This window comes from Gymnogyps californianus, chromosome Z, assembly GCF_018139145.2.
Source record: "Gymnogyps californianus isolate 813 chromosome Z, ASM1813914v2, whole genome shotgun sequence".
NCBI classification, from domain to species: domain Eukaryota; kingdom Metazoa; phylum Chordata; class Aves; order Accipitriformes; family Cathartidae; genus Gymnogyps; species Gymnogyps californianus.
The window spans coordinates 80,575,067-80,635,132 of NC_059500.1; the positions used below are offsets into that span (position 1 = coordinate 80,575,067).

At 50.5% G+C, this 60,066-nt stretch overlaps 1 protein-coding gene across 1 annotated transcript; it reads left to right on the forward strand.

The window, feature by feature from the left end:
* Nucleotides 1-11,929: 11,929 nt before the first annotated feature.
* Nucleotides 11,930-59,370, forward strand: ARK2C (arkadia (RNF111) C-terminal like ring finger ubiquitin ligase 2C). Its single transcript, XM_050913456.1, has 8 exons — nt 11,930-11,990; nt 49,004-49,313; nt 51,433-51,558; nt 55,054-55,183; nt 56,192-56,296; nt 56,825-56,920; nt 58,110-58,216; nt 59,253-59,370. The coding sequence occupies exons 1-8, from the start codon at nt 11,930-11,932 to the stop codon at nt 59,368-59,370; spliced, it is 1,053 nt and encodes a 350-aa protein (XP_050769413.1).
* The last annotated feature ends 696 nt before the right edge of the window (nt 59,371-60,066 follow it).

Sequence of the window (60,066 nt, forward strand, 5' to 3'; positions counted from 1 at the left end):
AAACTTCCTCCAATTGTGCACTGTGTTTGTTTAAACAATTCATGTATTGTAGTCTGATGCAGGTTTTCTTTTATTTAAAACACTACATATTTTCTCTTACTCTTAACAAATTTGAAAGGGTAGTGATCTGAAAACCGCAATCACTGGATAGCTAGGAAGTGGTTTTGTTTTGGTTTTTTGTTGGGTTTTTTTTTTATTTTATTTTTTTTTTTTTTTAAAAGAGAGCAAAAGGTGCCTGGACGGTTTTGCTCTTCTCAGCAGGAAAGAGAAATGTTAGCCATTGTATGGCCAAGAACCAATGCACTTGGGGCCTGATCCAGAACCCATTGGAGTTGATGCGGGGCTTTCCATCAACTTCAGTGTGCATTGGTTCAAGCCCTTCATGGTTTAGCAGTTCCTGAATTGCTGGAGTGTGAACTTGGAATCTTCTGTAGTGAAGACAAATCATTGCTTAGAATATAAATGTTTAAAACGTGCGACTAGTTAAAAAATTTGATTCTTCTCGACACTCATTATTTAGTTCTCATTTTCCATCTAGTATTTAATGGTCTTTGGAGAAAAAATAATAATAAAACAGAGTGTTATATATATATATAAATATATATATTTTTGGTGCAAGATGAGACCTTCTGTTTTTTGAAACAAGTCTGTAGCATAAAGGTTAAACTATTTTAAGACAAAATAAAATAGAGTGTATTATTTAAACAATATCAATTTGTTTGGGGTTTTTTTTTTTTTCCCACTTTCATTCAACAAGCTGCTGTTTGTCACATCTCCAAAATAAAGCCTTCAGCTCTGGGAATGGGTTACGACTGCCCAATTTCAGCACTGTTCCCTCCTGTAACGCCTTTCATTTTGAACGTCAAGCATGTAAATGTGATTTCCTGACCGCAAAAGCTTGCTTTTCTCTCCCAGACCAGGGCAGGACCACCGCTTCTCCCTGTAGCACTGGGGGGGGGGGGGGGGTGATGCCAGGGGATGCGCAGGCAGCAGGAACGAGCGGCCGCTGCCCATCGCGCTCTGCAGCATCCCTTCTAGGGATGCGGTTTCTCCGCAGCCTCCGTCTCCCCACACATCGCACTCCTTCAGGTGCCTGAGCAACCTTCATACCGGTATTTCTCCGCCTGCATCCCCGTGTCCCATCCTCCCAGCTGTCTTCTGCTGGTCAGTGAGGCGTTTGACTAAGAGACCGCTGTGACACGCGGATTTTCTGACGCAGCCAGATAGTGCTGACGAGCTCAGGTCTACTGCCATTTGAAATGGGATGTGCAGACCAGCTATGAAGCTCTGGGCAGGTCCTCGCAGACCACGAGAGGTGGTGCCAGGCTGAACAGCGTTTGGAGAACCACTAAATTATACTGGGGAGTTTACAGCCGCCAGTAAAGAGAAGGATGGTAAGTATAACTACACTGTGCTAAACTTAAGGTCCTGCTGCCTGCCGGTCTTCTCACAGCCAATAGAGAAATAGGATTATAATATATAATATTATAATATAATATATAATATTATAATATAATAATAAATCCATTACGTTTCCAGCTAAATAGGGGACTTTGCTTTAGTTCTGATGTTTTTATCACATGAGAAGGCTCTCAGTGGTGTGACTAAGGAGAGCCATTGATCCATGTATTTTGAATGTCAAGATGGGTAACGAGAGTGAAGTGAGTCGGCTTTTCGGCCCCACTGAGTTCTTGGCTTTTGTGAAGCTTGAAAATACAAATTCTGGGTCTGGTGGTGGTTGTGGACGCCAGACCCAGGTTTTATTTCATGTATATCACCAGCTGAGGGAGAACAGCGCTATGGAGTTTGGCGCAGATGTGGAAAGATGAGAGCTGACGTATCTCCTGAATCATTTTTTCTCCATCACCAAGAGATACCCAGAGTCTTTGGACTTCAGGATACACCGAATAGAAAGCTTAAAATCTCTCCCGCGGCACTCAGCACATCCGTCGTGGCTCGGGCCGCTTTGCTTTGTAGGATCTGTCATTTCTGGGGCAATACGAGCACTGACAAAAGCTACCCAAACAGGTTAGATTTTGTATTGCTTTCCCTAGTTGCAATGCAGATTGATTTTTTTTTTTTTTTTTTTTTTTTTTCCTGAAAATTTAGTTTGTCTGCCTTCAAATGGGGACTGAAAGTGTTTTACTAAGTGGATTAATTCCCCAGTTCCTTGGAGAATCTGTAAATGGTGTCCTTTGCTGTGTCCATCCCCTCCATTTGCTGAAATACTACTTGTTTTCCCTCTCCTTTTTAGAGTCGTCGTTTGTGAATGTCAGCTGCTGTGGCTTTCTCCCCAGAGCATCACAGGGATGCAGTTTCCCTTCTGTCTGCAAAGGAAAGGAGCAGCACGCCTACAAAATGCAAACTTGCGATGGACAAACCCTGCATTTACTTTCATCTTTGGTGCAAATAAGGTGAACGCCCTCCTTTTATTGAAACTAAATAGCAATTGAGGATCCAACACCCCCAGGTCTACATCTTGATACCGGGGAGTTTATCAAAGTGTAAATGCATTCCTGAGAGTCCTTACGACTACTGATTCATAAATGCCCCTTGGAAGTTTTCTCTTGGAGCTGGTTAGTCATCTGGGTTTGCAATTCAGTTTAAAATTAGAATTGAGTGCCAGCTACTGGGAAGGAAGGATCTTTCAGACAGTAAATCTCGGGGCAAAGCTGGAGTGGGCAGGGGAAAACTGTCTGAAAGTTTAATTTCAGATAATTTTCTGCATTTACTAGCTGCATCGGCAGCTTTGGGTGAATCCAGGGCAACCACATCAGAGCTGGAAAAAGAAACAAGTAAGAGTCCCCTGTCAAATCCATTTTTCATTGCTGTAGGTGATGCAAATTGAATGCAGAACGCCTGGAGCCCTGACTGGTGCCTTTTCCAGGAGGGTTCTTACGCGTGCCTCTGACAAGATGCCATCTCGTACAGCTGAGGATCGCATTTGCTTTGTCCATGGCTTCATAGCATTGACAGCTTTTGGCTGGCCCGCGATCAAGGACACGCAAATCTTTCCCGTTTCCTTTCTGTCACGTCCTTGTGTGTCTACCTTAAACCTGACGTTACTGAACTCCAATGTCACGTCCATCACTCCGGCTCATCCGACCTCATCCACGTCTTCCAGTATTGACAGTGCTGCTGCACAACTCTGTGTGATCAGCAGTTTTTAGTAGAAATCTCCAACTCTATATGCCAAAGTCACTCATAAAAATCGTGCCTTTCCATTGCTTCCTTGGAAATGCATCTTTTCTAACGTTACCACCGGCAGATTTAATTATCTGCCTCCTAAAATATTCTTGATTTTCCCCCCATCATTACAACTACAGCCCTCTGGATGCCCCAGTGTTTGGCAGCATGGGCCTCCAGGGGAGGCTGCCATTTCGAAGCAGGGCACATTCAAATCTCCTCTCCGGGGTTGTAGATACACAGGAGATGTTTATCGGTGCTGTTACGAGCTGGCAGTGGTCCTGTAAACCCAAAGAGGAGCTTTTGAGTCAGAGGTGGTTGGGCTGGAGTGATGCTTTTAAGATCCTAATGGGAAATGTGTCACTTGCGTTATGTGTTCTCACTCAAAGCTCATCTTACCTGGCACGGGATATGACAGAGATTCATGAAGGGGTAATTTTCTTGCTTTTCCACATGATTACACTTCCCATTCAGGTCCATTTATTCACACTCTCCCTGGACCGCATGTGACAAAACCACCGAATAAAAATACCCCTGACAGGAGCTCTGCCAGTTACAAATCACCGGCCGAGCACTTCGGATCTATTTTCTGACATCTCACTAACACCTCCCTTCTGCTAACGTTTTACAGCTCTAATGGGACCCACCGTCTGCAGGAAGACCCAAGGCGAAGCTCTCTGTGATGCGGCGACGCGCTGGAAACCACCTCGACTGGGCTTTCCTTCTTCTCTTGGTCAGCAGCACGTCCCCGAGAGGAGGATAACCCCTCCTCGTCTCTGTATTGCTCAGAGCAGCAAGAGGGAAGGACACCCTAAGAAAGTCATTTTGCGCTTAAATAAAGCAGTGATGTGGGTTAATGAATAGATTTGGGCAAAGCGGTGGTTCTTCTGAGCATGCGGGCTTGGCTCTGGAAGGTGAGGGACTGCACTTGCTCAGCTTCCCATCTCCGTTGCATGGGAGCGGGGAACGATGGAGGCATCCTCACAACGCGGGGTACCAAGGAGGATGGGACCCATGGGAGTGGGACGTCATCGAGGGCAGCTGGTGGGTGACTCCTTAACTGCTCCTCCAGCTTTGCCTCTTGCTTCTGGAGGAGATCCCCAACCCCTGGGCAGAAGGGTCATCTCCAGCACGGTGGAGTGATGCGGCCAAAACCTCGGCTTGTAAACACATCCCTGGTGGGGATGGTCTCTGATTTTCTCAGCGAAGGTGGGAGACGGGCCCTACCTGTCTATGAGATGCATCCCAAGGAGGAAAAACCGCAGGTCTGGGTATTTTGTCAAATCATTTTTGTTTCTGACAGTTCTTTATGTGCGCTGGGTCTTTTCTTGGATTGTTAGTGTCACATTTCCAATCCCATGCTGAACATTAGGCTGGACAGGCAGTGATGGGAGCTCACCTCAGTCTGTGGAAGGACCAGAGCTCTTCAGAGAACTGTTTTCAGCTCCAGACAGGTAAGAGATGGAGATTATCTGGACAAAATCCTGGCGGACAATCAGACATGGGAGCACCAGCTTGTAGAAACACCCCCGTTTCTGTGCTTTGCCTGACCAGCCTCCCAAATACCTCTCATTAAAAGAAGTCCCTGAAATGATGAAGAATCCAATCACTGGGAGTCGCTATGTGTCCACAAACCATGTCTGGCCCGGGAAAAGCCAGACACGGGAGCCAGGAGCGCGTAGGGGAAGCAGTGTATATACGGTACGACCTTCCCCAGGTACTCGGGGCCAGGCGGAGGTCTGCTCCGACAACTCTAGGACGTACTAAATAACCAGACGCTCAACCCATCCCTTAACACCTAACACAATCTCGTGGCTTTTTGGTGTCTGTTGGCTCCAGGGAGGTGTGAAGCTGCTCAAATGATCATGCATTACTTAGGCTGGAGCGAGTAAGCAGATGCCTTCCCTTGAATAATTGAAGACTGGGTGTTTACCTGTGCCGATGCGCTCGTTTGCCATGGGTGTGTTGTAGATGTATTCTTGATGACGAGCATCAGACAGCCCTAATACAGCCCTCGGGCTCCTCTTGTGCAACCAAGCCTATGCCACCACCTCAGATCCTGACATGTGATGCCTGGGACGTGATTAAGGGACCGGAGAGCGGCGTGCTGTCCCTCCGCTGCTGCAGGGAGATACAAAACTGCTCTCAATATTGTTCTTCGTTCAGCTGGATTTTATTTTTTCCATCTTATTTTCGTCAGTCGGGGTGGGTTCCCCCATGGGTTCCCCCTAGGTTTGAAGACCACCGTCCCCTGCAGAGGTGGGGAGATGGGTGCAGGTGGCTTTTGGGGTAACCCAGGGCAGACTCAAACCATTAGAAGTCAACAGTGGGAAGGGGAAGAGCAGGCTGGATGTTTAAGACACCCAGAGCAGAAGACAAAACACAGTGAGTAAATTCTAATGAAAAGAGGGATAACTTCAAAAGGCAGCTCACAGCATGTCTCGGACAAGACTTGGCGAGTTGAAAACGCTGTTGAGTTCATCTCCTCCATTGCCAAAGGAGAAGGAGCCCCTGGTGCACACCTGACCGTCTTCCACACCTCCTGAGAGCGTTTGAGGAGCTTTTCTGTGGCTGGGATGCTGCTAAAACATAGTCTCAGGCCATTAAAAACCCCATCCCACTTGGAGCTGCGGAACCACTGGCTCCTTGCACAATCTCTCCTTCCTCTAGCTGCTTGTTAAGAGGAAGAATTAGGGCAATTTTTAAAGCAGTCTGTCGTGGTTTAACCCCAGTCAGCAACTCTGTCCCAGCCGAAACCAGGACACAGTCCCACCTGGGCATGGCACAAGGCAGGGAGCACGCTTTCCAGGAGGGTCTGAGCTCCCTGCCAGCCAAAAAAAATGTTGTTATAACGCTTTATACCCCGGTAAGCAGCAGCACCGCATGCTACAGCCAAGTTTTCGGAGGGGTAATGCTGAGCTCCCTCATCCTTCGATGGCCAATGTGAGGTCTTGCCCTGGACCAGCACTCCCAGCTTGTGCAGGGGTATAGCAAAACTCTAAAATGCTCCGAAAAGTTCTCAAAAATGCCTCAAAATTAGCTTTACACCCGCATCCTCCCCTTCCCCGTGCCCCAGGGAGGAATCCCCTCAATTCCTGGTGCTCCAGGCTCAGCCTGACCCACTCCCAGCCCCACAGAAAAGCTGGGAGAGGGAGGGCGTGGATGGAGGTGAGGGCTCTCAGCAGCACCTAGTCTGCAAAGGAGGTAATATTCATGATTTTTAATGCAATTTGGCCACCGACATTTTAGCTTAGAAAGCTCGGGCTGGGAACAGCCCGTGGGAAGGCACTAGATGGCACCAAAGCCGGAGGATACGGGCTCCGGGCTGCCATCGCACCCTCCGCTGAGTCCCCCAGAATGGGAGAAAGTGTCCCCAAAAACAGGCGAAAAGGCTTGCGGCTGTGAAAAGACCACATTTTTTTTGTTTTCCTGACCACGCTGGACTCAGTCGCCTTGGCCAGACCCTGCCCATGCAGCCAGCATCCATCCCATGGCAGGGAAACGGCCCCAGGAAGAGCAAAAGAAATCGAATCACCCGGACGTTAACGCCGAAATTAAATTACCCAGCTGTGATTTCAAGGTAATTAATCACCGACGGGTCCGACGGAGGGTCGTTTCTCCGGGTTTCCAGCCCGGGATCTGGGAATGCAGGCAGGGGTCGTCGACTTTGCCTTATTTTTGGTTAGTGCAAAGCCACCCTGAGAGCAAGGAGCGGATTTCACAGACAAAATATTGCAACGCCCTTGATTAGTGATAGAAACTGCGGAGTTTAGCAGCAGGGCTGCTGCCGAGCGTGTTGCCGGGAGAGGGCTTTCCTTTCGCCCCGACTCTCGCACCGGCCGCGGTTGCATCCCAAAGCCACTGGCGGGATGCTGGGATGGGGAGAGCATCAGCGGGACCAGCAAGGAAAACACACCAAAACCTCTGCTCCCCAAAAATGCAGGATGGAGGAGGAAGGATGGGTTTTGGGTCATTCTTCTTGAAAAAGGGTGATGCGAAATATGCTAAAGCCCAATCCCTGCCTGCTCCGTAGGGCGCACAGGGTCGATGTCGAGGACGTGCAGTTAAAAGTATAATTCAAAGGAAGCATTTAATCAGCCCAATATCCCGCTCCGAACTCACTGCAGCAAAACATCACCAGCTCCCGTTTTGCAACGACTACCACGTGTCAGAAAAATGACTTTATTTTGTAAGCTGCCGTACCCGTGCAAACGGAGAATGAAACTCCTCGAAGCAAAATAATTCCGTTCTAGCAAAATGATGAGACGTAAATGGGGGCATCGCAACCCCTTGTCCCCCTTTGCCGCAATAAATTGTGATCCCTCTTAAACAAGCTCAGGAGGGCACTGGGTGGGCACTGGGTCCATCCGAGCAGCTGTGAGGTCCTGAAAATCCCCGCTTTCAGGGGAAGAGGAAAAACCGCCTCCTGCTTTCCTCCGGAGAAAGTCCCGGGCCGCATATCTGAAATCTGCTCTGGCGAAACAGGGGCACGGTGTTTTCTTTGTCGCCTCCCAAATCGCTGCTCTTTGGATGTGACGTTTTCACCCATTTCCTTCTTTTATCCCTACGAAACTGGAAATGGTTCATTTTAAGCAAATGCATAATGATTTTCTTCTACCTTGCCTCTCTTTTTTTTTTGGAGAAAATAAAAAAAGAAAGGGGGTAGAAGGCAGAAGAGAGAAAATTATAGGGCGGCGGAAAATAAAGGAGCCAAATAACCACAGATTAAACGTCAGTGTAAATAAATCTCAGAGAGCCCTTTCATGAACCAGGAGCCCCCCACTTTCTGGCTCCCCACCTGGGTTTAGGGTTGCTGTCGCTCCCAGGCACAGCGCGACGCTATGGTGTTTGCTGGAGAGCCTTCTCCTCCCTTTTCATTCTTTCTCCATCCAGTCTTCATTTTGCCTTTAATTTTTCCACCGTCACTTTTCCCTGTAGGTTCTTCTCTTCAGTGCTGGTCTCCCAAGCCCAAGAGGCTTTTTGTGTCCCCCCCCACCTAAGACTTGAGACCCTGAAAACCCCAGACTTGTTCTTCTCCATGGGATTTGTAAGACCCACCACCCTTCCCACCACCCTTGCCCTCGAAGCACCACCAAAGATCCAGCCATGGCTGTGTTATATCACCATTGACATCAAGACGTGCTGCCAAGGAAATAATTCTCCAAAGAGCAGCTGAAGATCAGAAAATAATCAAAGCCTCAGACCGTCGTCTAGCAAAGAGATCACACCGTCCACATGCTGCATCCCTACCAGGAGCGAGGCATCCGATCTTTTCATGCCATCAATCCCATTGCTCCCCATCCTGCCATAAAATGGCCTCTGGGGGTGCGAGATGTCCTTCCTGAGCAAACCATGGCTTCAAAACTGCTGGAAAAAAGCCCTTCACTGGGGCTTTTCCACTGTCCTGCTAGAGGTCGGCCAAAAAACCCCAAGTTTGAAGGAAATTGGCTCATCAGTTTTTGAGCCGGTTGATCCCATCAGGACTTCCCAAAGGATTTCCCCCAGCTCGGTTTTGCAGAGAAGGTGAAAAATCCTGTATCCCATTGAAATTACCGAGGGCTTTAGGGTGGGCAGAGGGTGAATGCCAGGTCTGGCAACGAGCCGAGAGTCATGGTCACCCCCAGACCTGCCCAAGGATGGTGGCTGATGTGCCATACGTGCCCCAGAACTTCTCAACTGCTCTGTAGCACATTTACATTTATTGAATATCCTCCGTGCGCGCCTGGCTAAGGGGAGAAACCTTCCCCATGGGACCGAGGGGTGAGACATCCCCGGTGCCCTGATGCCTGTGCTGCAGCATCTCCAAAACATCTACTCCACAGGTACACCGGCGGCACGTGTGACATCCATGAGGCTGGGGGACATCACGTTCGAGAAGAATTTCACGGTGTTGATTTTTAAAGAGAGCTTGGGGCAAAAGTAGGAGGATGCCCCAAACTGGGGGTGCTGGGACCCCAAAAGCTGCACTGGGGGGACACCAACAGGCACCGGCCATGCGGGCAGGAGGAAGCCAAGGGCTAATTTTAACGTCAACCTGTGCCTGCGGCATCTGCGTGACATGCAAAGCCCCTGCGACGGATCGGGTGTCCCGGGGGTGGGGGGGGAGAGTGTGCACGGATGAAAAGCAACAGCAGCGAGGGCTGAGCCCCGCGAAATACCCGTGACAACTGCCGTGGTGGGGCCGGGGCCACGGGAGCAGCTGCCCGAGGCAACCGGAGCTGGCGGTGCGGCTGCAGCCCCCGGCCCGGGGCCAGCGGCGGTCTCAGGGGACCACGGAAGGGACATCGGGGTGCTTTGCAGGGTCCGTGCACGTCCTGGGAGTACCCCGGGGCCCGTCCTGCAGCCGTCACGGTGGGGACGGACGAGTGGAGACAAGGTGGAAATCTCTCCTTGGTTGATTCACGCGTGGGTTTGGTTACATTACACCTTCCAGGCTTTTTAGCGCTTAAAGAAGTGTCCCTTTGTAGGATGTGTTTAATACAGCGAGCTCAAGCAGATCACACTTTGCTGCTGGGAACGATTTCTCGCCACTGGTAGAAATGGGTGGAAAGCGGTAATTTTTCCATGCTGCACCACAAACGGGGCACGGGAAGCGTGTCGTTACAGCATAAGCATGGGAAAAAAAAAATAAAACAAGTTTGCTCCTCCCTTGGAAATATTTGTGCTGGTGGGACGACGTGTGCTACCTGCAAATACGGAGCGTTGCAGATCCGGGGCTGGCTGAGCTGCGGTGCGGGCATCGCTCAGAGAAGCACGGTGACAGCGGGGGGGACAAGGTCCACCAGCCTTTCCCTGCCAAAAACCCTCCTGGAGTCGGCGCAGCCTCTTGGGAGCCATTGAGGAGGGCAAGGCAGGAGGGAAAATCCAAACTGGGATGCAATCGGGTGGGCACTGGGAGGCAGCGGGCACCCGGGACTTTTCCTGCTCCCGTCTGAGGGGAGCTCGGCGCAGCAGCGGTGTGTAAACTCACCCAAAAAAGCCCTTTTGGGTGGACGTCACAGCTCTGAAGCAGGCAGCGAGGGCACGCAGGCAGCTGTCCCCGCTGCCTGCGGATCAAGTTAATCCTTCCCACGCTGGGCCGGCATCTGCCCTCAGGCTGTGGGGCTGAGAGGGAAAGGGTTAAACAGATCCAGGTTGTCGAGTCCCGGTTTTAATTCAGATCAGGAACAAAACAACCCCGCAAAATAAACCCAACGCCAAACCCAACGCAATAATCCAGGCGAACAAATCCGTCGCACGTATACGTTAGGAAGCTGCCGAGCGCTTAAACCCGCCAGATGCACGGGATGGATAAAGCTAAGCGGGGATTAAGGGGGCTCCCCACGGCGGGACAGCGGCCGGCAGCGTTGGGGGGGGAAGCGCGGCAAAAACAACGCCTGGCCTGGCCAGGGTGGGAAGGCCACCGAAAAATCGGTTTGCAGCAAGGTAAAATGCTTCCTGGGACCCTGCGCCCTGAGAGAACCCCTCCTGCACAACGGGGTCTTTCCCACTTCATTAAAACAGTTTTAAATGAACAGGGATGAGCTTCTGGTTGTTGTGGGTTTTTTTTTGGGGGGGGGGAATTGTCCTTCTTTAAGCCATAGGAGTTCTTTGCCCCATGAGGAGGGTGCTCCGAGCCCTGTGGGGTTTCCGTGAGCTCTCTGCATCCCTGCAGGCTCAGCCGGAGCCATTTTAGGTCAGCGATGCCCCAACGAATAAGTTCTGTCAGTAACTGGGGCGTCAACACAATAGGCCACTGTGTCACCCGCGGGGACGGGGACAGGGACAGGGACAGAGACGAGCCCCTCTGCACTCCTGTGGCCGGTGCCATCCTCTGCTTCGGGCCCGACTCAACGTGTGTTTCCCATACGTGCCACGGCCAGGCGTGTCAGCACGGGCTGTGGTGCGGAGGGAAGTATGGAGGGGTGTGCCTCTGGAGGGGAGAGCAGGGCTGTGGCCCCCGGGCTGCCATGCGTGCTGGCTGCTGGCCTCAGGGGGTGCGTGCCCATGTTTTGTGGGTGAGTATGTGTGGCTGCACACCTGTTTGCATGTACACGTGTGTGCACGTGTGCGTGCCTCTGTAGCTGCACATGTGCATGGGACTGTGTGTATACGGTGTGTGCCATGTATCTGTGCCTGTGCGTGCATGTGTGCATGCATGCTGACGTGCATGCACGTGCCCGAGTACGTGTGTGCCTGTTTGTGCATGCGTGCCTGTGTGTGCATATGCACCTGTATGCACACGCATGTGTGCCTGTGCCTACGTGTGCGGGGCACGTGTGCACGTGCCTGCTTGGGCACGTGCGTGCAAATGCATGCACACATGCACACGTGCACGCGCACATCTGTGTACGCCCGCGTGCAGACGTGCATGCTGTGCGTGCGCGTGAGCACACGCGTGTACATGCACGCACCCGCGTGCCCGGCCACCGCCGCGCAGCTGCGCGCGCGCGCGTGCGCGTGCCCGCCTACGCGCGGCCGCCCCTGCGGCTGCGCGCCCGCCGCCCCTCCCCGCGCCCGCCGCCCGGCTTGCGCCCGCCCCGCCCTCTCGCCCTCCCGTCGTCGCCTATTGGCCGGTGAGTCGGTCGGAGGGGGTGGGGGCGAGGCGTGGCGCGGCGGCAGGGCGGGGCGGCCGGCGGTCGGCGCGCTGCCATTGGCGGCGGGCGCCTTTGTGTGCCGGCGGAGCGGGCGGCCGCCACTCGCCGCCGCGTCGGAGGGGCCGGCGGGACCGGGCCGCGCCGCGCCGCGCCACAAAGGCCGCAGCATGGTCCTGGTGCACGTCGGCTACCTGGTGCTGCCCGTCTTCGGCTCCGTGCGCAACAGAGGTACCGCGCCGTGCGCGGGGGCCGCGGGTTCGCGTCCCGGGGCCGCTCTGCGCGGGGAGGGGGGCGGCGGGAGTGTGTGTGTGTGTGGTGTGTGTGTGTGTGTGCGGGCGGGGGCCGCGGCTGGGCGCGTATGGCTGCGCACCACCCCGCCCGCCCGGCGAGCTCGGCCCGGGCTCCGGGTCCCCCCGGCAGGAGGAGGGGTGCCGCTCCCCACCCCCCACCCCCCCCCCCCAGCACCGCGATCTCAGCGTGCGATCAGGTCGGCGCTTGGGGCGAGCCCGCCTCGCTCCGCGGGCGCGCAGAGCTCCGCGCCCCCCCCCCTCCCAGCCCCCAGCAGTGCCCGTTGTGGGGGTTCCCCCCCCACCCCCCCCTTTCCGCCCCCCTCCCCGGGGCCGCCCCGGCGCCCGCCGCTTGCCCAGCTCCCGCCTGCACCTCCAGCCTGTGCTTCGGTAGATCCATTTGCCTTTTTTAGTTTTTAAATTTTATTTTATTTTTTAATTTAAACCTCCCCCCCCTACACCCACTCCCCCCCCCGTCTCGCCGTGTAGCGTAGCCACCAGGCCATTTCAGCGTAGCTGTAGACGATAACAGCCATTTTTGTACCTTCATCCTGTTTAGCTGAGTACATTGCACTGTAAATTCCTGTTAAGTGGATTCATTTTGCTGTGGTCGTTGGGCGCAGAGTCTCCTGAGGAGCTTGGGGGGGGGGGGGGGGGCAAACGCCCCCCAATTGCGGCCGAAAACCCCTCGAAAAAATTAAATTGGGGAGGGGAAATCCGGCAAGGAAACGCAATTGGCCTCAATTCCAAAAATAAAACTGGAAAAGACTTGGAGAGTAAGATCTGTGATTAAACAGGGGCTAAAATACCCCCCCAAAAGCTGCTGGCCGGCGCTGGCGAGAGTCGCCCGCAATGGGGTGCAGCATCCCTGTCCCCGGCGGCGGTGACACCGCTGCCGGCAGCTGTCCCCCGTGGGCGCCCGCCCAGCCGCTCGCCCGGCCAGCCCCACGCTCCATCCCACCCGGCCCCCATCAGCCACAAGTGTCCCGTCCCACTAGCGCACCTCCGACGTGGCGAACGCCCCCCCTTAAAATTTGATTGCGGAAAGAGACGACTGGCAAAATGGTTTTCCATTAAACAGGGATAACATTTTTTTCTGCTGTGCTAAATTACTTCCTGTTCTTATTTTGTGGGTAATTTTCTGTATCGAATATCCTTTGGTTGTGTATCTTCACCTTTTTCTTGTACTAAAACTAAAGCATGGTCTGTATTTTTTTACATTACCTAGTTTCTGATGTAAATCTCTCTGTAGAGACATACCCTGCTGAAATGTAATGTGCTGTAGCCTATACATCTGCTCAGTGTACGCTGCTTTTGTTCTGTTGCCCTTCCATAGCATGGTGGGCCTTGCCTTTTTGTATTGTGTGCATGATGACATTGTTACACACGATTCCACTAATACTAATATACGATCTCTCAATAAAGAAACTAGTTTTCCTATATTAACCTAGTGTGCTTTTTCTATTGCTGTTTTCCCATTTATTGTCGTATCCTGCTGTTTAGATTTTTTCCTTGCTTTCCCTCATCGTGAGGTTTGAGTGAGTGGATTTTTTTTCCCCGTAGTGCAGATATGGGGGCTTTTTTAATACATATGGTTTTTTTTTTTCCCTCCTATCCCATATCTACCCTCAGCATTAGTCTGTGTGTACATACTCCCTAGATGCACAGTCCGTATTACCGTTGTGCTGATGCAGAATTCTGTTTTACCGCAGAATAGCCAAAAAAAAAAAAAGGTGTATAAATCCAAGCCCTCATTATTAATCAAAAGGATAGATATTTGATGAAGGGTTTGCCGCTTATTTCATTCTAGTTACAACATTACACATTCCGTACCAGACTGATACCAAAACGAGAGGGACAACCTCCGGATGGACTGGGGGGAATTATTATTTTTTTTTTTTTTAAACTCTGATTAACAAGAGGTAAATGAACCTTGGAGGGAAAAAAAAAGAAATATCCCTCTGATCTATTAGCTGTATATTTAAACATATACATATATGCGAGTGCCCTGCCCACCATCTGCTAGGCGAGAAGTTGCTGTGCCTCGGTCCCGCGGCGACTGGCACGCTATAAATATCTTCACTAGACCCCTGCAAGGCAGGGCTCATAAAACCATCCCAGCTGCTAATGTTGTAACTACATTTTTCCCGCTTGAAGCCTCCAGGCCCACCATCTTCTGAATAACCCGATTTGGTCAAAAGAGCAAACTGTGGGGTTGGGAGAAAGTCACCGGCAACCTTAAAATACTGGAAGCAGGGAGGGATGGACAACCAAATTGCGGTCAGCGAGCAATTTTGCTGCAGCTGCAAAGCGATAATACCGGTCACCTCTCCTTGTTCCTGCCGCCAGACCTCCTTTCCCAGGTCTGCAAAATGGTCCTGTAAAACCTCCCAATTTTGGCTTGGATGCCACCAGAAACTGAGGGAAGTCAGGGCTCCCGAAAGCAGGAGATGGGGCTGGGGCTGGGGGAGGCGGGGGAGCATCTTGTCTTGATCGCATTGCCACAGAAGGCGGGGGGAAGACACAGCATTGGTTATTTGTCTTTAACGAGAGGAAGACAAATTCAGCAGGTCGGTGGACCGCTAAAATTTCAAGAGGAGCCGCTAGCAAACAAAACAAAAGCAAGTGGCTCCGGCAACCCGCCCTGCCTTACCCCAGCATCCCTCGAAGAGACGCATCATTTTGCAAGGCCCTGCCTTTCCACCTGCCTCCTAGCTTTATCCTGAGTTTGGTTGTTTTTTTTTTTTTAAAAACATTTATTTATCATTTCCTTCTCCATATTTCCTTTTCCGTGTATCTCGATGACTGTTTGGCCATCCTGTTCCCCCCTGCCCCCTGTATGAGCACAAGCGGGTTGCCCCCCTGCTCCCCTCCTGGATGTAGTGTATGCTGTGGCCCTTTGTTCTCGTTCCATCCTCGCCCCGGGCCAGCGCTGGGCTCCGTGCGTGACACATGTCCCCATACGCATCCCGAGGAGGGAGGCTGTGCTGCTCGCTTGCATGAAGGGAGACATGCATGCCTGTTGGGGCTGATCATTTTCCAATGTGGTGATTTTTTTTTTTTTTTTTTTCCCCTTCTTTATTTTAGTTTTATTTTTTTAAATTCAACCCCCACCCCACGTGAGACAATGAGATTTGGGTTATGGCGTGGAAAAAAATGAATTCCTTTCCCCCCACCCTCTTCTACCCCTCCCCGAAACCCCGACACAGATAAACCCAGTCCCCTCTGAAACCCAGTTACCTCGCGCTATGGACACCTCCCGGCAGCAGCCCCTTTGTTAGGGGCGGCGGATTCACTGCAGCGAGCGTAATGACCCCCCAGATCTTACTCTGCAAATTAGCGCTGATACAGAGCAAAACCGTTTGGTCAATACACTCTGAGGGTACCTTGGTAATCTAATAATACAGAAAGCTGCTGGGTTAATGGCAACTGGTACTAAGCAATTTATCATCCGCATCATATTTTGACCTGTCTTGTTAGAAACACATTCTTACAAGAGGAAACATTTCCCCCACCTCCACCTCCCAGCCTTATTAGTCAGTAGCCACCAGGCTTTCATAGCTCATAATCCATCAAATACATCCACAATTTAATGACTTAATTCCTTTGACACTCCGAGTCTTGAAAAGCCACCTGGTACAAAGAAAATAATCTTTTTTTATTTTAGCATCGCGGGCTGAGGAAATCCAAGACGAGTCACGTGCTGGTGGTGCTGCTGTGGGTGTGGAGGCACATGCAGTGATTTCTATAAAGCCTATACATCTCTCCAGCCCCAACCTGTATTCCTGGGCTGCTTTAAATAACTTCTTTCAATAATAGGGAGACGGATAATCCCAAACACGGACAAAACGGGCTCTGAGATTCATTTATATAAGGGCGGTGTAAAGGTCTTCTACACATCTGCGTGCATTTAATGGTGCCAAATGGGAGCTGGACCGATCTGTCTCTCACACAGGGTTTGGGGTGCTGTCACAATTTCCATCCTTTTTAAGAAAAAGATAAACAAATAGTGGTCACATTTTGCTCATATATGGGGATTATCAGCAAAGTCTAATGAAAGCTGATCTGGATTTACCTTGCTGTGTGCGGATCTGGCCCCGCGGAAGTATGTCATTTAAGAACCGGTGAGTAGGTGCCCGAGCGAGGAAGCCAACGCGGCTGCGAAGCTGGGGCGCGGGGCGGGGGGAGGTTGGGGGGTGTTTGCCACAAAACCCGGGAGCTGCTCTGGTTGGGGAGGACGAGGCGGTGGGGACACAACGGGGACACAGTCCGGCATCGCTTGGTGCGTCCCAGACAGAGCGTGGGGTGCCAAACCGGGGGGCAAGATCCGTAGGCGCCAGGATGCTGCCATAACCGCCTCCGGCCTCGGTCCTCGCCGAGTCGCCGGTCTCGCGCCAAGTCCTCCTCCGTGAACCTCCTGGAAGGACTGTCCTAGAGTAAGTCTGAGCTTCCTTTTTCGTTGTTGTTGTTTTCAACCCTGCTCGTAATTTGGGGAGCACCTCGTTAGCTGAAAGGGGAGGACGGAGCACTGCTGGGGCAGGCGCGGGAGCCCCGTCCTCCCAAACCTGTAGGAGAAACCCCCCCAAGTGCCACGGGGAGCACGTGTGACATCCAAGACCGGCTCATCCCTCTCCACTGACCGGACGGAGGATGGTTGCAACCGCTGGAGGTGCAAGGGTGGAAGGAGAGGGGAGGATGGCTCTTTCGGGGGCTCTGCGGGGCACGACGCCGGGTAACGAGGGCACGGGCATCCCCTCCAGCCTGTTTTCATGCTGGTTTAAACCCAAACCGTGCGCTCAGGCTGCCTCGTGTCAAAAGTGGAAGGTCCGTATCTCTAGAGGTGTTCAAAAGGGGACACGTGCTGCAGCAGCTCAGCAGAGAAAAGCCTTTCACACCCTTAGCCTGGGAGCACTCGTTTTGGGAAGCATTAAATAAATGTGCCAGAAATGCAAGGGGAGACTTTGTAAAAAAGGTCTTCTCCTACATCTAGATCATCTTTGATATCCGTAATCTCCGAGACCGGAGTTGGTTTGGCAATTGGGAGAGGTGTGATGGCACCGCCAAATGTTGTGACTCTTGGGCATCTCACGGTATTTCGGTGTTTCTACATAAACCTGCAGCTCCTGGAGTCGGGCGATAGCGCAAGGCTTTTCGACTAAAGGGTAGTATATAAAGTAGAGCTTCAAATTGCTGCTTATGGCAAACTTGGTGCTCAAAACTCAGAAGTCAGCTACAACACTCGGCAGGTTTTTCAGCCGACGTGGTGGTTTGGGAAGGAGAAGGGCGATGTGTGGCTGCGATGGGGCCAGGGCAGGGACCTGCAGGTGGGCAGTGAGAGTGGGGCTAAGACCCAGTGGGGAAAATGATAATTTTCTCCCTTTTTGGGTTCAATTCAGAGAGACGGAGTGGGTCGGTCTGCAGTCGGGGTTGGCAGAGGGGTTGCGGTTTCCCAAGCGGCTCTGCAGAGGACCCCGTGGGAGATCCCCCAATTAAATCCTTGCGTGGTCTTGTCTTACTCCTAAACCTTCTTAGGGAGAAAATTGGGTCTTTTGGGAATGGCTAAATTCTCCCTCTAAAATAAAAAGAGCCCCCAATCACTTTTCAGCCAGAGGGACAGATCCTGGCGGTGGCAGGGACCGGGCTCCTGTGCCGGAGAGCTCAGGTGGGCAGCAGCCAGGAGGAAGGGAAAGCAAACCCATGCCTGCTCCATGCCTCCCCACCACCTTTCCTTAACCCTTTCTGCTCCTCCTCTGCTCAGTTTTGCAGTCTCTCAGGACCTTTTCTCACCCATTTTCCTGCCTGCTGGTCCTTTACATTTCCCAGCCCCAGCTGAGTTGGGCTGGTTGGCACGTACTGTCGTGGATCCCTCTTGGTAAGTGTCCTTAACCGCTGTTGTTTTCTCTCCCTCCCTTTAAAGGCTGTAAAATGTGCCTGCAGGAAAGTTGCGTGTGTATGGCTTGTAGCTCTTTAATGAACATTACCGCTTTGGTTTGAGTGACTAAGCCCAGCGGTGTCAGGAGCAAAGCACGTGCTGGAAGCGGTGAAGATGCAGGTTATGGGGAGAGGCAATAAGGGGCAGCTTGGTACCTGTGGGCTGGGACCCTTCGAAGTGAGGACGTGCCTGTGGGGAGATGTTTGGATGAGGATTTTGGTAGCTCGGAGAATGTCTCTCTCTCTCTCTCTCGCACCGCATCCCTGCGCTCCTGGCTGCTCGCAGCGGCTGCCCTGCCGAAGGTGACACCACGAGGTGTAGGTGACCGTCAGCTTAGCGGAGCCACCGGCTTTGACTGTTTTTCCCCGGGGGACGCAAGTGATGCTGCGGAGCTGTTACCGTGCATCGCTCCTCCATCTCCTTCCCCAAATGGTACAGGGAGCAGCCGTTTCCCTAAGCGAGGACAAAGCCGGGCCATGGGTACCTTCTGGGACTTCTTCGAAGGGACCTGGAGCAGGACGCTGGTGGAACTGGACAGCCCGCCAGGCCACATGTCCAGGCACCCAACACTGGGGCTGAGCTAGGAGCTGCTCTGAAAACCTGCTCTTGTCTTTTTCTCCAGGCTTGGGAGGGTGTCTAAAAGACATTCAGAAACATGGTCCCTTGGGCATCCGTCATGCTGCAGCTGCTCCCCATGTTGGGCTCCTCCAGTGGAGGGTGGGATTGGGAAACGTCCCCATAGCAAATGTGCCCTCCCCAGCGGTGCTTCGTGTTGTGTCTGGGCTTTCTCATTCTCCTGGTGGCATTTGATTCCTCTTTCAGTCACGCTGCTAGCTCAAGGTACTGATATATCCAAAGGGATCTTGGGTTTTTTGGAAGCTGTGGGTGCATGAGGAGGCACCACTCATGTGCACTTGCCCAACCGACCTGCTTCCATGATATGTCTGCTTGAAAACTGGGCATCTACGGACAAAAGGAAGCTTTCTCCTCTTTTTTTTTTGTTTGATAGCAGAGGAGGTGCCAGTTCTCGTGCAGCCCTGCAGCACTAGGTAGCATCTCATTTGTCTGTGCTCCTTGGGGCAGTGGAAGATGTTTATCTGGTCCATTCAGGGCTGAGCAGCAGCAGCAGCAGCAGCTGGTGGGAGCTGAGACTTAAATAGACTCTCCTGTGAGCCCCAAACCTCAGTGAGGAGCAGCTGGAGTCAGAAATGAGCTGTGGGTTCATGGTGAAGCTGCCTGGACGTGGGATCAGACACCAAGCTGGAAAGGTCTAACTTGTTTATACGTGCACAAATCCAAAATAAGTCCTCAGCTTTTAAAAGAGCTGCTTGGCATTTATACTGAGATGAGTAAGATGAGAATCTAGTTTGAGGTGTTGTGATTTTTTTTTTTTTTTTTAAAGTAATTGGCAGCAAACTGACCACAGTCTAAAGGTATTTTGTTTGCATGAGGGTTTGGTGATGCAGTTATCTTTCTTTGCAAGACTATCAGCGTGTTTTCAGCCCTGGCGTGGCATTTGTTGGCAAACTTGAGCAGGAGCTTTTTAAATCTCAGGCGGCGTCTGAAGGTAACGGGGGTGCTAATGCTTCAGGAGAGGTGTCCCTCAAGCCTGGCAGTTTCCACAACCTCCAGGTGGAAAATACCACGTCTCTAATTTGCCCAGCAGAAAGGGAGCTGTAAATCTCATGCAGATTACTGTGCTTCTTGTTGTGGTTTGCTAAATCCACGCTTCTCTTGTAGCCTAGCCTTTAATATTAATATCTTTAATTTCATTTATAAATTCACTTATCAGCTTTCATTAGTCATCCCGTTAATGACCCCAGGCAAGAAATTTGTCATTTGACGTCAAAAGGCAGATTAAGGGACTTTTAGACCCTTGGGAAACGGCTTCATGCTGCACTGGAATTATAGCGGTTGGCATATGAGGCTAATACTATGTATAATTTGCATCTGCTGCTCAGGGGATGAGTGATTATTTTATATATTTAGCAGAAAACGAGCATTTCTTAATCATGAATGGTGTTACATTTCCTGCAAACTCTGCAGTATTATGAATCACTGGGCTATAAACATCTTGTTGCCGGCGTGCCTGCTTTCACATTACCACAGTGGTAAGCCCTGGAGGGTCGGATCCTGACAGCTCGCCTCTTCCTTGGGGGGGGCTTTACTGCATGAGTGGCTAATTGAAATTAAGAAATTCCCTCAACTCTAGGAGCTGGAAGGGACCAGGAGTGGATTAAGCTTTGCTTGGCCAAAATTGAGCATCTTTGGTCTCTGCTCTCCCTGACGGAAGGTGAGGGCGTTGGTAGGGTTTGGAGATGGGTGTCTAAGGCATGAAAATAGGGAAAAAACCTCACAATATTTGCTCAAAACATCTGGGAAAGAGCAGGGTTGGATTGAAAACAGATGAGATGTAGCGTCCCCAGGCACTGATCCATTCAGATCCGTCATGATGAGGCTTTATAGATGTTAGGAGCAACCAGCGTGTTGGAAGAAGCCTTATCTTGTCCAGCCATTATTTGTGATATCCCACAAATCTCCGGGGGCTGAGATAAGGAACGAGGAGGCTTTCTGCGCAGAGATAGGATGTGAGCTTGGGGTTACAAGGCTTTTTTTTTTTTTTTTTTAATAGTGAATGTCTCCGTTGCATGCAACCCTACAAAAAAGGGTCCCCTCCCGCGCTGGCCACCTGCAAAGCCCATTGGCAGCCCCAAGCACCCTCTGTACGCTGCTCCTCTGTGGAGAGCCTCCTTTGGGATCAATGGGCTGCAGGCAGCTCTCCATGAGGCTGGATGGAGAAAATTTTATCTGTCGTGTACCAAAAGCACTTACCAAGCTGGTTTTGCCCGGCCCTCGTTGGCCTGAGTGGGAAACTTCTGTATGAACCTCTAGTGGGTTGACCTTGACTGGACTCCAGGTGCCTACCAAGCTGCTCTATCATTCTGCTCCTCAGCAGGACAGGGAGGGGAGAAAATAAGATGGGAAAAAAAACTCGTGGGTCAAGATAAAGGCAGGTTAATAAAGCAAAAGCAAAGGCTGCATGCAGAAGCAAAGGAAAACAAAAGATTTATTCTCTACTTCCCATGTCCAGCCACTTCCCGGCAAGTAGGGCTTCAATACGTGTAGCGGTTGTTCCGGACAAACATTGTAATAACGAATACCCCCCCCTTCCTTCTCCTCCTTTCTCTTAGATTTTATTGCTGAGCAGACATCATATGGCATGGAATATCCCTTTGGTCAGTTTGGGTCAGCTGTCCTGGCTATGTCCCCTCCCAAGATCTTGCCCGCCCCCCAGCCTACTGGCCTTTGTGGGTGAGGGGGGGGTGGGATGTTGGAGAGACAGCCTTGATGCTGTGGAGCACTGCTCAGCAGTAGCCAAAACACCGGTGTGTTATCAACACCTTTCTAGCTACCAATACAAAGCACAGCACTATGAGGGCTGCTATGGAGAAAATCAACTTCATCTCAGCCAGACCCGACACAGAACCCGAGATAATGGTTGTATCGTGTGTCACGCGCAGCTCTGGGAGAGCCTGGAGGTGGCAACGAACCTGGCCAGGGGCTGCAGGCTGACCTACGCCATCTGGCATTTTGATCACCAGTGCGTGAATCTGGCCTGGGTGGGAAATGACAGCCTGGGTGAATCCGGGTGGGCAGGAGGCAGCTTGAGGCTGGGAGGATGTGGGGAGATGGAGCCCCTCAACCTTCCATCTGCAAGGGCTGAAGGGCGACCCACAGTCCAGGGAGTGAAAAGGACCTGGGGGTGTTGGTTGACAGCCGGCTGAATATGAGCCAGCAGTGTGCCCGGGTGGCCAAGAAGGCCAATGGCATCCTGGCTTCTATCAGAAATGGTGTGGCCAGCAGGACTAGGGCAGTGATCGTCCCCCTGTACTCAGCACTGGTGAGGCCGCACCTCGAATGCTGTGTTCAGGTTTGGGCCCCTCACTACAAGACAGACATGGAGGTGCTGGAGCGCGTCCGAAGAAGAGCAACGAAGCTGGTGAAGGGTCTGGAGAACAAGTCTTATGAGGAGCGGCTGAGGGCACTGGGGTGTTTAGCCTGGAGAAAAGGAGGCTGAGGGGAGACCTTCTCGCTCTCTACAACTACCTGAAAGGAGGTTGTAGCGAGGTGGGGATCGGTCTCTTCTCCCAAGTAACAAGCGATAGGATGAGAGGAAATGGCCTCTCAAGTTGCACCAGGGGAGGTTTAGACTGGATATTAGGAAAAATTTCTTCACTGAAAGGGTTGTCAAGCACTGGAACAGGCTGTCCAGGGAAGTGGTGAGTCACCAACCCTGGGGGTATTTAAAAGACGTGTAGATGTGGCACTTGGGGACATGGTTTAGTGGTGGACCTGGCAGTGCTAGGTTAACAGTTGGACTCGATGATCTTAAAGGTCTTTTCCAACCTAAATGATTCTATGATTCTATACCTTCCTACTCTTATCAAAGCAGCAGCAAAACCCATCGTCCATCCTTAATCTGTTGCTCAGCTCTCTGCCTGACTCCTTCCTGCGTTAAATTAACAAGTGGTGGCCGGACTCTTGTGTCTGAGGTTGTTCCTTGAAGCTGTGAGCTGAAAATATGGTATTGCACGGGAACTGGGCCCCGAAGCAAGGGATGTCACGTCCCAGCAGCAGCAGGGGGGTGCATGGGTGAGCGATGGGAGGTAGAGCAGCAGCTCAGCTGATGGCACTTCTATTTACCTGAGTTGCAGGGACTAGAGCTACGTGAAAACAGAGATATCTGGTTTTGATGATGATGATTATTTTCCGGTTCACTGGCTGAAAATTTATTTTCCTGGTTTTATATTGTCCTTGAATTTTTCAGCAAAATGAGGGGGGAGGGGGAGAGGAAGGTTTTTAAATGGTTCATTTGAAATGAGATTAAATAGGCCACAACCCCAGAAGTGAAATGCTATCTTATGGCAGAAAATGAAACAGCATCGACTGGATGCAGGGAATAAAACCAATTCATCATAATCTTTTAGTTAGGTTTTTCGTGCAGAAACGTTTCACCTAGACATAATTTTTTTTCATATCCGAGAGATGGATTTGGTGTTTTGTACTCACTTGGAAAGCATGCGATAGTCAGGAATAGACTGCCCCAGTCCTCTATGTACTTGTACTGTGAAACCATGTTGTGACTTTAGTGTGTACAGGAATCGGATTTATTTAATCAACAGAAAGTGCTTTAATGCCTGAAATGAGTCTTGGAGAAGCAAAGGCTGTGTTCCCGGTGCAGGAGGTCGCAAAATGTAGTTGGCCCCTTACCAAACGAGGGAGGTCGTGTCAGCCCCTGCCGCTCTTTCCTTCTCACCTCTGTTGGCAATGAGGGTGGGCTTCCAGGCTTGAGAGGACCGGAGGCGGTTTCCAAAATGAAAATGAGATCTGAGGTCTCGAACGGGATGTGCAACCGCTGCTTTGCTCCTCACTGGGCTCATCCACCTGAGTTACTTCAGCCTGCAGAGACAAATAGCACCTCCTCTGTGGCCTTGTTTGATCTGAGTAGGAAAATCTGTCTGGCACGTGTGATTACAAACTTACCGGTGGAAATCCTGGGTGTTTCGCCAAAGGAGACCATAGAAGCACCCTGGAGATAAGGACATATCATCTTGCCCTGGGTCATCTGCAAGGAGAGTCCTGTATTGCCAGATCCAGATGGCACGTGACGCCATCCAGGTGCTTCTTCTATAGGGTGCAGGGGTGTCCTGGGGAAGGAAAATATTACCAGGAGGTAGTTACAAGCTTAGAAAAATAGGACGTGGACCAAGGGGAAGTGAAGCAAGGTAAATCCCCGCCCTGTCCCTTGGACAGAAAGCAGTTCCTTCTGAAAGGAGTCGGGGTGCTGTTAGGGAAGCCGAAGTATGTTCGTTAGGTGTCCAGTGTGACTTTGTTCTTCCTGTAACAAGCAATTGTGAGCCCCATTAACAAAATCAAGGGCCAGACCTCAACAACATCCAGGAAGCTCATAGCAGTTTTTGGGATATCTTACACCGGCTTGTGCGTTCATCCAGACCGTGTGGGACCAGCTGTGCTGAACCCCGGTCCTTGTCCTAGGATTCCTTACCCACAGCCCAGCGTCTCTCATTGGACCTTTTTCTATTAGAAACTAAGCAATGAGAGGAAGTCTTTTCAGCCTGAGCTGACCTCGATGCTGGTGGATCCAGGCTTAGACCCATCCTCTGGCTTTCTGCAGAGACACATTTGCTGCTCTTCAGCAAATGCATTGCGAAGCTGGTTATATGCCAGACGAGAAGTCCTCCTGGCCAGCACTGCTGTTGGTATTACCTTCACTTGATTTCTTCACCTTCACCTCTCTCTCTTCCCACCACGTTTTTAAATATCTGCCACGTTTTCCCCTGTGGATGTGATGGGTTTTTCTGAATTGCTCCTTCCTCGCATTCATTCCTCAGGCACCAAAGTCTTCCTCAGGGCTGGTGCTGGCTCTGGGGCTCAAACCTGCTGGAAACACTTGAGCTGCTCAAGCACGCTGGTCTGGTGTGTGTTGGTGGAGGGAAGGGTAAGGCACTGCTCTCCATGGGACAGTGTGTCCAGAAGTTGGAGGACCTCCTTGAGAGCTCTGTATGGGCTGAAGGGGTGAGGAGGCTGAAGAACAAGTGCTGGCCTCTGGCCGCTGCATCAGGAGATGGTTGTGATTGATACTGGTGTTGGGAACACAGTGATGGGGAGGTCTATCTCATAACTGAAGTACTAGCTTTAAAGCATGGTCATATTGGTCATTTGGCCAGGGAAAAGGAGCACCATGGTGTGGTGCCGAGTGGGCTTCAGGTACACATCCCTCATCTGGCTTCACTTCTAGAAAATATTGCTTTTAGAGGGGGGGTGGTTTTGATGGATGCTTTGCAGAAAATACCGGCGCAGAAGTGCTGCTGCTCTTTCATCATGTTGAACAGGGAGTGCTGGTGCCTCTCCTCTCCCCCACCTCCTGTTTTTAGTGCACCGGCACAACTGGTCACAGCTTTCTGGCCCCACGATGGGAATGGGGAGGCAGCAAGGGCCCCTTCCCAAGCCCTGCAATTCAAATGGGAAACAGGGGGATGGACATGCTTTGCAGAAACCCAACTCACTGGCAGCATCCCTTGGGGGGAGGTGACATCCAGGCCAGCACGAGAGCCAAAGGGCATCAAAGAGGCGCTGGGACCCTCCTGCGAGCCAGGGCCGGGCAGGCGGATGGTGCAGGGGAGGAGGGATGTACCACGGCACCCAACAACTAACCCCGCTTGGAGCTGCCACCTCTGCAGCGGACTTTGGGGAGTCCTCTTTGAATGCAGCCTGTTGGAGGTAAGTTTAACGGAGCGGGTGGGTGTGCAGAGTTGGCATCGTGCCCCCTGAGCCGAAATGCTCCTCTCCAGCCCATGAATAGACCCAGCTTCTGCTTGCTTTTCTTTTTTTTTTTTTTTTTTTCCCCAGCATAAAGAACAAACCCGTTTCTAGTGATGCCGTGACGCACGCACTTTCGCATCACGCCAGGGAGCTGGAGCTTTGAGAAAGCCAACAAGTATAATGAGACTTTGTGATTTAAAAAAAAAAAAAAAAATTGGGAAAAAAGGGATAAAAACCCAGAACACAACAGTAACATGAAAATGCAAAGTGTTTGCCAAGGTTCAGACACCAAAAAGCCAATGAAAAGGTGCTTTGTTCTTACTGATGCCTGCTGTGAGGGGTCTGCTCCCCACGTCTCCTGGGGTTTGGGGTTGGCTGTGGTGCAGTCCTTAAGCTGTAGGAGTTGCTTTCTCTGTGTGTCCATGTGCTTACCACCTTCCATGGTGAGAAAGGTGGCTTTCACCTCTGGTGTCCACCTTTAAGCTCTCTCCAAAGAGCAGGGCTTAAAATTCCTGGCAAATTTGCATCTGTGGGAGAGGTTTTAGCTGAGCTCTGGTGTAGAAGTGCTGGGTGATGGTGGAGGAGGGAGGGCAAAATACAGCGGGAAGCCTGGGAGGCTCTCAGGGCAGCGGGTGATGGACCAGAAAGTCAGGGAAAAGCAGCAACAGAGAAGAGATCCCACACCACGGGCTGGGGATGCTCATCAGTGCGGCTTGGTAATGGTTAGGAGAACTGTGGGTCTCCACTGCATCCAAGCTGGGCAGGGGTTGGGGGTGGCCATTGACTGGTTTCCACAATATTAAGAGAAAAGGAGACCTTTGTCAAGCAAGCTGAGCTGCTCTGAAGGGCTGGGCCCTTTGGTTGAATGAGCCACCACTTGTCATCCAGAAAACGCATTCGGGAGCGTGGCAACGCTGCCCAAGCTGTACCTGTAATACCAGGGCATCTCTGCATTTAAAACTACAAGCAGGTTAATGCTAGTGGGGCTTTACACTGCTGTGCTGCTACCCTGAAACACAGAGGGCAGAAATCCATATACTCCATTACAGCAGAAGAGTAAATGACCTGAACCCAAGGGTCCCAGGAGGATGTTTGCCATCTGTGCAGCTTTTGTTGTTTCTCTGAAAAATAAGAATGATCCCACTGTAAAATGTCAGGAATCAGGATTTTGCCCATCCAGCTTTCTGTGTGAGGGTATTCAGGGCTTGGGGACTGCCTGCAGGCATCTCTTTGGGGCTAGATGTTTGCAGATCTGCCAAATCTTGGGCAACTTCTGAGCCAGCCAGCACCTCCTAATGGAGCTCGGTTTGATTTGCTTGGTCAAAATGCTTCTTCTGAATGGAGGAACAGGATTAGATGTTTTGTAGTCCATCTTTCTCAAAAGCACGAGAGAAATTTTAGAAATGCGTGTGGCTCGGCTGGTGTTCTAGAAGCGCCAGGCTTTAATTAACATCACTGAGAAGTTCAGATCCCAACTTTAATTCCTTTTTGTTTGTAGCTGGGAGCTCTGAGGAGTCAGCAGATTTTGTGGCTTGAACAGATGTTATTTTTTTTCCCCAGAGCTGGGTTGAATCTGAAATACACCTTTGTAATTGCTGCTTTTCTCTTTTCTACTTGATATCTGCCAGAACCACCATCCAACGGACATTACATGGGTTAGTGTTATTCATGCTGTATTATTTCAACTCAGGCAGAAGTCTTCTCCTGGATTCGGCAGTTAGCGCTGTGAAAAATCTTGTAATCTTTTTCTGCTTTCTCTAAAAGTTCAGTTACACTGTGAACTGACAATATAAATGGAAAATGCACATCTAGGATTATTTTCATTCCAGTCTTTGAGTGAAGTCTGCGCTCCTCATGATGCAGCAGTGTTGTGCACTGCACCACTCTCTGCATGTGTGTGCGTTTACAAGCACACCCCTTGCAAGGGTAGAGGAGACTTCTTCCATGTTGGTGGTGCTTTTAGAGCTGTAATGTGGAGGCATATACCCACCTGCCCCAGAAGATGCTCTTAAAAAAAAAAAAAAAAAAGAGCATCTTCCACTGGCTGATAGAGTTGTAGAATAATTCAGCTGGGAAGGGACCTCTGGAGGTCTCCAGTCCAGCCTCCTGCTCAGGGCAGGGCTACCTTCACAGTTATTGAGTGTTTCAGGGTCTTGCCCAGCCAAGTCTGGGATATATTCAAGGATGGAGATGACAGCACCTCGGTGGTGCCTGCTCTCTGGTCAGCAGTCCCCGGGGCTACACCCACTCCTAGGGCTGGATGGGCAGTCAGATGGTGTGGGCAGGGGTGCAGATGTGCTCTCGCCTGCCAAAATCTTCAATGTTGGACACTTCCCTTCCGTTCTGCACCGGGGTCATCCCCTCCAAACAAGGGGACTTTCCATGGGCAGGGAGATCCACTTCCATGGCCACATCTGCATGGGGAAGACGCCAAACCACCATGGGTCTGGTCCAAGGCCAAGCAGCTGAGCTGTGTCCAACACCCGGAGCAGAAACCAGCTCTCCCCAAAGTGCTGGACACATTCCTGCTTACCCAAATGGCACATGTGGGTCCAGGTGGGCAGGGGGCACAACATGCTGACCCCCAGCTCCACTGATCCCAACTTGGACCCTCTGGTCTTCCCTAAGGTTGAGTAAGTGCTTTTGGTCTCCCACCTTCATTACTCCATCTGTACAATGCACCAGTGCCCAGGTTGCAGGCCACTGGGTATAAAATTCAGGGAACAAGGAAAATGCAGACGATTCTGTTCCTTTGTAGGTAAAATTCCTGGGAAAATGTAAATGTGGATCAGGAAAAGTGGATTTGTGGTTTTCGTCCTCCTTCCTGTGGTCACTATTGAGGAAATGTGTTACAGGAGATGTCTGAAGAATTGTATTTAGCCATAAAAACTTGGTCAGATGTCTCTGCTAGAAATGAAACAGCTGACAAAGCTGAGATTTTTGGATGAAAAACTAAAAACCTCATTTCTTTCTTAGGGTCATAGACACATGTATATATATTTTCTTTTTTTTAAGAATGGTTTTAACATTATTTGGTTTTAATCCATGGGGAGGCATTTTCCCAAGATCATCCACCGCATTAGTGGGAAGAGTGACTCAGGCCCCATCTCCTCTATGAAATCTGCTTAAAAATAATGATCTGGGGGAAAACCTGGCTGCTGAGACTAACTGTACAACTTCCTTATCTAGCTGCTCTGATCAATAGGTTTGCTTTCCCTGTGTAGCTGATAGATCTGGACTTTTTGAGTCCGACAGCAACTTTTTGCAATGCCAGCTGATATAGGGCCACGGAGACTTGTGGCCACTTCTCAATAGCAGAAGATTTGTCGAAGTAAATCAGATCTGGAGTCACTGAGAGGGAATTAATGTGAAATGCCTTGATGTTAGTTTTACAGTCGCTTTAGTAGGCATAACTACACTATTCAACTGATCCGTCTGTATTTAACTCTTATTTCTACTTGAGTAGAATAAATGTTTTCCCTTAGGAAGGATGAATTTTACAGAGTAAAAGAGCTATTATAAACTTCCCAAATGCCTCAGCCATAACGACGTGACAGCTTAGAGCCTGAAACCCAGACTCCTTATGCTGTGGTAGTGTCTTGAAGTCCTATTTGATCCTCTTCCCCACCTCCTCTTCTCCCTCACCCCAATTACACTTTCAAAGTGTCTCTGAAACGATGGTGTTGGGCACACAGCTGGTTAGACCTTGGGTAGTCACACACAACTAAAATTGTCATCTTGCTTCAGCAGAACAACTCCTGAGTTCAGCCCAAGTCAGCTTCTTCTCCATCTTGTTGTGTCGCATGGTGGAGAACATCCTCACCTCAATACCCAAACGGGGCTTTGATAAATTAAGGCTCTATAAGAAGTTGCAGCTTGTACTGGTCTGGTATAGACATGAGCTGGCTGCACCCTCAGGTTTGGGTTAATTGTGCCAAAGAGTAGGAAAAGTGTTTTCTGATGTTTTTGTAGGTCCTCCTTTGCCCACGGGTGACAGTAGCTATACCACTTTGTAGTAGAAGCAGGGAGAGAAACTGCAGGTGTGGTGGGCCACCGGCCACGGGGCCATGCTGGAAGGGGTCGGGAAGGTGATGGGGTGGGCACCTTCGTTGCTCATTTCTCTGCCGTGCAGTTGCCAGCTCCTCAAAGCTGCTTCCTGGGCAGGTGTAGAGCCCAAGGGGTGGGAGGTGGGTGTCCCAGTATTGGTGGCTGTTGGGCTGTGAAAAGCAGACAAAGGCTAGCACCCAATAGGTCTGACTGGGGTGGACTTATCCTGATCCAACGTGCATGAGTCCAGCAACAGGGAGGATCTTGCAGCATCTTTAAATCCTCCGTACCCTCTTTGTGGCAGGCAGCAGGATGAAAACCTTTAACCTTGCTCATAAAGTGAGGGGCAGAAGTACGTGGCTGAGGCTGAGAGCTGGAAACGGAAACAGAACAACCCTGCTGAAATCTATTTCTTGCTTTTGGGTTTTTTGTAGGTTTTTTTTTTTTTTCTTTCCTCTTCTTGGCTCTGTGTTTTGATTGAAGCTCGTGCAGATTTGTCACAGGTCAGGAAAACTTAAGCCATGATTTGTAGAAGATGAATGGACTTTTAAAATCAATTTTGTGGTCCCCAGTGTCAGCGGGGTGCCAATCACTCTGTGCTGGTGCTGCCCGGTTCCTCTGCCGGTATCATTAGGAGGCGCGGGCAGCATTCATTACAGGGAGGCAGAGTCTCACTGCCTGTTAATGGAATTGAGCTGCCTGACCTTAATGTGTGACTGATATTTAATTTGAAGTTTCTCTGGACACCAGCAGGCTGTAACGGAAACAATACAGGCCCAGCAATGCAAAGCCTTAGCCCCGAGAAGACAGCAAAATAAATTAAATTTAGTAATTAGTAAAAATCCTTGGGGCCTAGAGGTCACGCGCAGAACTAAAAAAAGTGGGTTTTTTCCACTTTGCAACCACACAGGTTCCTGCTAGGCTCTCGTGTGCCGTGGGGAGGAACGTGGTACAGTCTGTTTGCCCTGGACTGGTGGGAAATTTTGAGATGCTCCTGGCCCCACTCAGATGACTGCATCTCCAGCCCCATAGCCATCACCCTCCTGGTCTCCTTTGCTTCACTGAGATGCACAGGCCCTGTACCCCTGAGACCCTCATTCATGGGGTCTCTCCTGACGCACCCATCACCTCATGGGGTCCCTCCTTGCAGGTGTGTTACCTGCAGCGACTGGGCTCCCTACAGTCCCCATCTGGCCTCGGGGATGGTCACCTGCTAAGAATCCATGGACAGCCAGCGTGGATGTGGTCATCCCCCATCCTTGGTGCTCAGTTGCAGTCCTTGCTCCACTGGGAATTGCAGGCAGCAGGTTGATTTGATATGATACGCCTGGGGATTGGGGAGCTTGCACTGAATTGGGATGCTCCCTCGGTGAGGTTGTCCACTGTTGAGAACATCTGTGCAGCTGGATCACAATCTGGTCTGGGCAGGGGCTGTTTTCCTCCCTTCCTGTGGGATTTTCGAGACTGTGGGAAGAAGCACAAACCTCTGCATGTGGCTCAGGGCTTTGGGCTCTGCCTGGGACCCAGCACTGGCCAGTTGCTGCCCTGTGAGTGCCAAAGATAAAAGGTACTAGGAGGTGTCCAGGCTGGGACCATCAATCAGATTTATTGCCTGTTCCCCTCTTCCCGTGAGCCCCACTTGCCCCTTGGTGCAGCAGGATAGGCAGGCGAGGTACAGGCAGGGGGTTCCCAGCATGGGGCTCTTGCAGGAAAAAGTAAAATTGGAGAATGAGCCCACCATCCCAGCTGTTAGTCAGGGAAAAGCGTGGTCCCTCCTCAGTCTGGAGCAGATGAAGACGTCTCTCCGGAGCCAGGAGGAAGCCCTGGGCCGGCGCAGTGCCAGCTAAAAAATCAAATCACAATTTCCTAAATGCTTCCTGAACGTCTAGGGCCATGATGTTGTAAAAGGTGCTCTGTCATCCTTTGGGAAGGAAAGGTCTCCACTCCCTAAGATGCAGGAGTGATATACGTAGACAAAGCTGAGCTATCTTACGGTCTGTAAATCTGCTGCCCACCTACCTGGGGCTGACCCAGTGCCCTCCAGAGTGTGTCTTCCCACTCCTGGTCATGTGTGTCCATGGTTTGCAGGGCAGAAAACCACCTGCTGCTGGGAAAAATGGTGCGTGTAAGGCAAAAAAGGGGTATCTAGGCTGCTACTGGTAGAAACTCAGCCCTGTTCTTCTTTGGTTCATCTTACTAGCAATGGTAACACACTAATGGGTGTGGGAGCCCTGGGTGGGGTGATATCTGTAAATGCCCTGCAAGCATGGGGTGATGTAGGAGACCTTGGCTGGTCATAGGGGAAAAGGTGGCTTTGGTCCCCAGAGCATCACCAAGGGGCAGTGGGGAAGGGAACGCATGGCAGCAACCTGCAGTTGTACGAACACATTTTCATGGGAGATACGCAGAGGAGAGGGTCTGACGCTGGGTCCGACCCCCACCACTTCTGCTGCCCAGGCCAGCTCTGTCCTCTGCCCATTCCCATCTCCTCCTCTGTAAAGCAGGGTGCATTCACCAGCCTGGTTCTCACTGCACTGGGCAAGCACTTCTTTGCCATCCTCCCCCCGTGCCATTTAAGCAGAGAAACAGCTAATTTGGATGTGCCGTGATTCGCCGCGGCACAAAGAGTCTGCTTGAAGGCCCTGCAGAGGAACCGAACTCAAACAAATTTCAGATGGTCTCACAAATGAAGCTGAAAGGTCATAACAATATCAAGCAGGAGGTCGTGTGCGGAGCTGCAAGCCTCTGCTAAATATCAGCCAAAGATTAGTCCATCCTCTCCGAAAGGCCAAGAGCTATAAAGGCTCAGAGTTCCTTCTGCCACACGTTCAAACTCACGGCGTCTAAAAATGGCACAAGCCCCCTATGAAAGAGAGACACAACTTCAGGAACAGCAAATTCAAGGGAAAATGTCAGGCCGGTGAAGTGTGTGAAAATGAATTCGGAAAATTCTTAGATTTTTCTTTAAAGCCAAAAGGGACTTGTAGATTGTGTGGCTAGCGCTAATTAATTTGGCGTTTTGCCGAGCATTGTCATCGCAGTTTAATCAGCAGCTGTGAAACAGAGCGTTGTCCGTCTGCCAGCCTCCCATCCCGGCTCCTGGGGGTGGCAAGGAACACCTCTCTGTTAGATAGATCACCACGTCCTGCATTTCTTTGAAAATCTGGTCTTTTAAAGGCTTCATCTGACATAGGAGTTGCCAGTGCAGGAACTGTACTGGGCAGGAATTTCATCTGGGAAAAGCAGAGTCAAAGCATCAGTTTAACTGGGGGGTCAGACTTTTGTGGAAAGAGCTCAAGAAGGCTGCAGGCTTCTCCCCAAGGCTGCCAACCTTCTCCTAATAGTATTGTGCTAATTAACTGGCAAATTCCTTAGCTCTTGTGCTGACATGGATGGCTGGTCTAACTGGGTTCGCTAATTCTCCCCCAGTCCAATTTCTGGTGTCTGACACTGGGTCTCCCACAACCTCCAGAGGTCCAAGACCAGGAGTCTGAGGAGCAGCTGAACCTCACACCCATTAAAACCACTAAAAGCTCATATGAGACACCCTGCAAACATGAAATAACCCGTCGGCATGAGAGAAATCTCACCTCATATGTGGTGGGTAGTGACTGGTCCTGAAAACATGTGAGTGGATGCATCAGTTAAGTTAAAAAGTGCTTGGTGTGCAGAAAGCCCTGGGGACACACACTTTCCCTGCCACAGCATCTCACCTTCCTCCCCCTGGGTGACAGCTCACAGACGCCAGTCATTGCCACTATTTGTATTTATGAGGCACTTAACCAGCCCTATAAACAACAATTTACAGGTTATTCTGCACCCTGTAACCAAAAACCTCTTCTTTATTTTGTTGTCTCTGTTAAGAGCAGCACCTGCAGCGCCGGGAGCTGAATTCCCTCTGAATGCCGGTCTTGTTTCTCAACAGCAAGGCTGGCTTTGGAAAGCAAGATAACGGTGGCAACCTGGTGCTGCTAATGGGCTTCTCCGAGGGGGTTTGTTGGTCTAGCAGGGCTGAGGGCTGTGTAGCCTCCCCGTACCTGCTGTGCTTGCTGGTTATGCTGAATGGCAGCGCGTAGGTTTCCAAGGTAGATGTAATAAAAACAACATCCACGTGAGAGAGGAAAAATGTTTCTGTCTGAGCGGGCTTGGCAAAACCACTGTCAGGAATGGTAAAAATCATAACGGGAGGTCAGCTTGGGTCCTGGCCGGGCGGTTTGCTCCTGCACGCGATGGGAGGAGGCAGTTCTTTGAAGGAAAATGGTAAAGGGAGATAAACTTGCCTGCCATTGCCTCGGTAACCCTCCCTTTGGGTGATTTAAGGCCGCCTGGTTTGGCTTGTCCCCTGCTGAGAAGCACTTTCTTCTCCCAGCAGCTCCCCCAGATCCCCAGTGCTCTCCATCCCATGAGGTGCCCATCATGTCCAACCAAGGGGTTGATGTGGTGCAAGGACTCTGGACCCAGACCAGTTTCCCACCCTGCGATGCTCTGTTTAGCTCTGTCTGAACTAATTTGACGGGGAGCAGACTGCTAGACGTTGTGTTTTGCTCAAAGGAGGGAGAAGACTTTGCTGCCAGGGTCCCTCTCCTCCTCCCCTGCATCCTCCTCATCTGCTCAAGCCCCTCATTCCTCCCGCGGCAGCTGGAGAAGACATGAAACCAGGGGTTGCAGGTTTGCGTATGGGCCTCCCTCATCACCCAGCTCGGTTCATTCTGGATTTGTCGGTAGTTTCTGTGTCTTTAATATTCACGTGGATTAATCTTTTGGCTCCGCGGCAGCTTTTCTGTTTGAAGTGGCTGGGTTTGCTTCTTTAAGCTAGTTTAATTACTGGCACTCTATTGCCTTTAAATCTAAAAAGCCATTCATTGACGGCAAGTACAGGGAGTGCAGACCTACCGCTGGCGTCTTTCCTGCAGACAGATTGAAGCCAGCGTGCATGGATTTGCAGCAGACACACTCGGCACCGGCCTGATGTTAAGCAAATGCTTCCCAACCGTGTCCCATGCCTGGTGTTTTCTCCAGAGACCCAGCTGTGGGAGCTGGGTTAGGTGAACGAGAGGTGGGAAGACCTTGCTGCGGTTGGAGGTAGCTTTGGACGCAGTGTTGCAATTTGTCCACCTAAAAATTCCTGCAATGGCCTCGTTGCAGCGGGAGGATGCTTCTTCCTTGGGCGCAATTGCTATGCCATGTCAGAGTAGTTTCACATGAGTGACTTCTTGCTGTGCTTTATAATGTGGCTTATGGCTGGTGATGCTTGAGGACAGATGGCCCAAAGTATATCTGTATATTTGGGAGTTTTTCTTCCGATTCACCACTCCCTTGTTCAGTGAGCCACCTGGATCCTACGCAAATCCATACCATATGTGGGCTATCCCATTCCTCCTGGAGACTACACATATGCAGGGCTGATGGCAGGCTGGGACCTTCTGGGACAAGGGGTGGGCTCTGCAGCACGAGCCGCCTGCCTTGCTTCCAGCCAGGAAATTCCCCGTACCTCTTTTGCAAGTAATTCTTCACTGGGTCTGCTGGAATGCGGGGAGGCTGAGACATGGGACGAGTGCATGGGGAGGCTCTGTGCATGCTGTTGGGTTGCAAGCCCGACGTTGAGCTGGAGAACTTGATGGGAGGCCGTTTTGGGGAAAAATTTCCAACCCTGTAAGGTTGCCTTCAATCCTCCCTCCCAGCAAATGGGGACGTGGCTCAGAGGGGAGGACGGGTGGATCCGCGCCCCATGGAAAGGACATTTTCCTAAGGTAACATCTGCAGAGTCCTCCTTGGGCCACGTTGCACGACCCTGACCCAACATCAGCCCAGCTCCCCATACCAGTGCAACGTTCCCATACCCGGCAGCCCTCCGCTGCCTCCTGCAAAAAATCCCAGCCCTCCAGATAATGAAGCATTCGGATAACGGCACCAGCTGGACGGTAGCCCAGCATCCCACTGGGGATCCTCCGATGTCTGGAGCTGACCTTATGAGCAAAATCACTGCTATTTCTCTCTACTCCAGCTGAGGTGGACTCTTGAAGGGCAGCCAAGCCCTCGGGCTGGGGCCTTGGGGCGTCTCCTTGGCTTTTGGCCACTGGAAAGTAGCTGGCCTTGGTAGAGCAAAGTCTGAGTTTGGGGTAAATCTGAAAGTGCTAAAATCCCGGCGGATAGCTGACGAAAACCAATGCTCGCCCAGGGGCTGGTTAGATAGTGCTGGGCTGCAATAACTGCCTGAACTCTAGAGAAGTGGGATGTCACAGGGGCGCAATTAAAACAGCAATCCATCCTCAAAACGTTAACGGCATTGATTAAAGGGCTTGGGGAATTTTGCCATGTTTTAACTCTTCCTGAACATCAAGCTTGATGTGCCAAAGATCGAATAATCTGGCATTGCGAGTCACCCCCCGGAAATCTCGGGCTGCAATGCTGGCGCTGCGCTGTGTGAAGGACATTGATCCCGCTAAAGAGCGGATACTAAAAAGGCAAGATATTTGAGAAAGAGCATTGTGGACTGTGTGTATCTGAAAAAAACCTGCCGTTATTCAGTATAAGCTGCTTTTCCAAAATTATCTGAAGGTAGGGAAAAAAAAATCCCACACATTTTTCTTTTCCCATTTTACATGTTTAAGCCAGAAAAAGAAATGGCTTATGAGATTTAAGCTATTTATTACCAAATAAAACTGCATCTGGGCCGTGTGCTTCTGTGCCAAGTTTTGGCCTCATGAGAGCACGAACGTCGAGAGTTACGAGCCCCTCGAAAGCGAGGTTGATGACGGAAACATTGACTTAGTCTTAACTCTCTCAGGGATGCCAGATGCTTATTGGGATATTTCAGAAGCTGGTTGCAGGGAAATGAGATGCTGCCTCTGTTGTGAAGCTGTACCTGCAGCATCCTACCTGGTTGCTGCTGGGCCACCTGCAGCCCTGTGGGATATCCTTGATGGAATAAGCAGGAAACTGATTTTCTATTCCCGTTGTGGTGGAAAAGCGAGTCCCTTGCAATCAGCCTCCTTTGACTTCAGCGGGAGGGGAAACTATCCACAAGCGGGTGGATTTTCATGCCGGCAGGGACAGCTGTTGTCACCTTCCCCATCTCACATCCCAAAATTAATTCTTGCCTGAGCGAGAGGACGTCCTTTAGGAAACCATCCAGCCTCAGCTTTACCAGCCCTGGTGCTGAGGAGGGGATTTTGGCTGTGGATATGCGGTGTCCGGTGTTTCAGCCTGTGTTGGCTGCAGGTCAGTCCCGGCCGCTGGATTTTGTCGGGCTCATTACCAGGCTGATGAACCTCATCCTGCCCAACTCATGTGAGGCACCATTTTTAGGCTGTGCTCAACCATAGTTTCATCTTTGCTCGTTCTGATGTGGAGTCCCAGGTCTCCTGCAGTGCCTTCCTCCAAGGTGCATGCATGGCACCCTTGGGCTTGTCTCCAAGCCTCCTTCCTGGCTTTGGCATCAATATAAGGCGCTTATTGCTCCCAAGGGGGCCCACATTCTGCTTTTTATATAGCAAACACTTGTGCCTTCAGATGCTGCTGGGGCTCTGGGAGCTCATAGTTTGCTGATTACCAAAATCCACTTTCGCTCAGATAGCCTGTCACCTGCAAATAGGACCTGTATGGTTTTTCTTAGATGGATGACTTTATATTTAGCCCTATAAAATACATATTTCTTGCTGTCTGGGTAGAGTTTTCCTTTATATGTTATTACAGCAGGGCTTAGCAGCACTAACTCATGCCAGGACCTCATGCAGAAATGTAAAGTAAGAGCTATTTCCGCATCAAGAAACTGATGTTTTACTTGTGCTTTTAACATAGCTCTCTCTCTCCTGGAGTGACACATACCTATAAAGTTCGGGATATTAAGTTTAATAGGGAACAGACTTCCAGGATCTTTGATTTTTAGCTACAGACTTCTTATTGATGGAGCGTAAAAGCAGAATTGCCAGGACGTGGCGCGGCAGAACTCACGGTAGCTGGGGTTTTCCCAAACCTGAGTTCAAGTCAGTTCAGCGTAAAGAGCTGCTGAGCTGCCCTGACCCGTGCCAGCTTGCTGCCAGCACCCACCGCATCTTATGCAGCTTCTCTTCAGCCTCGGTCCTTGGGATGGACTGTGGCCCCAGCTGCTGCCGTGGTGCTGGGGGTGCAAACAGGTTCCTGCGCAGCACCTCCAACCAGTGCACAGTGATGGTCTAACCTCCAAAGTCCTTTAGGTTAATTAAATGAAGAGGTCTAGTGGGGATTGGGAACTTGCAGGAGCTCCACAGGTACAAGCCCCCGTGCTGAGGGCTGGTCTTGGACTGGGGGGGGGTGAGCTCGTGGGCTCAGGATAGGACCTTATAGCACTGTACAGGGGATTTACTAACCTTGTTCATTCACTGCATCCCATGGACCCACCTACTGGGAGCATTTCTGCTCTCTCTTAAGAGATAATCTTAATCTTTTGTACCCTAGCAATTGTAAGACGCTAGCAATTGTAAGACACTCCTGTCTTCTGTATATTGTCACTTGGAAGAAGCGCCAGCTGCTGAATGGCTCCTGCCTTCTGCCTTGTAGGGTGAGGAGGGGCATTTTTTTGGAGTGGTTTTTTGGGCGGTCTCTAAAAACCTCGAGGGGGTACAGTAAAATCGACCGTACAGTGTATTGGCTTCCCTGGGTGGGAGGTACCGCACATGCTGCAAGAGTTGCCCTCCTGGCCCCGCTGAAGGTCTCATGCAGCCTGGTAAATGCTTTGCACCCTACCTGTCATGTGTCTACAGGGTTTAAGATAAAATCCAGAAGGTGACCTGCAACACGGGATCAACCAATCCCTCTGCAAGGGGATGTCCCATGTTCTGACTCCCATCCTGGCCTCTCACGGCTACCAACTTTATTAGCCCTCAGCATTAATAGCGGCACTAATGACACACCCAGCACTTGCCACCTCCCTTTCTTTAATAGCCACTCCACAGCGCTGTGCTCTCTCCGTGAGGTCAGACAGCTGGTTTTGGTAGCACATTTCTACAGATGCTAGGAGAAACAAAACTCTGAGCTGTGCTCCGCTGTCAAAAAGTTCTGGCTTTGGGGCTGATTTGCCCGAGAGCCAGCAAAGAAGAAAGGCTGGACTGCAAAACATCCCCTGTCCAACCTGATGTGCTGTTCCCAGAAATGGTGAAACACTCCACTGGTTTCCCAAACCTGCCCCCCAAATCACAGCCACTCACTCTGGAGCTGTGCGGATGCGTTGGGTGGGATCTCCCACCTCTGGGCTTAAGCTGCAGATAAATAAATCCAGCAGGAAAACCCAGCTGGTTATTATAGTCCCGTTTAAAACACAGCCTCTATGTTTTTAGGAAAAGTTTCAAGTGCTGCTCCGATCTCTCCCTGGTAGGGAGGTTTAAAGCAGGTCAGGCAAACCGTGCCCCAAAAAGCATCTTCCCCCTCTTTGATGATAAGGGGAGAGCAGGATGGAAATCTTCACTGGAAATCCCTATGGACAGGGGATAGAAGGTGTGTGGAGAGGAGAGGGCTGGCACCAACGCCACTGCTCCTCACCCAAAAGCTGCCGAGGAGGGAGGGGATGTTGGGGCCGGCACAGGATTGGGGTGCTGTCGCTGCATCCCCACAGCCTTGCGGGGAAGCCTGTGCCGGGACTGTGGATAAGCCCTGGTTCCTGAGTGCCCACGGGTACGGGCATACTGAAAGACTCTGCTCCTGGCTGAGCCGCTGCGGCGTGGCATGGGTTGACGCTGACCAGACGCAGGTTTCAGACCAGGTGAGATCACGAAGACTTTTGCTTAAACAGGGACAAGAGATAGCTGAGGGCATTGGCTCTTCCCAGTAACACCTTCTCTGGGGAAGGGTTAAAGCTGCATTTGGATTTCAGACCCACCAGGCTTGGCAGCATTTGGGGGAGGGTTTTGGTTTGGGCTGTCGCAGAATTAAGAGGCTCCGTGAGCAATGCAGCGCAACACCCAAGATCCTGCCAGGTCCTTGCAATGTCTAGCTGGGTTGTTTTTTCCCCCATGGTTTTGGCTTTTTGCCTGTTTCTGGATGTCCTGTGTATCATTACTGGTAGGAGGGAGCTGCTGCAAGCCCCTCGGCTGGTCATTAGGAGCAGTTAAGAGTGTTTTAAGGCAGGTGTTGAGCACTTCCAAATGTCTGGGGAGGACTTTGGACACTGTGAAAGCAAGGAAACATTGGAAACCCAAGTATTGAATTTCCCTTTCCAAACAACTGGCTGCAGCATATCGCTGCCTGTCAAAGTCAAAGGCTTCTGCGTGCACAAGTCAGCACGTTTTTACATTCCCAAGGGCAGGGATAGGCCTTGCTCCAAGTGCTTCCCCACTGCTCTCTGCACGCGGAGCCAAGTCATAGACCGCTGTCACATCAGGTTTTTTTAATTTTTATTTTTAAATTGAAGATGAATTCCTTCCCCTGGCTAATTTTCCCATTTCCAGGTTGGGGACTAATTCACATGGATATAACACCCTGCTAGTAACGTATAACCACAAAAAGATGAGCTCTCTTGCCTCCCTTGACCAAAGCGGCCCCTGACCCCCTCCAACTCCCTTTTCAACTTTTTTTTTTTAATTGGGCTAACAGCCCAAACCCTGAAGAAGAGCCGTCGAGCCCAGGCGCCTGCCAACAAACTGGGAAAAGCTCCGATTTTGTTTGCCTTCCCCACCGTACAGCACGTAAAACGGGCTTGGGTTACACAAAGGAGACGGCTGGGATGATGGTGGGGGAGAAGGGACGGCTGAGCACGTCGGGTTGCATGGCTGATGGGCAAAGCCCCAAGAGTTGCCTTGAAGTTCAGGTACCAGCCAAACCCTCTCTGCCCTTGGCAGCGCCAGGGTTTCACTCGGGCATAAGCCCTGCAAATGGCTGAGCAGCCCAAAAATGTCATTGAGACCTGAGATGTGACCCCTGCTTTTAGCCCGGGCTTTGAGGGCAAATGATTCCTGTCGGCTGTTCATTCTCCATCCTTTCCAAAGCCTTCAGACCAAACAGAAACGAGACGTGTTATAAAAAACTCATAGCGGGTTTTTGCAACATCTCCAAAGCCGCGTTTCCTCCAGTGCCCTTTCCCGGCAGATGCACAGAGCTGGGTCCAAAACTGTGAGAAACGGGGCAGTTTGGGGAGGAAGAGCTAGGCTGGGTGGGAAACATCACACCAGGCTGCCGGGGCCACCCATCCCTCCAGGCACGTGAGAGCCTGGGAGGGGATGAGTGAAAATGGGACCATTAAATCTCAGAAAACATTTTCTTTCAGTGTGGTTTGGCTTGTTTTTTGGTGTGACAATCCGAACATCATAAATACACCCTCAAATGCTGTACATTAGAATAAAGCTATAATTAAAACATAGTGCAAAGTACAAAAGCAAAAAGGCGGATTTCAGTGTAGCAACGCTGCCGAAGTGTTTCTCCTTCCTCCTCGGAAAATATTGCTGAATTCAACACGTTCCTGTGAAATATCATCTTCAACAAAAATTTTTTCTTTCCTTGAAGCTAGTGGAAAAGGGTTGCAGGAAAAAAACCCTCAGCCAGCGCCGTATAAACAGCTGTCTCTATCCTGTGATGGGTCCAGGCTGCCCGGCCGTATCCCACTGCTAGCTCTTGCTGCTCCCCATCCCCACCGCTCAGCATCGCTTCAGCCTTGATGATAGAAATATGCTGATAAATGCTGGTTATTGCCAGTTGTAAGTGTTTTTTTGTTGAATGCCAAGTCTGGGCTCTGGAAGGAGTCCCAGCTCAGCCTTTTTTTGGGTACATCAGGGCCGTACGTGGTTTCCCCCCCCCGCGGTGTGCAGGAGAGGAGATGCTCTGCTTAGTGTTAGGGACCACGAGTGCGTGTGTGGGCCCGTGCTCCAGCCACACCAGCTCATGTCACTCAGCAATTAATGAGAGGCTTCGTTAGGGTGAGAGGATGTCGAATGGGGATTGTACAAGCAGGCAGGAGCAATCTGCAGTCTCTGAGGTCTGTGTTTGTGTGTTTTTTGCGATGAGCTGAGCTGTGTTTTGCTCCATAGGTCCATAGAGGTGGGGTGCAATAAGGGCTGTTGAGTGGTGGTGACCATCAAACTGTTAAATGGTGATGGGGGAGCCCATCTCAGCCCCATTCCCCTAAACACCTTTGCAGCCCTTTTCCCTCAAACATGCAAGACTCTGAGCAGGAGGATGATAAACCTCCAAAACCTCATGTTTCCATCCAGGACCCAACCATGCTCCGCCAACCACCACAGACCAGCCCTTTGCCCACTGCAAGGGCTCCATCCTGACTCGGTCCGTGGCGCAACACAGCCTGGCCAAGGAAATAAGGCAAATGAAAATGTTCTTTATCCATCGCTAACGTGTGCCACGGCTGCTCCTCGCCCAGCCACGGGCTGGTGCTGGGGTCTGCTACCCGTTGCATGGCACTAGACGCGTGGGACAGCAGGCTGCACCCTGGGCTGGATTTGAGCTGGCTGCCTATTATTTTTGGCACAGTTCTTGCCATTTGCTAAATGAAATGAGAAAGCTGTTGCGAAGGTGCTGAAAGTGAGACAGATTCCTTCCTGTCTGACAAATTTTTCTCAAATTCTTTTCTCCTCCTCTTCCATCCTCCCCGCCCGATCTCCTCGCCCTGCAGTTCGCTATCCCATAACGGGAGTGAGGCGGCATGATATCTCCCTCTGTGCAAGATCGCCAAATTTTTATGCAGCTGAATATACTGTGGATTTGGTCTGGGGGTTTATTTTTTTAATTTTTTATTTTCCAGGTGCATTGTCAAACCTCATTTCCTATTAGTAAGTCAATTTAACTCATTTAATAAGGGTATATTCACAAATAACTTGCAAAGGGTTAACATGTGACTGATGGCACCAGGCAATTAGTAGTTGTTTGTAAACGCGGTGGAGTCCCCATGGCGGTCTCCCAAGATTTTAGCCTTTACTCGCCATATAACCGTTGGGATCGATGCTAACTTCCCACTGCGTTGCTGTCTCCGAGGGGAATCCTAATGCACATCCAGGGAAATAAGCTGCAGGCGCCTGGGCTATTAAAAGCCTGGCAGGCTCTCTGCAGAGCCCGGTGCTCGGAGAGGCACTGTGGATGGCTCCTGTTTATGGGGTTTATCTGCCTCCCCAGGGCAGGAGGAGGGGTTGTGGGGGCTCTAATCAGGGCAAAACGTCCAAGACGGTGCGGCTCCGTCCCCGAGCTCAGCCGATTGCGATGGGCAGATCTTCCGCAGCTGCAAAATCTGTCAGTGAGTGAAGCCAGGGCTCTCCGGGACCTGCCATCTCTTTCGCCGCTGTGATGGGATCGAGATGTATAAACAGCCCCAGCCTCCCCACTATCCCCCCGGCCCCTGCATGCTCGCACACAGACCATGAATGCCTCGATGAGCTGGCCAGGTTGCCTTACCCAGGGGAAAAATTCATATGCATCGCAGGCAGCTTAACAGCATAAGACAGATTTTGTTTTCCTCTCGAAGGTGGCTGGGCTCCCTGGGCTGCAGCTGTCTGCTCGAGATACCTACCCCCAGCACCATCTCTGGGCCTGATCCTGTGTCCCTTACCGGTAGCCTGACTACATCAAAAATATTCTTGCCACAAGGAGAGGAGGTGGAAATAAATTGTTCTGCTTTCTGGGTTTTTCTTTTCAGAAAGCCCGTAGCATCTGCAGGGATTACCCAGGGGCTTTGCATCTCTGAGATGGGTCAGAGTTTAATGAGCACACAGATCCCTTGAGCCTTTCTGGGTGAAATATTGCTGGATGGATAAATTTGCATGTGCATAGGCATAGTCAAATCTTGACTGATGCTAAAGGAGAATCCCCAGTGACAGAAATACCCAGTATCAGACCAGTACATTTCTGTGACTTGATGTCACATACTTGCAAACATATATGAACTTATTTTTTGCAGGATTCGCCTGGGGGTGTAAAGGGAGCGAGAACATTTCTTTTAATGAAAAGAAGTCCAGGCTGCTTCAGACAATGTATAGAAACAATAAATATAACTGTAGAACTGAGGGGGAAAAAAAAAGGAAAAAGCCACGGAAGTGAGAAAGCGGCAGCAAGGAGGACGTGATGAGTTTCCCCGCGGGTTTCCGCCGTGTTCGAAGCCTGTGTGAGCGAAGGGTGGAAACAGCGCGGCGGCGAGCAGCCAAACAGGTTCAGCTATCCACGTGCCTGCATCATTTGTTGGCTTTCTAAAAACAAATTTATACCTCCTCGGTTTGAGACTGCAGCCTGTAACGCCATCTTCCAGCTAAGTGTTTTGGGTGCTTCATAAATAGCTGTTAAGCAATCTTCCCCGCGGGCTTTTTAGTTGAAGATCATCTTCACGGTGCAGGTAGGGAGATGAGGCCACGCTGAGCTGCATAGCTGTGGGGAAGACAGCAGGCCCAGCTCCACGGCGGGTCCTCGGCATCACGGCATGAAGCCACAGCGTCCGTCATGGTAGTGGAGGTGAGCCAGGCTGGTTGGGGCAGCTACTGATCTGCACTCATGTTCTGGCAGCGGCAGGAATTAATGAAGCACGGATTCCCCCACCCCTTGATCCCTGGTGCTGACCTTGGCTTTGGGACGTGACAGAAGAAGCCAAGGGGGAGTTGATGCAGCGGCTACCAGAGCATCACACAAGGCAGGGAGGTGTTGCTGGTGCTCACCCAAAGGCACAAGGTGGATGGGGCATCCACGGCCACGTGGTCCTATACCATCACGTCGTGCCGTAGCCTTTTGTGGGCCGGGCTTGGCCCCAGGCATGTCAGAGGACCACATAGCTCCTCTTTCCCACCCCACAGATCACCTGGCTTGCCCAAGACTTGATTTACTTCTCCACCGGTTCCCATCTTTGCCTCCATGTGTTAGGTCAAACTTTTAGACTTGCAAGGCACTTTTCAGACATGGATTATCTAGGCTCAGAGATTAGCTGCCTTTGTGGCTTAGCTGAGGCCAGGCGGATGTAAGGCAACAAGGGCTGTCCAAGCTGAGAGCTTGGGTAGGTGGGTGGGCAGGCTGAGAAAGACAGCAGACCTTGCAAATGTGTATGGTCAACAGAAGAGCACGAGGAACTAATGTGGAGAGGGAGAGGAAAGGCAAAGAAGGGGAGGGGGGAAATACCCCCCTGCTCTGCTGAGAAATAACTCAGTTTAGATGCTTGCATTGAGACAGAGGCTTCTGATCTCAATGACATTTGGCCTCAATCAGTTAATGGGAGACTGCACAAAACTGGAGTAAGTCGTCTGCTTTGCTGACACAGATGTGACGCATTGCTCATCTCAGAGCTGCTGATTTGATGTTGCTCTGAGCTGTCATCATCAGCCACAGCAACAGCGTTTAAATGCAAGGGAGAACCAACAGGACAAGGAAAGAAAGATTTCTGGCTCGTGGGCAGCCTGACAGTGAGCCCACAGAAATCAGTCCTCCACGGCTCCAGATATGAGCAGCTGGAGCTACTCATGCCAACAGGAGGAGCACATCAATGAGCCTCACGCAGCGGGGTGGACCCTCTCCTCCTGACCAGCAGGCTGGACGTGGGGACATGTGTTTCCAGGTTGGCCTCAAGTCAAAAGCCTCTCAGGGCTGGTGAGGACTGCATTGCCTCTGCAGCAAGGACACTGGCTTCCCCCTCCCTCTTCAGCTGGAGAAGACAAGTGTTTGCAGCAAAGGCCACTGAAGCTGATGAACCTACTAGGTGCCTTTGGGGTAGGCCATAAAAAACCATCCAAGATCTGGCTGACCCCTCTTCCTGCAAAATCAAAGTATCCCAATAGAGAAGGATAATCCTTCTGTAGGATGAGGACCAAAACTCGAGTTCATTGAGCTGGGAGAAGGTCTCTGCCTTGCTGATCCCAGAGCAACATTGTCTTCCTGCAGCCACCACTGGGGCAGGTGGTGGGGAATATGGCTTGTGGAGGATGCAATTAGCAGCTCTAGAGCTTGATAGGCACACTTTCCAATCTCATCATCTTTGCTGTGGAAATGTCCTCAAAGCTTAGCTAATGAAAATGTCAGCCCTGTCCTTGTTCTGGGGAGTGAAGACAAAAGCTGGAGTGTGATATCTGGACTCGTTTTAGTCATGGATTGTTCTCTGCTGTGGAGGACATTACTGTCCAGGCAAAAAGCAGATTAAATCCATGAATCAAATATTCTTGAAGCATTTTATGGGCAATGCTTGTCGGTTCCAATGCAAATGTGATCTAGGACCAAACCATGGCTTGGGAAAGAGAAGGAAGATGTGCTAGCAGAGTAATCATTAATAGACACTGCTAATATGAGATCCTCCATTGCATCGAATAGAGGTGAGTGCCTGCAAGCCAGATTTTGGTGTAGGTCATGGTGAGTTACCTGGAGTAAGGCTGCTCAGCTGGTGTCAGCAGGGTGATGCTGGATTTACCTTGTTGTCCTGGTTCCGGCTGGGACAGAGTTAACTTTCTTCTTAGTAGGTGGTACAGTGCTGTGTTTTGGATTTGGTATGCAAGACCAACATGTGGACTTGCAAAGCAGTCTCCCCCAAGGCCCTTTGTGGCTAGATACGATGAGCAGAAGAGGGTAAACTTGAAAATAGATAACTTGGAAATGTAATGTTCTGTTTCGCACTGTTATTTGTTTGCCAGGTCTTTCTGGGGTCCACCAGTACCATGCTTGGCAAGGACTGGTTCTTTGTTGTGCAAGCTGGTTCGGTTATGCCAGCTGTATGATTTGATGACTGCTAATAAGCATAGATTTGCTGAAGTATTCCCCAAAGTCTTTGCTTTGCCATCAAAATCCTCATCAGCAACTGGATTAGTTGTAAGGAATGAACAATTACAACACAAGTGTATTATGTTAAGACAAATTGATGGGTTTTATTTAATCATATGGTCCTGGTCATATCTTGATAGTATTTTTCCTATGGAGGGAAATGCATCATTGCACCAGTAGGTACCAGAAAATATACTAAAAAATGCTTGATTTAATTGACTGGTGCCTAAAAATAAGGCAAATTAACTCTCTGTACCAAAACAAAATGGGTTAGGCTTTTACTTTAGGTTATGTTGGCTCTGCATGTCTTCCTGCCCAGATATCAGAGATAAAGTTTGCACTTTCTGGACCGCAGGGAAGTGTATGACCAAGTTCCTTGCAAGGACTGTCTTGGTATGGGGGGAAAAATTCATGGCAAAAGCTCTGACAAGATGATCTGCCCACTGTCCTCTCTAGTTCATCATGGCTCCGGCATCAAAGGTCCTGCAGACGTTTTGCTAAATCAGAGTAAGGCCTCCCGAGATACAGCAAAAGGCTGGAAATCCTTGGCTAAGGTTGCACCAGGCACCACGAGACGAGAGAGACGCGGAAGATGAGAGACTGACTTTTTCTGCTTTACTTATGTGCTACAAAATCTGTCCCAGTAAATGTGAGGAAATATCACTAAGCTTCATGCCTTGTGTCACCCTAAGTCATTTTTGTCAGAAATACAACTAAACTGCTGCCTGGTGGCACAGGCTGGTGTGTTTAGGTGTGCAGAGCACTTCAACTTGCTCTCGCACCTTGTCTTCAGGCCCCATGAAGACCTGGAGGTGTAAAATGGCTCACCTGTGACTTGCTGTAGCAGTTTTCCATCAGGAGGACCCATGGCCATTAGAGGTTGAGCAATTCACCATGAGTTGTTTTGCAAGTACGCAGCAAACACAGCAGTTAGGAGGCATCTCCCCATGATTATGGTGTTGCTCAGCTTTAGCAATGGGCCAGGGCAGCACAGAATCCCCATTTCGTTATTCAGCCTTTACCTGTTGGTCAGGCAAGATGAATTGGGGCCAAGCCAACAGCGGCAAATATAACCTGCAGTGCCAGGGGAACGGGGTATGTGGATGGCTCTTGGGTCTGGGTTTGCAGCTCCGTCATTGAGGAATGGCAGATCTGATCCCACCTCCTCTGGTTTTAATCAATAGTGTAGTCGAATCATGCCATTATCTGACAGCATGAGAAATTATCACCTTAAGAAGTTCTGCTGCTGGTGGCATACGGATTTGTTACCCGCTGCCTCTCTCAGAGGGGCAATATGGAGGATTAGTTTGTATTTAAGAGATGCTGTGTGTAATTACTTATGCACAGTTCTGCAAACCATTCGTTTCTGTTAGGTCCTCTCCCGTTGTTTCTCTTGCTGGCATCTGGCTTGCTTTGTGCATCTTCTGTTTCCATAAGGGCGTGAACAGAAAGCACTCGGGGCTCCCTGAGCTGCTGTGATGGACTGGCCCTGCCTGCCGGCACAAGGGAGATGTGAGCAGAAGGGATCTGAGTGAAGAAGGCATGATGTGCATGCCTGTGTCTTGGGATGATACTCAGTGTCTCTTGGTGCTGTTGTTCCTGGATATTTTGTGCCATTCCCAAAGATTAAAAAAGAAAGAGGAGTTTTTTAGGAAGACGACGTGTTCAAAAGACTGCGTAAAAGGGTAGGTGTCCTATCCTGGGGCTGATCCTCAGCAAAGAGGCATCTCTAATAGCCTCACTCGAGTCTCATCCTTCACCTCTGAGTTGACTCTTTCCCTAGTTTAAGAGCCAAAAGTTTTGCCGTGACGCCTGTAAATGCTCTGGGAATGTAGGAATTAACGTGCCAGATTGGGCCAAGGGCCCATCCAAGCAAGGACCTTGAGGGAGGTGCAAGCCAGTACCAGATGTTTTCCAAAAAGCCTCCGCTACGGATATCTTTCACACCTCATTTCTTCCTCATTCCCATCACTTTCATGGCTGGTCTCATAGCAGCCCGTGTTGTGTTTCCGGCAGCCTCTCTCTCCCTGCGTGCCGTTCACGAGGACAGGCTATTGAAGGGTCTCAGCAAAGACGCATGGTCTTAATCCCGGCTCTCAGAGGTGGAAGGTGTCTCATTCACGTCCTGCAGTCAGCGAGAGACAGTTTCTTAGAACAGAGATTATTTCCTTGCCTATGAGACATTTTTAGACAGGCAAAGAAATACCTTGAATTGCATGGAAAGTCAGCAAGCTTTGAAAATTTTGGTGACCTCATAACCCATGAAAACATATTTTAGAAAACAGATTTTTTTTTTTTTTCCCCTTTTCTAAAATGTTGAGGCTTTTTCATAGAATCATAGAACAGTTTGGGTTGGAAGGGACCTTTAAAGGTCATCTAGTCTAACCCCCTGCAATGAGCAGGGACGTCTTCCACTAGATCAGGTTGCTCAGAGCCCCGTCCAACCTGCCCTGGAATGTTGCCAGGGATGGGGCATCTACCACCTCTCTGGGCAACCTGTGCCAGTGTTTCACCACCCTCATCGTAAAAAATTTCTTCCTTATATCTGGTCTGAATCTACACTCTTTTAGTTTAAAACCATTACCCCTTGTCCTATCACTACAGGCCCTATTAAACTTTTGTACTTTTTCTCTTTAAGACAGGCGAACTGAAACAAGCTGAAGCAGTTTTCATCAGTATACACTTCAATTTGGAGCCAAAAAGTCACTTTGAACCCAAACCTATGTTTTGGTTCCAATGTTTTTTGGAGGAGAAAAACTATTAGTCAAAAGCAACATTTTTCCATGTAATCGACATTAACTGACCTGTTCTTTTCTTTCCAACCCTTTTGGCAGAGGAGAGAAACAGCTCTTTGCCCAATTCTTGCTCTGGATGGGCAACCACCGGGCTGGGCTGCCCTGGCCGCCGCTGGCCCCCGTGACAGCCGTGCTCTTTTCTTCCAGGTGCTCCTTTTCAAAGGTCTCAGCATCCCCATGCTACCTCCTGCCGGCACTTCCACCTGGGTCCCCAGCCTCAGCTCTCCGCCGACTTCACCCTGCCTCACGCGGTGCAGCCCCAGCCGGGGCTGACCCCCCACATGGCCCCTGCGCACCAGCACAGCGGCCCCCTGCACCAGCCCCTGGCGCCGGTGCCAGCCCTGCCCTTCCAGGACGTGGCCGGACCCTCCTTCCTACCTCAGGCGCTACACCAGCAATACCTCCTCCAGCAGCAGCTCCTCGAGGCACAGCACCGCCGGCTCATGCCCCATCCCAGGTAAGGGGATCTTACTCTTCCTGAAGGATGCTGAGAAGTTACGTCAGCCTCACTTCAGCAAAGCGGCTTCTGCAAAACCCCGGCAGGATGTGCTGGTAACGTTGGGTTTTCTTCACAAGTTCATCTGTGTACCCCCAAAACGCATCCACCAGAAGGGAAGCTGCAGGGCAGGTTGCACCTGCAGGTGTACCTTTCCCATGGGGATCCGTACCGTGCTCATCTAGTATGTCCCAAGGTCACCTATTATCGTCACTCGTAGGAGAATCGTGACGGTAACACCTTGGTGTTGCAGTGAACGTGTCCTGCATGGCAGAGCGAGCGCTAGACTGCGTGCACGAGCTACCTCCTCGTAGCTGCTGTTTCAAAACCATGTAAGAGATTGTATCCATCTGTCCTGTCAGGTTTTGCACATGAAGAGCTTGCTTCTCTGGGTCTCAGGTTTTGCACATGAAGAGCTTGCTTCTCTGGGTCTAGGTAGGCTTCCCAGCTCTATGAGGGAATGATGCCGTTGACCTGCAGCACATTCAATCACGGAAAGCAGCCTAAATTCAGACTGGGCTGACGACTGCAGAGAGAATTACTGTAACGCAGCAGAGGTGGAAATGGATGCCTGGCCTTGTCCTGATTGTGTTTCTTGAGAGAGGGGTTTAGATAGCACGTAGGAGAGGAGTGCTTTTTTTGGAAACATATGGAAGCTATTTGTGGGTTGTACCCATGGATCAAGAATCAGAGGATGAGTCTTTGTGATAATGCTTCATTTGGAAAGAATGCTACAGACAGAAAACACTTTCTTTCCATACCCTTTCCGTCTGAAAATTGTGTGTTCTTCTCATCCTTGTTTTGTTTTGCATAAGCTGGATTTTAGGTGGATTTAATGATTAGTTAATAATTGGGTAGCGAATATGTGCGAGGCTGAGGCACCGATGATACAAGCGTTTATCTCTTAGTCACAAGCTGAATTCAAATAAAAGCACGGAGCATAATTCCACGCAGAAGCTGCTTTGGTAAATGCTGTCAGTGTTACATTTGCAAGTGGGTTGTGGCGTGGAAAAGGGCAGGAACCTCTTGCCCGGTCCCACAGCCTGTTTTTGAAAACACAGCTGCATCGGAGGAGGGTGTCAGAAACGTTACAGGTGTGGGGCATGAGGTCCCAGTGATGGGAATCTGAGTCGTGCCTTTAACAGTGAAGCCTCTGAACAGCGGCTGCAGGAAAAATTCTGTATCTAGCAATCCCTTGCTCCATTTGCTTTGGTGTTTTGCCATAGCTTTGCTTTGTGATGGCTCCACTGGTAAGCAGGGACTCGGCAGGGAGCAAGGGGTATGAGTCTGTCTGTAATGCAAATCCTGCTTGTGCATCCACCTTGTACCTCTCCAAATGTGGACACTGATCAAGCAGCACATGCTCTTCTCCTGACTAGTTCAAATGGGCAATAATCATGAGAAGAGACTCAAATCCCTGGAAAAACCTTGCTATATATTCTACCACTTTCCCTTCCCTGCCTGCAAAGGCAGCAGAGCTGGAGGAGAAGGGGCTGGATCCCAGCCTGGCCTGTCCATCATCCAGAGAAATGTTGGCAAAGGCCAGCGAGAGTAAATTCTGCTTTCAGTTACTCCTGAGTAATCCTGTTATGAATGAGGCTCCCCAGGAGTTTATGGACCGCATGGGGAGACGAGACAACCTGCAGCTTCTTTATGATGATGGATAACGGCTGAAGCAGGGACATGTTTTATCTTGTGTGTTGTTTATGGGGCTGATAGTGGAGAAACAGAAAATAGTGCAAATGGCACAAAGCTGCTAAGGAAGACGTCGTTTGGTTCCCTCTCTTTCTCTCCATGTTACCACCAAATAGCATCTCCAGTAAGCTGAGTGTATGTGGATGCTGCAGTGGGTGAGGAGAGGTCTGCGTTATGTCCGTGGTGACCACGAGTAAATGACGTAGCTCTGGGTTCCTTTTCCCATCATCCCTGACACCTGCCTGGACTCTTTCCTCTTGGACACATATTCACAAATCCAACTGTTTGAGTTTTTCCCCTGTTTATTGACACGGGCTTGGAGCAGAAGCCGTACATACCAGTGCCCGCCGCGTGGCTAACTCACTTGCTGGTCTCCTCCTCGCAGGCGGGCTCAAGAGCGCATGTCTGTTCAGCCTCACCGTCTGCACCCCAGCTTTGACTTCAGCCACCAATTGCAAACTCCACAACCCATGGGGCCCCAGCCCAGGTATTTAGCCGAAGGCACGGACTGGTAAGTCTTCCACATTTCACTAGTGCATTGAATGAGGTGTTTAAAAAGTCCTGGAGAGGCTGCAAGGGTTAGTGGATGTCGTCATGGATGATTGCTTTCATGAAAGCTAATGGTTCAGCTCAACAGATACAATGTGGGGAGTGTGCAATGGGAAAAGTCATCTCTGGGAGGGTCATGAGTGCGTGCTAAAGCCTTTATGCATGTATATGATAACATCGAGGCATTGATATTGCCCATAACTCTTCATCCATGGATGCAGAGTGCAGCCAAGCATTAATCTTCCCCAGGGGCTTTTCCTGCTGCAGGGCACAGCCGGGGTCTTTTTCCTGTAGACCAACGTCTCTGCCTGAACTGGATCTTCTGCTGTCCACCAGGCACTCAAAAACCAGTGCCACAACTTTTTGTGTGGTCTAAATTAGGGAGCACCGTGCTGACCTGCCCCGCAGGGTGGTGCGAACGAATTAACAGTTGTTAATCGTTCTCCCACTGTAGCGTTCGATACCCTGGAAAAGCCAGCAGGGAATTGATAGTTTCGTTTTCAGAGCAGGTTTTGAGCTCTTGCACAGTTAATAAGGTACGGGGCCCTACTTGGAAGAATAAGAAAATAAAAACATACTTCTGAGTAGCTGCTTGTTAGCTGAGCAAAGTCCATTCTGTGCACTGAATGGAAAAAATAGCATGTGAACATATAATTAGAGACAATCGCAGTGTGTATGCACAAGGGGACCAAAATAAAATGGCACAGGAAATCTTAATTATGGCATTTCCTAACATCTGAGCGCTTCGCTCTGCAAATGGAGAGTCCTTTTAACACAGAGGGTTTTTTTCCCCCTCCAGGGTAATAATACACAACCTAAAATATGGCCAGATCCTGCTGCCATTTTCTTCTCAGGTGTTCCCATTACTGGCACCGCTGTGAGCTGAATTTGGCCAGGATGACATTGTTCAGATCAGTTTGCAAAGCGGTTCACTACCATCTGGATAGAGCCATTCTTTCTGCCTCTCTTTCGGCGCAGAGTGTTTAATTATAATCATTAGAAGGATCTGATAAAGCATCGCTTTATGTTCCCCTCCTCCTCCCTCCTTTTCCCCCCTGTGTTGCTCCATAGCCTTATAACACCTAAGGAGTGGGGATGACAGAAATCATATACTCTGTGTATATATATTTGGGTGACTCACTTCCCCTCAGGGCACATGTACAGTTTTGCCCAGTGACAGATATAAAAACTTCCCTCTAATGTGTTACCACCTCGTGAGCAGCGGTGGCACTCGCTCAGAGGTGGTAGGCATTGTTGCGGGAAACGGGAATGGAAGGAAGATGTGAAGGTGGTCGGTCATCTCAGCCCAACCTCGAGCGAAATCTTCTGGTGAAGAACAAATAAACTCCCATTTGGTTCCTTAAATCGTCTTCTGCATACGCATTTAGCGACGACCATCCAGCCTGTTATCTGGGCCCTTATCCTTCACTTTTTGGTTGTTGGCAGCCCGTGTACCATAAGCATCACAGCTCTTGAACCTCGCATCTGAGCATCAAGATGCTGTACAGTCATCCATGTAGCACAGGCTAGAAGGTGATGGTTGGTTTTGGTTTTCTTCAGCTAATGTGCTCTGCTTATTCACCCCCAAACCCTGGGAAAACACCGTTCCATGCAGTATTCTGCTTTGGACCCTTCTGTAGACCCACAGCATCGCTTCGGGAGCCTCGACGTCCCATTTTAAGGCTCTAGATGCACCGGTGCACAAACAGTTCAGCAGTGCTGTTATTGCAATGACTCGTGCAAGTTCATAACAGCCCTTCATCTTTGAGAGATCTCTTCAGTCCTTGATCTCAAAGCGCTCTGTGGATTATCACATCTGTTTTGTAGACAGGGAATATGGGAAGGCAGAGAGGAAGTGGTCAAGGTCATGCATCAGGCCAGTGACAGGGCTGGGAATGGACCCAAAGCCTCCTGATTTCCAGTCGAGCCTTCCATCCACCTGGGAACAGTCTTCAGCAATTGGATAGATACCCAAAATTGTGACACGGGAGCTGGAAAATGCCCAGTCCTGCGGATTCTCACCCTGACTGTGTTCCTGCCAGTCGCCTGCTGTGTTTTATCCTCTGCCAGGTTTTGACTGTCTAGCACATGGCTAGCACAAGGCCAGCAAAGATAATCCCTCTCTTTGCTTCAGCTTTGTGCGGGGTGTCTTATTAGGGGGTACCGGAGCACTGGAGCTGCTGCCCGGTACGCAGGCTGTTCTGGGTAAAGGATTTCTGCAGGTACTGTCCCCTCACGTCCGTTACCTGCTGTTGGGCGAAAGCAGTTTCACAGCTGCCGGAGGACACGTCTGGGTTGCTCCTAACAAGCCGTGGCACTTGCTGCTGCTGTCCTCCGCGCAGGGGAAGAGAAGTTCGAGGCTGAAACAGGAAGCCACCCCTGTGCTCTAATTAGCTTTGCTTCGGCAAATGTGAAGACAACACTTATTAGAGCGCCGGCTTTTGTAATTATGATAAATTGAATGACGTTCAAAGCACTTGTTTGCTGAGAGACTCTTTAGCTGGAGAGACGAGGGATCAGCTAATTGGATTATAGATGGAGATGCTGCGTTAGGTCTCCTCCTGCCCCCTCCACACGGCATGGGGACGGGGTTGCAGTTTGTCTGGATTACTATCCAGTTGTGTGCTGGATTGGGCAGAGCTGCGGCGTTTGCCGGGATCTTGGTCATGCCAAGTCCTGGGATTGAGCTGGGTTATTTTTGCGGAGGAAAAGAGTGCCCAAACTCACCAAGCTGAGCCCCAGCTCTGCTTGTCTGGGCCAGGCTGCGTGTGGGCAAGTGGGACCATCAGGGATGTCCTGCTTCATTGGCGTTGGCCCGCTGGTTGTGTGACATGCTTTCCTACAGCAGTCTCATCCAGAAATTTCTTAAAACCTTTGTATTTTCTGCACAAACAGCAGTTCTGGAGTTCCCTGAGGCTGGATTCAGGCGAGGTGCAGTCTTACTTGTTTCCCTGAGTCCTACCATGACCTGGGCTGGGAGACCTCCAAGGAGAGCACAGGCACAACAAAAAGCCCCTGGACAGTGCCTAGCTGGCTCCTAACAACTACCCAGAATGTCCCCTGACTAATTAGCTGTATTCCTGCAAAATATTTAAGGCAAAATGTAATTGTTTGCAGTGATGGCAACACAGGGAGGACCTGGTCTGGCTGGGTTGAGTGACCGAGCCTGGGTATTGATTGGAGCCACCAAAATGCTCTTGCTCTGAAATTAGCAGGCTGCGTCTGTGCAGCTCTTGAACCCGGCTAACACAAATGCTAACTGGCACCAAAACAACCCCTCTCTCCTTCGTGCTGGCCTGGTGGGCGATTGCCCAAGTTGGAGGAAACTCCCTTCCAAGCAGTAGCATCACCCCAGGTTGAGGAACCCCCCGCAGCCCTGTGAGCATGATCTGACTTGCTGTAAGCCATGCAATAAAGCCACGCAGTCAAAGCCGTATCTTCATCCTCGTGCCCACAGGGACCTCAGTGTCGATGCAGGACTGACTCACGCCCAGTTCCAGGTCCGGCCGGTCCCTCAGCCCTATCAGCATTACTTAGCTACACCTCGGATGCACCATTTCCCCAGAAGCACATCCTCGACACAGATGGTAAGCGAAACGCTTTTACCGAGAAATATTTTAAGCATTGTCTGCCAGAAGGCAGTCAAAATAAAGGCTGCTATCTTTCTATCACCTGTCTTCTGTGAATCCCACTTATCTCCGGCCGTGGGAGGGAGTGTCTGAAAGGATAATGTTGCATCATTGCACTCTGGATTAGAGAAAGGAAAGAAAAACTCGGCTGCTCTGGAAAGATTCAGTCCATCGCGTGCAGCACCGTGCTCACAAGCCGGTCTGCAAAACCTGGGCAGAATGTGAGAGACTCAGCAGTTATTACTAATAATATTATTTATACTGGAACAAATTGTGGGCTCCCAGGACTTTTTGTATGCAGAAGGATTGGCAGTAGGTGACTCCCTTCCCTGGGCTCAGCCCTGAGAACCATCACCCATCACATCATTGCTCTCTACCTCAGCCTTAATGCCATCTTGCAAAGGTTTTGCATGACCTCTTGCACAGGTGGAGATGGGGTTTGATGAGAAAATGGGCTGGCTGGGGTCATTTGCTGGCCCTTCTCCTAGCAGGGTGCTGTGTTTGGAGCTGAGCCATGCCGAGCACTGCTAATCCTTAAAGCATCCTCAGAAATCCCACAAAGGTGTTTTTTCCTCGTGCCCATAGTCGGACCCTGACACCTGCGCACTACAGCGAGGCTTAAAAAATCAAACCCTGGATGAAGAGAAATCCACCCATTTAAAACTAAATAAAAGAAAATCTCTTTTTAAGCTAAGCTATGTTGAGACTTTGGAACTGCAATGTTATTGATGCAACAGGAATTATTATAACAGTTTATTCAGAAGAAATACATGTTCTTAGTTATCATTTATAGGAGATCTATTTAATAAAACCTCATTTTTTGGTTATTAAAAGGCTTCCATTGGGGAAGATGTCAGTCTGCTCTTTCATTTTGAATTTTTAAAGCACTAGATTTAAATCAGGCTACACAAGGGATTTCTATGTGCAAGTACAGGGGGCTTTATTTTTCTCCCTCACTTCTCGCAGGTTGTTCACGAAATCAGAAATTACCCTTATCCTCAGCTTCAGTTACTTGCTCTTCAGGGGCTGAACCCAAGCAGGCACACGTCCGCTGTGCGAGAGAGCTATGAAGTACGTATCTCGGGGACTGAAATTATTATTAAATTTTTAAGTGCTGGGAATATATGCAAGCTCTGGCACAAACTTGTAAGACTGTTTTGTGGCATGGCAGTTGCATTGAGTCTTGCAGCAATTTTAGTAATAACTGGGAGGCGAAGCGGTTGAGTGAGTTTGCTAAAAGATGGTTTACTCCAAGGTGCCTGGGTCTGGCTCGGGTTGACTCTGGCTCCCTTCATGTCTGTGAACGAATTGCTGCAGTTCTATGGGGTTTTGTTTCCCAGGCTGTCAAACGGAGCTCAAATTCCACCCTAATTTCTGAAATGTTGGATATCCAACTCTTTGCCTTGAGCCCTTAGTTATTAGCCCAAGTGCCAGGGCTCAGATCCATCATTAAAGCACTACTGATTTGGGTTTGATGGACATTTCCACTGAGGAAAGGGTAGGAGGGAGCCTTGGTTGCCAGCAGGTAGGGTGGGGTGGTGGGACCTTGTGCCCCGGGAGCAATGCTGACGGCGCTTTGCTGCTGTTCCTGTGCCGCAGGAGCTGCTGCAGCTGGAGGACAGGCTGGGCAGCGTGAGCCGGGGCGCCGTCCAGAACACCATCGAGAGGTTCACTTTCCCCCACAAGTACAAGAAGGTGAGCACCCCGAAACCGCGGCACGGCTGCCAGCCCCTCTCAGTTGGCCAAGGGTTGTGGGCACGGAGCGGACAGAAGGAAGGACTTCGGTGGGCCGCGGTCCTCAGGGTTGGCAAACCGGCGCCGTCAATCGAAACATTCCCTGAAATGGGGGAGGAATGTAAAATCCAGAATTGGTGCTTTAATATCTTGTGGGGCTCCCGGGCTGAAGCGGTGGTGTAGCTCAGCTGGCTGTTTCTCACTTCTAGGCTAGGAAGCTGCGGGCCAAATTTTCAAAAGGGTCTCAACCTTCTCCCACCCAGCGGGTGCAATTTCCCCCCTGTCCGCACCTGGTAAGAAAGTGCACACACCAAGGGGGCTTCGTGCATGCAAACCCGACCCGTTCTGCATGCAAGCGGCACTGCCCGCCGCACCCCGCCGTGAGGGCACTGGTTCCATGGCGTGGGGGAGGTTGTCCTCCCCTTGCTTTGCAAAGGGTGTCTCCTCTGTTGGAGCGGATCTCCTGCCCGTAAGGAAATGGGTGCCGTGTTTATGGGTTGTGCCAAGTAGAAAATGGGAAAAATGCTTGTTTGGGTAGTAATTTCACGTGTTGGTCATTCCCGGCTGGGCAGTAACAAGTAGGGATGTTGCATTGCCCAGGTTGGAAGTGAGTCAACTCCTGCTGCGCTTATCTCTGACCGCATCTCCAGTGGATCCAGAAAAATGATATTAATAGGAATGGATGTGGGGGGAAGAGAAAAGGGGAGAGCTGACAGGCTAAGCACTGCCCCATGGCACAGTGTGAGGCTGGGCCAGTGGCCATGCTGGCATGGGGCACAGTGATTGCCCTTCCTGGCAGTGGTGGCCCCACATGCTTTCAAGTCTCCAGGAGAAGCCTCCAGCAAAGGAGACCATGGGGCCATCCCCACTGCAAGGAGGATGGAGGAGGTGGCGGGGGCCTGTGTTAGGACAGCAGAGGACAGACTGCTCCTTTGGGCACTACCACCAGCCCAGGAGGAGACGTGCTGGCCAGCAACATGTTGGTGGCACCCTCCCCTCACTGACTGTTTTGGCTGGGCTGGCTTCCCCAAGCTGGAGGATCTAGCTGATAGACGAAGCTCTTATTATTTGCCTTCCTGCAACTGCCTAGGCTTGGGAGAGCATTAGAAAGTCAAGTCCTAACCAAATTCTGTCTTTAACCTTGCTGCAGAGAAGACCTCAGGAGGGCAAAGCGGAGCAAGATGATGGAGAGGAGTCAGACACCGACGAGAAATGCACAATCTGTCTGTCCATGCTTGAAGATGGAGAAGACGTCAGGTACGATCCTACCATCTGCTCCTCTGCCTCTCGATGCCATCTGAGTTGTGTTTATTGGGATTACTGCTGCCGTGCGCTGGTAGGGTTGTCCCTGTTCTTGTCCTGACAAACTCACTTGGGCTGTTGCAGGGTCTGGGAAACCAAATGTCATTTAGATGGCCATTGGCATGGGCTGTAGGTAGGAAGAGCTCTGCATCAGCAGGAGGGCCAAGTTTTTATAGTATCTCCTATGGGTTTGGATCACCTGCTTCAAGGCTGTGCTAATGGACCAGCTGGCAAGTGTTAGAGAAGGATGGGTCCCAGGTCTCAGACAACCATCTGAAGCTCAGGGATGTTAATGTCTGAGCCTGACAGATGACCAAGGTATGATAAAAGGGAGTGTGGGTGTGAAGTCCGGGGGAGTTTGGCTTGTGACAGAGGATGGGGACAAGCAATTGCAAGGAGCTGAGCCACCATGGCTGAAGGAGCTGCAGGTGGGCAGCGCAGCTGCACTACCTGGTCCTGCTCCTCACCCTTTAATTGCCTTAAACCATCAAGAAAAACTCTGATCCTCTTGCTGTGGGTCCTTGTGGTTCAGGGTCCGTCCAGCTCGCGAGGGTGAGTGAAGAGATGACAAAGGTGATGTAGGGGAAAAGCAGCCATGTTCCCTGGGGCACACCAGACCCCACACAGGAGCGGTGGGGAACCACCTGACTGCTAATGAGCTGCAACGATGAAGAACCAAGAGGCTTTGGAGTAGAACATAATACTTCTGAAAGGTTAAAAAGCAGCAGCCAGGGTAATTAATAACCGGAACAACTCCGTTCAGGAGGGTGTGGGGTTTTCTAAAAGGCTTTTAGCCAAGAAGGACACCATCTCTGACCTACTGCCCTCTGTGAGCTGGCATGGCTGGGGAAGGCTGTAGGACGTAGGCAGCACTGGTGTCACTACATGGGTGCTTCCGCATGTTTGAAGCGGTCCCAGCTGCTGCTTTCTGGCTCTTCTTGGTCCCCTGGTCCTCCTCCATCCTAACGGGGTGGTACTTCTCTCTCTGCAGGCGGTTGCCCTGTATGCATCTCTTCCACCAAGTGTGCGTGGACCAGTGGCTGGCCACCAGCAAGAAGTGCCCGATCTGCAGGGTGGACATTGAAACACAGCTCGGCTCGGACAGCTGAAAGGACTGGCTGGACACACCATTTTCCTTACCAGGTCGTATGGCCATAAACCCTTGCAGCAAAATTTTTGCCTTCTGAGCCATTTGATTGAGAGGAAAAGTCTGCAGGCACGTTAGTGAGGAGGAGGAGGAGGTGGCGGTACAATATCTAGCGGTAGGAGATATTGCACATACGCAGGATACGGGCCCGGTGAAAGGGAGCTGGCATTCCCGGAGCTCAGAGACCCCGTGCTGCAGAAGATTTAGTGTTGAACATGAAGGAACTAGCTGTGGTAGTCTGGCCTGTCAATCCTGCATTTCATGAGGATTGTATATATACCTCTCGAATACGTAGAAACATGTTAGGGGTCCTTTAGCTATTTCTATGGATGGCAGCTGGAGCATGTTAGCTTAAGAAATGTTGTGTTTGATGCCCTACTCATCTTGTGGTGGACATGTTGCTGTTACCTAATTTGCACCAAATATTTTTTCATAGATTCCTTATTTTGGTGCCTGATTAATACATTGCAGAGGGGGAATAAAGAGGTCAAGCTTTCCCACCCTTGGGGGGGAAGAGGCGAAAAAGCAAAATCCTGTTTACAGTCAGAAGGGTTGCGCTCTTTGCCTCAGCCGCGTGTGCTTCCTTTCCTTGCATTTACAGTGTGTTGCAAATTTAGAGAAGCTTAAAAAAAATAAAAATTGGGAATGAAATGAATGA

Coding starts and splice junctions, on each gene's coding strand:
- ARK2C (XM_050913456.1), top strand. CDS start 11,930: ATGGTCCTGGTGCACGTCGGCTACCTGGTGCTGCCCGTCTTCGGCTCC. Junction 11,991..49,003: donor CGGCTCCGTGCGCAACAGAG/GTACCGCGCCGT, acceptor CTTTTCTTCCAG/GTGCTCCTTTTCAAAGGTCT. Junction 49,314..51,432: donor CGGCTCATGCCCCATCCCAG/GTAAGGGGATCT, acceptor TCCTCCTCGCAG/GCGGGCTCAAGAGCGCATGT.